This window comes from Nelumbo nucifera, chromosome 1 (genome assembly GCF_055504915.1).
Source record: "Nelumbo nucifera cultivar China Antique chromosome 1, China Antique-T2T, whole genome shotgun sequence".
Taxonomy (NCBI): domain Eukaryota; kingdom Viridiplantae; phylum Streptophyta; class Magnoliopsida; order Proteales; family Nelumbonaceae; genus Nelumbo; species Nelumbo nucifera.
Window position 1 is genome coordinate 89,174,867 of NC_142649.1, and position 72,089 is coordinate 89,246,955.

The following is a 72,089-nucleotide window of genomic DNA, read 5'->3' on the forward strand; positions in this document are numbered from 1 at the left end:
ACCTTGGCTATAGGGAGCCTAAAACGGAGAAGATGAGGAAGCTCCGGGGGGAACCCGGAATGAATGCTCCGAAGCTCAAGTTAGAATTCTCTCAAAGGCAAGATAAAACCAAATGGCGCAAAGTTCACATACCTTGTTCTTGGGGGGAAAGGAGCCTTTTATAACCACCTCGTGCACTCACTTCTAAGCTTCTGTCAGGTCGGGTATGATTACCTCTGGGCCCCTGCCAGTTCGGGTGTCATCCCCTCTGCTGGACAGAACCGCCAATGCTCTCTTTGTCAGAGCCGTCTCTGCGACTGGCGATGACGGTGGCAGGTGGCCGTTGAAGTGCAGCTGTCAAGCATCAGATCCCAAGTCAGTCAGGTGCGCCGCCCTTGGATACAGACCTCCTCAGTGTCAGGTATGGTACGTTTGTTCAGCTCGGCATCCTGGAGGCGAAGTGCTGGAGTGGTGAGCGAGGTGAAGTCTTGAGTTCGGATAAGGGAGTGTCCCGAACTGCCATGAGGCGGGCCAGTTCGGGTCATTGCCTTGTGTGAGGCTCGGGGCCTAAGGGAGAGTTCGGGCTCCTTGTAGGGAGTTCGGGCTCTTAGTAGGGAGTTCGGGCTCCTAATAGGGAGTTCGGGCTCCTAGTAGGGAGTTCGGACTGCTGGTTCCTTCGGTGCTCATGCCTTGGGCGTGCTGTTGTGCCGAGTTGTTCGTCTTTGCCACGTGTTGAGTGATTATGAGGTCGAGCCAAATCTTCCTTCATCAGAAATCAAGAAGGCATGGTTTGGAGCAATGCCGAATTTGACGTTTTCTCAGATTGCAGCTCATTGCTGTCAATGAGGACATGATGTGGTAGTGACATGGACTTCCTATAATGGGTACCAGTGCTGAAAACAAATATAGAGCATTGGTACCAAACAGAAAGTGTTGTTGTTGTTCTAACAAACATCCTACCTGACAACAACATTTCCAAACAGAAAAAAAAAAGACACCATTTTTTTTTAGAAAATAGTGCTTCCAACCTACACATCAGCATTGTATCTGCAGTATCGATGCCAAACATATACGAATAATTCACAGTTTTCCATGGGATTTTAACTTCATCTTTCTTCACGCTGCTGGTAAGAGGGGGAAGTTGACTACCTTCACTACATTCTTTTATAGGGAATTATTGGGCTCACCTAAATTATATTTTCCTTTGAGTAAATTTTTTGGGTCATTTTACTAGCTGGTAAGTGTTACCCTTCTCTCACCTGATGTATAAATCACTGTCCAACTGTTGTAGGACCAATATGCCCATAAGACTGAGTTTGAAAAAAGTATAAATGCAAATATATAGAGTGCAAATTCTTATATTTTGTATGTTTTTATGCTGTACATATTTGCTATTTGCATTTGTAAATTTGTCTTATATGCGCCCAGCTAGTATTTTCTGACAAATGAACTTTGATAAATATGTTATCGGACAAAAGAACAAGTCCTTAATTTTTTTTGCTTTGCTACAAAAACAAGTCTTAATTGTATCACACACAAGGTCACATTTTCTTTTGATTGATACAGAATATTCTTCTACCTATCTAACTTGCACATGCACCTTCACAAGGGAATGAATGAATACCATGACAACTAAACTATATTTGATATTTTTTTTGTATTGGTAAACATATCTATCAATCAAATGCTTTTACATTTAACAGAAAAATGAAAATCTATGGGGAGGGGGGGGGGGGGGGGGGGGGGGGGGGAACAACCGGTGTTCACTAAGGTCGTATGTACATTTATTAGCTTCTTTAGGATTATCAAATAAGGAGATGAAGAAAAGTATTGGTTTCTTTAATTTAATGTGAAGACAAGTATCGTTTCCTTAGAAAAAGTAAAAGTAGGCTCTATAGGCATTTACAAATAAAAGGAAGCTACTATATATGCTCAATGCTTTTACATTGGATCCGTCTTTGAAACTGTAAGGAGAAAATTTTGAAGAGAGATGGAAAAGAATGAGAGGAAGAGCAGAAGTTAATATCTTTTTATTGGCAGAGAAGAGAAATCCTACTAAGGGCCAGTTTGGGAGGGGTTGAACCTTTGATTGAGTTGCTTTTAGAGAAATAAACTCCTTACTAAGGTCCAGTTTGGCTGACAACCTTCAAGTATGCCAAAAGAGATATTGGAGAAACGTTAGGAGGAAGGATTGATTAGCTTCTTAGGAGTACCAATTTCATTTTCTTTTTTTTTTCTTTTTAAGGAGAAAATATCAATTCTTGTTTTCTGTAAGGAAAAGATAAGTATATGCTTCTTTAGAAAAAGTGGGTCTATTCCAAAGTTATTTCCAACTAAAAGGAAACGATGGTACACAATGTATCATGTATGCTTTCACGTTGGATCTATCTCTGAAATTTTACTCAAAAAAATACTAAAATACAAAAAAGATCTATTTATGAAATTGTGGGATTGTATTTTTTAAATTTAAAAATAAATAAATAAATAAGGAAAATTTTTTGAGAGGATTGGAAAGCCAATAGAGGAGGAGCTGAAGTGAACGACTATGAAATATATATGGGAGATGCTAAATGTTAAAACAACATTGGTTGAAGCAAGGTTTAAAATATACATACAATATTAGGCATATCATATCACTACTGAACAATACCGATACCGGATATGACATGATTGGAGATGTATCCAATCGGCATCCTGATAAGCCACAATAAGGGTAGTTGGTACTTTCATTTTATACTAATAAATGAAATAAATTAATTTTTATTAATTTCAATGTCTACATTTCACATAGAATCTAAATAAATAACATATGTTTATATCCAATAACTCTAACTAAAAATTAAAAAGGATAATGTTTAAAATTTGTATTTTATAAACTAATAGAATAAATAAATGGGGTTCTAGCGGACAAAGACAACTTTTGAGCCCTAATATCAATAAAAGTAACATTTTTAATATAATTTCCAAAACAAGTTACTTTTTTTGAAAAAATATCAAATAAGGGCAATTCATCTCCTTCCTCCTACGAAACCATCGAACCTTGAGACACTTGTTCAATCGAGCATAGATGAAGGGATGGTAATGAACTGCAGAAACGATTGTTGGGCCTTTGACACTACATGCATAAGACCTGCTGAATCTTCAATAAATGCAAAGATAAAGATTGAGTCATGGAGAACAATTTTGACTTGTATTAGCATCAGAACTTGAATTTGAATACCCTTACATGAAAGCCAAGATGGATTACAGATAAAACATAGACCTTTTCATTGTCGATGTATAAAAAGTAGAAAAGGAAAATTCAAAGATAAAATTGAACCTTTGAGAATAAGAGATTGAATTGAACTGTGTTGGCAGGAACTTCCAGCGTCAAACCGAGCCTGTGTCGGAATGATGATCAGAAGTTAGAACTAATCTGGGCATCGAGTGCTTGCTCAACTGCAAGTCCACTACGGGTTCCGGTTGCATTGAGCATGAGAGAGGAGGAATTGGGGTTTTCCCACGACTGGGAACGAGGTATGTGTTTTGTTGAGTTCTACAGTCCCACACTAGTTCTCGAACTTGCATTCTGGGACCCTCCACTAACAATTAGGGTCGCCATGTAGTTTAATGTCTTCAGCTTTCAAAATTAATGAAACTCGCCTCTTAACAACACTTCACCGTTTGGGTCCTAAGCATTGTTCACAACAGAGCAGAGCAGAGAGGAAGAAATCACCATGAGAAATCACCTTACCTCTCCCTCTCTGATTTGCTCTATTGTAAATAGATATGTTCATGGGTCGGGCCGGGCCGGGCTCGGGCCGGGCTTTGACTCTTTAATAACAGAAAAATATTAGGCCCGAGCCCGAGCCCAAGCCCAAAGCCCAACCTAATAAAAGAAATTCAAATTTTTCCCTATTCAAATGGACATTTTCTATTTTAATTTAGATGTTTTTTCCCTTATTTAAATGAACAATGGGCCTACAAGTGAATCAACAACATTCTCAAATCAAAAAATTTATTCAAATGGACATCACATAGGGTTTTTACTTAGGTTTAACTATAGGTCGGGTCGGGTTTACTTAGGTTTAACTATAGGTCGGGCCGGGCCGGGCTCGAGCTAGGCTATTTTGGCAAAGCCCGAGCTCGGCTTGAATTTTATCCGGGCCAGGCTTTTTGGCCCGAGGTTAAGCGCGCAAGCCAAAAAGCCTGTTCAAGCCCGTCTGGGGGTCGGGCTAGGCCGGGCCGGCCCGTCGGGCCACCCGGCCCATGAACAGGTCTAATTGTAAACAATGAGAATATGCTCTGAATTTGGAACAACTCAGATGAAGAAGAAGAAGAAGAAGAAGAAGAAGAAGAAGAAGAAGAAGAAGAAGGAGAAAGGAAAGAGAGACCGGAGGTGGGGGGAGATTTGTTCGGTAGTTTAGGAGGAGGAAGGAGGTGAACAGTATCTGCCCTTATTGGATATTTTTTCAAAAAAGATAAGTTATGGTAGAAATTATATTAAAAAGATTATTTTTATTGATATTAGGGCTCAAAAGTTGCCCTTATCTCTTAGAACCCCTAAATAAATTATCAAATCTACCTTTATATCAAAAAATGATTTCTAATATCAAGAAATTCATATAAATAAAACACTAATAATAGAGTAATTATTTTAATACTTAAAATTTATAAATTTGCACATGATATGTATCTTAAAATTTTTATAAGTTATTAACTAATATTTGATTTTTCATTAAATAACAATGCATTTATTGGACTGATATTGATTTAACTTAATTAAGGGTTTTATAGTTGATATAATCGATTGGATCAATTGTGTGATTATTTCATTCGTGTGATGTATGATGTATGATGTGTGATGTGCTACGTACATGGGCCAGAAGCACTTGGCCCATGTTCATTCTATTGTGGCTCTTCGCCCACTATGGCTGAATGCACATCATTGCCATGGTGTCCTTAAGATCATTGGATGTTCTCCCTTCTTGATGTACTCCACTTCAGCTTCTTCCCTGAGAGGAACTGTATGGTACCCTAACCCCTTTAGAGCCCATCTGATTCTGATTTTAAGAAAGTTAGTGGGAGCCACTTTGGTTTGACCTAAATCAGAACTAGGGTGTAATTTATTGTTCCCTCCAGTTATATATAATTGCATGTGATAGGGAGATTCATATGATGAACTCTCTAAAGGCCTTCCACCATTAGCATGAAGATGGGCTTATTAGTAATGAGAAGATGCACCATAAAATTGGGCTATCCATTTGCTAGTGAGTCTTTTTGATTGTTTCATAAGATGATAAGGGCATCATAGACCGGTGTGGGAGGGGCCTATCCTAAAATGGAACTCTCTCACGGTACCTTGGTGTTCACGAATATGATGGGTAAGCACTTATTGGACAGAAAGGTTTAACCTAAAATGACAATGAACCTTATCTGACTGAGGCCAAAGGGAAAGCTCATAAGATGAATGGATATGACCATTCACAGAAGGTGGTGGGGTTATGCAGTTGAAACATTATGCATTGTATGTGATTTCCCACATTTCTAGAGACATACACTGTAGTCTCCCTTGACAATTTGATACAAAGACAATCCGATACATCATAGCCTCCCTCGACAATCTAATACAAAGACAATTCGATCAGATCGAAGTGTCCAAGGATATCTTGGATAGTCTAAGGACCATGTACAAAGAGCATAATCATTCTACTCGCCAATTGGACAAGGTTGCTGATGAGGGCAAATTTGGCCCTCTAGTGAAATTATGACACCTAGCACCTCATGCCAACTAAGTGCAACCTCTTGACAATTAGATAGCTCGAGCTAGCTACATGCAGCTCGCCACTTACAGACAGCTCGCCACTTACAGCCAGCTCGTCATCTACAGACAGCTCGCCATTTACAGGCAGCTCGTCACCTACAAGCAGCTCACCACTTACAAGCAGCCCGGCATCTTACGAACAGTTTGCCTCCTAGTAGGCCAGGAAGACCAGCCTTGGGTAGAAGCACCTCGGCACATTACCGGTGGCTCAGTGAAAAGCAGCTCGGTGAAAAGTAGCTCGGTGCAAGGTAGCTCGTTGCAGAGCAGCTCGGCATATCACAAGAAGATTTCCTACCTGACAACCATACCTACCAAATCTGGAGACCTGTGCCCACGTCTCTCACCAGGCAGCATTGTGCTTGCCAACCCTGAGAGGTGTCCCTTGTCTGTCAGGGCAGTACTCTGCAACGGTAACCTGCGCCCACCAGCTCAGCCCTGGGAAGTAATAGTTGCAGTAGAGAATCAAAGGCGGTTACGCCAGATCTGTCAGGACACTACTGTTATGGTCCCGCGCATAGGATCCCGTCACAGGTCGGCCCACGATGCGAAAGCTCTACTTTCCCTTGCGCCTTCCCTTGAGTGCAGACCCTATTGCGGCAATCGCGTGGGTGATTTATCCAAGAGATCACCCGAACTCTCCTAATGGGTGATTTGTCCAAAAGATCACCCGAACTCTCCTTACTCTCTTTCTTGACTGCGAAAACTGAATCCTTTATTTCAATTCGTAGCTCCTTAAATAGGAGATTACAGAAGAGAATTCCTTGTTGGATTTGTGTAGGTTAGGGTAATCCAACTCAAACTAAAACTCCTAATTTCCTACTCAAACTAAAACTCATAACTCTTACTTAAGAAGATAAAATAAGATAAGGATAAGATAAGATACGAGATAAGATAAGCTGGCGGCGAGTTGGCTTGACGTATCCAGATAAGGGTGGGCCCACCCTTATGAGCTATCGTGTGGGCCCCACTCTGCTGCTGCTGACGGGTGCATGCGCGGGGCTCATGGTGCCGCTGTCGCGCGGTGCGTGCGTGCAGTGCGGCTGTCGCGCAGTGCGTGCACGCGGCTCATGGTGCCGCTGTCGTGCGGTGCCGGGCGTGTGCGCGGTGCGTGCTGCCGTGCAGTGCGTGTGGTGCACGCTGCTGCCTGGCGGTGCATGCTGCACGCCATGGTGCCGCTGCCGTGCGGTGCTGGGCGTGTGCACGGTGCATGCTGTCGTGCGGTGCATGCTGCGCACTATCGGCGGTGCGTGCTGCCAGACAATGCGTGCTGCTGTGCATGCTGCTGCCTATGACTGCGCCGCAGTGCGCTACCAGATGGTGTGACCATAACATTACACCCCTCCCGGACTACGAGCTTGTCCTCAAGCTCGTATTCTAGATACATGGCTTGGGACTCTACGAATGGATCAAACGGCTGCACACTATTTCTCAGTCCACCAATAGTATGAACAACAGGGACTGCCCCGTATCTCAATGCATAAAGCTGGATTATTTGATGCAGACCCCAGCCACCTTCTTTAGTTTCCAACTCCCAGGCGTAACCATGGCTTACAGTGACTACACGATTTGTTGCACTCAGTCCAGCCGCAAGGACATTGAAGTGTTCCCCACCTCCTGAGTCATATAGTTTGAAGTAGTTTTGTGGAAGATCCACTTAACAAAAATCGCGTACTGGACCACGGCCCCGGTGTGCTTTGTTGTGGATCACAGGAACGCACCAGGTATACTTACAGAAGAGAACCTCAAGAGCAGCCTTACAGAAGCGAACCATGTGCTTTAAAATATCCCCTCGGCCTCCCCCATATGTATTTTTCTCAATATTGCGGAACATAGGGTTGTCTATGAACACAAAATCCATGCCATCAATATAAGCTTGAGAGGAAGTTACCTCTATATCCTGCCCCTCCACCTTACACCTCTTGTGCACTCCTGTTTCTTGGATTTCTGCATAGTTACCATATTGTGGTGCCGCAACCATAACTCTATGTCCACGCCGAGCCAAGGCCTTCGGTAAAGCCCCAGCAACATCGCCAAGCCCACCTGTCTTCGTCAAAAGAGCGCATTCTGCAGGTTCTACTATAATGTTCGTGACATTGTCCCCGGCCAAAGGAGGAGACTTTACAGTTTCATCCTCCGTGCGCTGATCCTTGGAAATAACTGCGGATGTAGGCGCAGCGATCTGTTGTTCGCTGAATGCCTCTACCCAGTCCAGACGACATCTGTTGGTGTTGGCGATTCCCTCAGAACTCATTTCTTTGCTGGGGAGGAATGCTTCCAGCAGGCGTCACATCTCCCGGACGTCTTCCCTGACTTCACGAACCTCCATGCTGGTTTCTGCTAGCCTATGTTCCAGTTCGTTGACCTTGACTGATAGTTGCTCCATATCGCCCGTGACGTTTGGCTCTGATACCAAATTGTTATGGTCCCGCGCGTAGGATCCCGTCACGAGTCGGCCCACGGTGCGATAGCTCTGCTTTCCCTTGCGCCTTCCCTTGCGTGCAGACCCTATTGCAGCAATCGCGTGGGTGATTTGTCCAAGAGATCACCAGAACTCTCTTAATGGGTGATTTGTCCAAAAGATCACCCGTACTCTCCTTACTCTCTTTCTTGACTGCGAAAACTGAATCCTTTATTTCAATTCGTAGCTCCTTAAATAGGAGATTACAAAAGAGAAATCCTTGTTGGATTCGGCTAGGCTAGGGTAATCCAACTCAAACTAAAACTCCTAATTTCCTACTCAAACTAAAACTCATAACTCTTACTTAAGAAGATAAAATAAGATAAGGATAAGATAAGATAAGGGATAAGATAAGCTGGCGACGAGTTGGCTTGACGTGTCCAGATAAGGGTGGGCCCACCCTTATGAGCTATCATGTGGGCCCCACTCTGCTGCTGCTGTCGGGTGCGTGCGGGGCTCATGGTGCCGCTGTCGCGCGGTGCGTGGGCGCAGTGCTGCTTCCGCGTAGTGCGTGCGCGCGGCTCATGGTGCCGCTGCCGTGCGGTGCCGGGCGTGTGCGCGGTGCATGCTGCCGTGCAGTGCATGCGGTGCGCGCTGCTGCCAGGTGGTGCGTGCTGCGCGCCATGGTGCCGCTGTCGTGCGGTGCCGGGCGTGTGCGCGGTGCGTGCTGTCGTGCGGTGCGTGTTGCGCGCTATCGGCGGTGTGTGCTGCTGTGCGGAGCTGCCAGGCGGTGCCTGCTGCTGTGCGGCTTGCTGTGCGTACTGCTACCTATGACTGTGCCGCACTGTACTGCCGGATGGTGTGACCATAACAACTGCTATATAAGAGCTCCGACCCCCAAGAGGGAAAGGGGGATGAAAAATAGAGGTAACCCATGCTCTCTAGCTCTCTAATATCATCTTCAAGCTCTCTACTATTAGAGTGCTAACTTAGCCATCGGAGTGGCCCCGCTGGGTAAACACCCCCGGGTCCTCTGGTTCAGTTCTCACAGGTTCCTCGGCTCCCGCCATCTACAAAGAGGAGCAGATCATCTCATGCAAAGGGCAGTCGGGTTGCACTACACCAGGGAGCTCACCACCAAGGTAGCGCACTCAACAGCTCATCAAGGTGGCTCACTACAAGGGAGCTCACCACTAGGGAGTTCGCCACCAAGTAGCTCACTACTAGGCAGTTCGCCACCAGGGAGCTCCACCATCCTCTGAGTCATAGGCCACCTGGGAGCAGGTCAAATGACGAGGTACTTAGCCAAAAAATTGATACATCATGAAAAAATTGGTATGTGACTAGAAACAGTTACATCAATTGGTGCCGTCTGTGGGAAAACGCTACAAAAAGTTAAGTTCTCATCCTACAAAAAACTAAGTCTTCTTCTCCCAGAAAGCTAAGTCCTCACTTTTTAGAAACCGAAGCTCTTGCTTTATAGTTTCCATTTTTTATGAACTCAAAGACTATGCAGGGAGCTAAAAGACTAAGCAGCTCTACCAACTTTACTTTCAATTTAGATAAAACCTCGTCAGTCCTCTTCATGAGGTCTCCCCTACAAAGATGAGCTCCTCGTGGCTTCCGCGGGAGTTGGCGGCCAACAGACTACATGGGCGCCCTTTCCGGTCGAGCCTTCCAAGGCTCCCGTATGAGCTGGTGACCTAAAGTTAGTAATGCTACCCCTGAAGGTCAAGCTCCTAGTAGCTTCTTGTAGGAGTGGGTGACCGGCATTACGAGGCTGATGCAGCGCAATCATAACTCTAAGGCACCCACCTGGTCAGCTCGGCACCTCACAGGTAGCTCGACACCTGGTCAGCCCGGCACCTCACAGGTAGCTCGGCTCCCGGTCAGCCCGACAGCTCATAGGTAGCTCGGCACCTAGTCAGCTCGGCACCTCACAGGCAGAGACCTCGGCACCACATAAGTCCCAGTCGCCTCTTCGGCATGGGCAAAGTCAAGAAGAGTGGACTACGAGTCGCTCCCAAAGCCTACAAGCCACATTACTGCTTAAGACTCAGTCGCCTCTTCGGCATGGGCAAAGTCAAGAAGAGTGGACTACGAGTCGCTCCCAAAGCCTACGGGCCACATTACTGCTTAAAACCCAGTCGCTTCTTCAACATGGGCAAAATCAGCAAAAGTGGACTACAAGTTGCTCCTGAAGCCTACAGGCCACATACTGCTTAAGACCCAGTCGCCTCTTTAGCATGGGCAAAGTCAAGAAGAGTGGACTACAAGTCGCTCCCAAAGCCTACGAGCCACATTACCACTTAAGACCCAATTGCCTCTTCGGCAAGGGCAAAGTCAAGAAGAGTGGACTATGAGTCGCTCCCAAAGTCTACGGGTCACATTACTGCTTAAAACCTAGTTGCTTCTTCAACATGGGCAAAATCAGCAAAAGTGGACTACGAGTCGCTCCCGAAGCCTACGGGCCACATACTGCTAAAGACCCAGTCGCCTCTTCGGCATGGGCAAAGTCAAGAAGAGTGGACTACAAGTCACTCCCAAAGCGTACGGACCACATTACTGCTTAAGACCCAGTCGCCTCTTCAACATGGGCAAAGTCAAGAAGAGTGGACTACGAGTCGCTCCCAAAGCCTACGGACCACATTATTGCTTAAGACCTAATCGCCTCTTCGGCATGGTTAAAGTCAAGAAGAGTGGATTACGAGTCGCTCCCAAAGCCTACGGGCCACATATTGCTTAAGACCCAGTCGCTTCTTCAGCATGGGCAAAATCGGCAAAAGTGGACTATAAGTTTCCCCTAGAGCCTAAGGGCTACAGTACTGAACTGGCGGAGACCTCCTCACCTTACAGGCAGAAGGCAGCTCGCCACTTACAGGCAACTCCCAGAGCCTAAGAAAGTAGATCAGCGCTTACTAGCTCGTCGACTTACGGGCCAAAAGGAGAAACCTACTCCCTTGGCCGAGATACTCTCAGCTCGGGAGTGGGGGTAAAATGATGATGGCGGATTTGGCCCTCTAGTGAAATTATGACACCTGGCACCTCATGCCAACTAAGTGCAGCCTCTTGACAACTAGACATCTCGAGCTAGCTACAGGTAGCTCGCCACTTACAAACAGCTCGCCACTTATAGGCAGCTCGTCATCTACAGATAGCTCATCATCTACAGACAGCTCGCCATTTACAGGCAGCTCATCACCTACAGGCAGCTCACCACTTACAGGCAACTCACCACTTACAGGCAGCTCGCCACTTATAGGTAGCTCGCCACATGCAGCCGGCCACTCCACAGGCAGCCCGACATCTTACAAACAACTTACCTCCTAGTAGGCCATGAAGACCTACCTCGGGTAGAAGCGCCTCGGCACATTACTGGCGGCTCGGTGAAAAGCAGCTCGGTGAAAAGTAGCTCGGTGCAAGGTAGTTCATTATAGAGCAGCTCGGCGTATCGTAGGAAGATTTCCTACCTAACAACCGTACCTACCAACTCTGGAGACATGCGGCCACGTCTCTCGCCAGGCAGCATCGTGCCTACCAACCCTGAGAGGTGTCCCTTGTCTGGCAGGGCCATACTCTGCAATGGTTACATGTGCCCACCAGCTCAGCCCTGGCAAGTAACGGTTGCGGCAGAGAATCAGAGGCGGCTACGCCAGATCTGTCAAGACACTACTTTATAAGAGCTCCGACCCCCTAGAGGGAAAGGGGGATGAAAAATAGAGGTAATCCATGCTCTCTAGCTCTCTAATATCATCTTCAATCTCTCTACTATCAGAGTGCTAACTTAGCCATCGGAGTGGCCCCGCCGGGTAAACACCCTCGGGTCCTCTGATTCAGTTCTCGCAGGTTCCTCGGCTCTCACCATCTACAAAGAGGAGCAGATCATCTCATGCAAAGGGCAGTCGGGTTGCACTACACCAGGGAGTTCGCCACCAAGGCAGCGCACTCAGCAGCTCATCAAGGTGGCTCACTACAAGGGAGCTCGCCAAGTAGCTCACCACTAGGGAGTTCGCCACCAAGTAGCTCACCACCAGGGAGCTCCACCATCCTTCTGAGTCACAGGCCACCTAGGAGCAGGTCAAATGACGAGGTACTTAGCCAAAAAATTGATACATCATGAAAAAATTGGTATGTGACCATAAACGGTTACATCAGTTGCTAAGCAGTTTATGACCACACAAATGACCAAGAACCAGTTGGTTCATTACCATTGTCTAAAGATGATGGGTTACATTAATGAACTGGAGGCTCTTGGTTCTGGGCTTGATCATGTCACCAAAATTGATGTCATCCTGAATTTCCTACCTCGTTCCTTCAATCAGTTCATCATGAACTACAACATGAACAAGCTAAATGTTAACCTTTAGGAACTCAACAATATGTTGCAGAGGGCAAAAAAAACTGATAAAAAAGGATGAGCCCATAGCCATGCTTGTTGAAGGTGGCAAGTCGGGCAAGAAGAAAAGGAAGGCAAAGAAGAAGCCTCAAAAAAAGGTTAGCAAACCTAAAAGGCAGAAGAAGGACAAGACATCGGATGCCTTCCACTTCTACAAACAGATTGGCCACTAGAGAGGAATTTTCCTTAGTACCTGCCTGGAGGCCAAGAAACAAGGTAATTTCGAATCTTTTGTCATAGAGACCAATTTGTTGGTCACTTCTATTTACTGGTGTATTCACTCCAGGGCTTCTACTCATGCATATAACACATTGTAGGGGTTCAAGACAAGCAGAAGGTCGAGTGACGGAGAAGTGACTTTTTACTTGGGGACTTTTGCAACTGTTACAACTATTGCTATTTGAATTGTAGATTAACATTTCAGAGAAGAAATTGTAACTCTTAAAGATTGTCTTTATGTGTCAAATTTGAGAAAATTTTGATTTCTATTTCAAAATTGTACATGGATGGTTATTCTATCTTGTTCAATAATGTGATTACTATTAAATGAAATAACAAATTCCTTACGGAGAACTTGAAAATGGTCTCTATGTTTTCCATCCTTCTCTAGAAACCAACTTAATCGAAACTACGTCAAAAATAATCCCCAAGAAAAGAACATGTGAAACAGTTAATCCCATGTGCTTGTGGCATTATCGACTTGGCCACATTAACATAGATCGTATCACAAGGTTGGTAAAGGATGGTCGTTTGGATTTTCTAACTATAGAAGATCTTCCAACCTGTGAACCTTACCTTCAGGGTAAGATGACGAAGTAGCCATTTACGGGAAAGCCTAAAAGATATATAGGCATGTTTGACCTAATACATGCACGTTTATTTTAAAACATTTACCGATGATCATTCACGGTATGGTTACATGTACCTAATGAAACATAAGTCTGAATCCTTTGAAATGTTCAAAGAGTTCAGGCAAGAGGTCGAGAAACAGTTGGGTAGAGAGATTAAAGCCCTTCGACCAGACCGAGGAGGTGAATATCTCACTATGAATTTAGGGACTACTTAAGGGACAATGGGATGGTTTCTTAGTTAGCTACGCCCACTACACCACAATTGAATGGTGTGTCAGAGAGGTGGAACCGGACTTTGTTGGATATGGTCCGATCACTTCTCGTACACTTAGAACTACCTACATTCTTTTGGGGTACGCATTAAAAACTGTTATGTACGTGCTGAACCGAGTTCCAACCAAATCCTTTCCTAAGACTCCATATAAGCTATGGACCGGTAAGAAACCAAGTGTAAGACACTTGAAAATTTGGGGTTGTCCAGAACATGTTAAAAAGACTAGTGATGACAAATTGGAATCCAAGACCAACCGTTGCCTATTTCTAGGCTACCCCAAAAGCTTTGTAGGTTATTTATTTTATGATTTGAATGAGCAAAATGTGTTTTGTAGTCGAAATGCTCATTTCTTAGAAGAAGACTATATCCTAGAAATCATCATCAGGAAGTTATTCTTGATGATGATATCTCAGGGGTAGTAGGAGATTTCCCATAAGCTCCAGATAATAACCAACCTAGAAGGTTTACCCTGGTATCCAGGCCTCCAAATCGTTACGGCTATGATGAAGAAAGTTATTTGATGGAAGCCATGATCAGTGAGGAGGATCCCATGACTTATACGAATGATATGTTGGACATAGATTCCTTGAATTGGGTATATGCCATGAGAGCTGAGATGGATTCAATGAATACCAATGGAATCTGGACTCTCATAGATCCACCTCCTGGGGTAAAAGCAATTTGTTGCAAATGGATTTACAAGAGGAAGAAGGGCCCCAATGGGAAAGTTGAGACCTACAAGGCTCGTCTTTTGGCGAAAAGGTACACTTAGAAAGAGGGAATCGACTATGAGGAAACCTTTCCACCAATGACCATGCTTAAATCCATTGGGATCCTACTAGCTGTAGCAGCACACCATGATTACGAGATTTGGCAAATGATGTCAAAACCACGTTCCTAAATGGAGATCTTACTGAATATATTTACATGCAACAACCGCAATGATCCATTGCTGCGGGTCAGGAACACAAGGTGTGTAAACTTAAACGATGCATATATGGACTTAAGTAAACTTCTATGAGCTAGAACATTCGGTTTGACTCTACTATCAAATAATTTGACTTTGAGCAAAATCTGGATGAAACATGTGTTTACAGGAAGACAATGGGAGATAACGTTACATTCTTGGTTCTATATGTAGATGACATCCTACTCATTAGGAATGATGTGTGAATGCTAACTACGATGAAAGTGTGGCTTTCACAACAATTCTCCATCAAAGATTTTGGAGAAGTCTCCTACATCTTGGGACTTTGACTCTATAGAGATAGATCGAAGAGGATAATAGTATTATCTCAGTCTACTTATATTGATAAGATTGTCAAAAGATATAGTATGGAGAACTCCAAGAAATGAAATGTTCCTTTCAGGTACAGAGTCACTCTCTCCAAATGTATGTCTCCCAAGATTCCCGAGGAGATTGAGGGCATGAGAGAGGTTCCCTATGCGTCAACCGTAGGGAGCATCATGTATGCCATGTTGTGCACTCAGCTAGATATTGCTCAGGCAGTGAGTGTGGTAAGTAGATATCAATCAAACCTAGGACAAGTGCACTGGACAACTATGAAAAAGATACTGAAATACCTTCGAAGGACAAAAGAGTTTGGTCTGGTATTTGATGGTAGCTCACTACAGATCCAAAGGTATACCAATGTTGATTTCGAGTCAAACCTAGATGATAGAAAGTCTACATCTGGTTACATCTTTATGATGATGTACTGTGAAGAAGAAAAATAGTCGACAACCCAAGCCAAGCACATTGTCATAAGTGAAGTTGCCTAATGGATGAAGTTGTTCATCCTGGAATTTGAAATTCAACACATCACCCATTCTACTATTTTGCAACAACATTACATCTATGAGAGATTGTTGTTACAGGTAGCATTCTTGGAAAATGTGGCAGACCCATTGACTAAGCCACAGACACAGAAAGTGTTTGAAAAATACGTGGAAAGTATGAGACTCCGGCTTGTACCCGATTAGACCTAAGTGCAAGTGGGAACTGTTAAACAATGTATGCCCTTACCTCCAATCAGATTGATGTACTTATTGACATTTATTGTAAATGAATAAAGTACATAATTGATTCGTGTTATTATAGTGTGTTTCTGTGTAATACCCATAAACTGGATACTAATGAGACTCGTGTTAGTTTAGAATTTCCACGGCCATTTGGATAGACCTGGGAAGGTTTATCTTGCCAAGGCTAACATTGATGTGCCGCCAAGTGGGTTGGGGTGGCCTGTCTCAACTGGCATGGTGAGACTTGAGGCACATGTAGTGTGGGTTTTCTTAAAACCCTGAATTGGTCCAAATTCTAGTATTGCCCTGGACCTTGGAGACAAATGGGCAAAACTGGAATGTTACACCTGACCCCTAAACTCGATTATAGTATTGCATTAGGTATCAGATTGGGCTGTCTTTGATATGCCAATCAGTGAAATCCTTAGTGGGGGTCAAAACCTGGGTATGTTGGGACAGTCTAAAAATTCACCTAAGTGGATGATCATAGTGATAGGATCAACCCCTTTGTCAGACAAAGTGAATGATCGGGGAATGCACTCTCTCTAATGGAAAGCTAAACTACCAGTAGTTGATTTCAAATTTGTTGAGATTTGTTTTTGCATATATATATATATATATATATATATATTATGGTTTCACAAAATGTTTGCAAAATTTTTTAATCTCTAGGATCCATGTGAATAGACAATGCAACACTATAACCTTGCAGATTGTTGTCGGGCAGTGTATGATCATTAAGGGCTGAGAGGGCTGGTGAACACGACTTCAGATTGCTTTTTCTATCAAGAAGCAATATCAAGAACAATTCTTGATCACTCCCACAAGTGGAGATCGAACTGGGTAGGGGTGACAAGAACAGGGAAGAACTCTGCAGATTGTTGTGTTGTGTAACTGAGGAATTCGCCCCTTTATTTATTGCCCTCTGAGGATCAGCCTCCTAATCCAATTAGGAGAGAGTTCCTTAATCCAAATCTGATATTTGGATCTCGACTCTTCAATGGATAAGACTTATCTTGTCCTTCAGCTAATCCTAATCGGATTATAAATCCTATCTTGCCTCCTTTTAATTAACTAACTTAACCCTAGTTCGAATTGGGTTTTAGGCCCATTAAGTTTATGTGCTCACTTAACCTCTTAAACTGCTGCCCAGTTGATTCTCTTTGTATAGTGTGGGATCCAAACATTGATCTACACATCAACCACATGGGTTCAGCATAGCCTTTGTTACAAGGTCTGGCTGAATTCACTGTAGGAGACTATGAACCCCTAAGTCCATCACTATGGACTCTTAATGGGCCCAACATTTACACTAAATGGTCCTTGGGTCCAGCCACCTTATGAAAACCCAAGGATTGTGGGCAAATGCAAGATTAGCCCATCAGGTATTACCTGCAATGGTCTTATACTTAACCTCTCAGTCCATAATGATCAAACATTGCCCGACAAGAGAGGATCTATCCCTCAGCTACAAGGAACAGTGTTGCACTCTCTACTCACATGGATCCCAGGAATTAAAACCTTTTGCAAAAATTTTGAAACCATAATATATATATATATATATATATATCTCTCTATATATATTTTGCAAAACAAATTTCAACAGTTGAAATCAACAACTTGCAATTTAGGTTTCCATCAGAGAGAGTGCATCCCCGATCATTCACTTTTTCTGACAAAGGGGTTGATCATGTCACTATGATCACCCACTCAAATGAATCCTCGAACTGTCCCAACATACCTAGGTTTTGACCCCCTCTAAGGATTTCAAAGATTGACACGTCAAAAACAGCCCAATCTGACACCTAGTGCAATATCATAATTGAGTCTAGGGGTCAGGTGTAACATTCCTGTTTTGCCCATCTATCTCCAAGGTTTAGGGCAATATTGGAATTTTGGTCTGGTTCAAGGTTTCAAAAAAACCCACACTGCATGCACCTCAGGTCTCACCCTGGTAGCTGAGACAAGCCACCCCAACCAACTTGGCGGCACATCAGTGTCAGCCTTGATAGGATAAATCTCCCTAGATCTATCCAATGACTGTGAAGATTCTAAACTAACACGAGTCTCGTAGGTGTTCAGTTTAAGGGTATTACACAGAAACATAACAAAACACATGAATTAATTATGTACTTTTATCCATTTACAATAAATGTCGTCAAGTACATCAATGTGATTAGAGCTAAGGGCATACGCTGTCTAACAAGTGGGAGCCACTTTGGTTTGACCTAAATAAGAACTAGGGTATAATTACTCATTCCCTTTAGCAAAATATAAGTGTATGTGATAGGGAGATTCATATGATGAACTCTCTAAAGTCCATCATCATTAGCATGAAGATGGGCTTATGAATAATGAGGAGATGCACCATAAAATTGGGTTATCTATTTGTTGGTGGGTCTATTGGATTGTTTAATAAGATGATAGGGGCGTCATAGAACGATGTGGGAGGGGCCTATCCTAAAATGAAAGACTCTCTCACGATACCTTGGCATTCACAAATATGATGGGTAACACTTACTAGACAGGAAGGTTTAACCTAAAATGACAATGAACCTTGTCTAACAGAGGCCAAAGGGAAAGCTCATGATGAGTGGATATGATCATTCATAGAATGTGGTGGGGTTATGCAGTTGGAACAGTTGGCTCCATGCATTGTATGTGATTTTCCACATTTCCAAAGACATAACCGTAGTCTCCATTACTGAGATGGGAGGGAAATCTCAGAGATGAATAAATAGAAATGGAACATAGATGAAAATTCATTTCTATGTAGATAACATGAATCAAATTAGGTTGTGGACTAATAATTTGCCTTGCCTTTTATCATAAATAACAAATGGATAATTCGCCAAGTTGTTGGAAGATAATAAGCTTAAGGGCCCAAACTATGCTGATTGGTTCTGTAACCTTATGCTAGTTTTAACGTCCGAAAAATTGGACAAGGTTGCTAAAAACCCTGATCTGGATCATTCGGGAGATAGGGCATCTGAGGCCCGTAGGAAGGAATATCAAGAATGGGAGGAGGAGAACCCTCTTGCCCAGTTCTACATCATAGCCTCCTCAACAATCCGATTTAGAGACAATTCAATTATCTCGACGTGTCCAAGGATATCTTGGATAGTTTGAGGACGATGTGTGAATAACAGAATCGTTCTATTCGACAAAAGGTCCTAAAGTTGTTTATGATCGCTAAAATGACTGAGAGCTAGATGGTTCATGACCATTGTCTAAAGATGATGGGTTACATTAATGAACTAAAGGCACTCGGGTCAGGGCTTGATCATGTCACCATAGTTGATGCCATTCTAAACTCTTTGTCTCCCTCCTTCAATTAGTTTATCATGAATTATAACATGAATAAACTAAATGTTAGCCTTCGTGAACTCAGCAATATGTTACAGAGGGATAAAAATCTGATAAAAAAGGATAAGCCCATAGCCATGCTTGTTGAAGGTAGCAAGTCAGGCAAGAAGAAGAGGAGGGCAAAGAAGAAACCTTAGAAAAAGGTTAGAAAACCTAAAAGGCAGAAGAAGGATAAGACATCGGATGCCTGCCACTTCTGCAAATAGACCGGTCACTGGAGAGGAATTGTCCTCTATACCTAGAGACCAAGAAGTAAGGTATTTTTGAATCTTTTGTCATAGAGACCAAATTGTTGGTCACTTCTTCTTCTTGGTGTATTGACTCTAGGGCTTCTATTCATACATGTAACACATTGTAGGGGTTCAAGATAAGCAGAAGGCTGAGTGACGGGGAAGTGACTCTTTACTTGGGGACTTCTACAACAATTGCAGCTACAGCTATAGGAATTGTAGAATTAGTTTTCATAAAAGGAATTATTGTACTTAAAAATTGTCTTTATGTACCAAACTTAAGAAAAAAATTGATTTTTGTCTCAAAGTTGTGTTTGGATGGCTATTCTATTTAGTAATGTGATTACTATCAAATGAAATAACAAATTCCTCACTTACGGAGAACTCGAGAATGGTCTTTATGTTCTCTATCCTTATCTGGAAAGAAATATAACCGAAACTACGTCAGAAATAATCCCCAAGAAGAGAACACGTGAAACAGTTAATCCCACGTGCCAGTGGCATTACCGACTTGGCTACATTAACATAGATCGTATCACAAAGTTGGTCCTTAGATTTTCTAATTATAGAAGATCTTTCAACCTCTGAACCTTGCTTTCAAGGTAAGATAACGAAACGGCCATTTTCAAGTAAGCTTGAAAGATCTATAGGCACGCTTGACCTGATACATATTGATGTATATGGTCCCTTGAATGTTAGAACACGTAAACAACACGTTTATTTTATAACTTTACCGATGATCATTCACGGTATGGTTATGTGTACCTAATGAGACCTAAGTCTAAATCCTTTGAAATGTTCAAAGAATTCAAGCAAGAGGTCGAGAAACAGTTAGGGAGATAGACCAAAGCCCTTTGATCAGATCAATGAGGTAAATATCTCTCCGACGAATTCAGGGACTACTTAAGGGACAATGAGATTGTTTCACAGCTAGCTCCTCTTACTACACCACAATTAAATGGTGTGTTAGAGAGGAGGAACCGGACTTTATTAGATATGGTTCGATCACTTCCCATACACTTGGAACTACCTACATCTTTTTTGGGGGTACGCATTAGAGACTACGATATACGTGCTGAACCGAGTTCCAACCAAACCCGTTCCTAAGACTCCATATGAGCTATGGACCGTTAAGAAATCAAGTGTAAGACACTTGAACATTTGGAGTTGTCCAGAACATGTTAAAAGAACAAGTGCTGACAAATTGGAATCCAACACCAGCCGTTGCTTATTTGTATGCTACCCCAAAGGCTCGGTAGGATATTTATTCTATGACCCAAAAGAGCAAAAAGTGTTTTGCAATCGAAATGCCCATTTCTAGGAAAAAGATTACATCTTGAATAATCATCATCAGGAAGTTATTCTTGATTAGGAGAGCTCAGGGGTAGTGGGAGATGTCCCACAGGCTCCAGATAATAAGCATCCTAAAAGGTCCACCCGGGTATCTAGGCCTCTAGTTCATTATGGCTATAATAAAAAAAGTTACTTGATGGAAGCGACGATCAATGAGGAGGATCCCATGACTTATATGGATGCTATGTTGGACATAGATTCCTTAAAGTGGGTAGATGCCATGAGAGCCGAGATGCACTCAATGAAGACCAATGGAGTTTGAACTCTAGTGGATCCACTCCTTGGGGTGAAAGCAATTGGTTGCAAATGGATCTATAAGAGAGAGATGGTTTCCGATGGTAAGATTGAGACTTACAAGGCTCGTCTTGTGGTGAAAGGGTACACTCAGGAAGAGAAAATGACTATGAGGAAACCTTTTCGCCCGTGGCCATACTTAAATCCATTAGGATCCTACTAGCTATAGCAACACACCATGACTACGAGATTTGGTAAATGGATGTCAAAATCGCGTTCCTGAATGGAGAGCTTACTGAAAATATCTACATGCAGCAACCGCAAGGATTCATTGTTGGAAGTCAAGAACACATTGTGTGTCAACTTAATCGATCCATATATGGACTTAAGCAAGCTTTTAGGAGTTGGAACATCCGGTTTAACTCTACAGTCAAATAGTTTGGCTTGGTGAAGAATCTGGATGAGCCCTATTTTTACAGAAAGACAGTGGGAGATAAGGTTACATTCTTAGTTCTGTATGTAGATGACATTCTACTCATTGGAAATGATGTAGGAATGTTAACTACGGTGAAAGTATTGGCTTTCACAGCAATTCTCCTTGAAAGATCTTGGAGAAGCTTCTTACATTTTGGAACTTCGACTCTATAGAGATAGATCGAAGAGGATAATAGGACTATCTCAATCTACTTACATTGACAAGATTGTCAAGAGATATAGCATGGAGAACTCCAAGAAAGGAAATGTTTCTTTCAGATCGTCGGGTATACTGATACCGACTTCCAGTTAGACCCAGATGATAGAATGTCTACATTTGGTTACATCTTCATGATCGGGTCTTGTGTAGTAAGAATAACAGTCCACAACCCAAGCCGAGCACATTGTCGTAAGCGGGGCTGCCTAATGAATGAAAGTGTTCATTCTAAAATTTGGAATTCAACACATCACCCATTCCACTGTTGTGTGACAACATTGGATCTACGGGAGATTGATGTTAAAAGGTAGCATCAGTGGAGAATGTGGCAGACCCATTGACTAAGCCACTAACACAAAAAGTGTTTGAGAAACACGTGGAAAGTATGGAACTCTGGCTTGTACCCGATTGGACCTAAGTGCAATTGGGAGTTGTTAGACAGTGTATGCCCTTAGTTCCAATCAACTTGATGTACATTATGACATTTATTGTAAAGTACATATTTGATTCATGTTAGGCTAGGCTGTATTTAGTAGTGAATTCGACCATGCCTTGTAATAGAGGCTAGGCTAAACCAATGTGGCTTATGTGGAGATCAATGATAGGGTTCCACGCCATACAAAGAGAGCCAAGCTAGTCAGCATTAAAGGAAGTAAGCCTGAAAGTTTAATGAGCCTAAAGCCCAATTCGAACTGGGTTAATTGGATTAATTAAATAGGGGTGAATCTAGGTATGGATCAACAGATAAGGATAAGAGGATAACTCTTATCCACTTAAAGAGTCTAGATCCAAATAAAGATTTGGATTAAGAAACTTTTAATTGGATTAGGAGAGGTTGATCCTGATTTGCAGATAAGATAAGGGATATGCCTTATCACTTAAAAAGTCCAGATCTAAATAAAGATTTGGATCAAGAAACTCCTAATCATATTAGGAGATTAACTCTTTAAGGTCTATATAAAGGGGGGTGAACTAGAAAAACGTTACATAGTTCCTCTACTTTCTACATTCATCTCTCTCTCCTCCTACTCTTGCCGCCCCTTGTTCGATCTCCACCTCTTGGAGTGGTCAAGATTGGATCTTGATATTATTTCTTAGTGGAAGAAATAATCTTGAAGCTATGCTCACATCCCTACACAATTCTTGCTAAAGAATTAGGGTTCTTGCTGAAGAATCAACTTGTTGATCCTGCCTCACCTAAGCTATGTCATTTTCAGTGGAGGAAGGATTTGGTACCCTCTTTGGGTGTGAATACCTACATTGGGAGGAGTTTTTTGTGTGGATTACGTATCAGGTATTCCTCTTCCTAATCTTGGTTTCAGATTTGGTCATGTTTGTTTCAAGTACAATCTTTGAAAAATGCAGTTTTTCTAAATCAGGAAATAAGATTCCTGGATGGAAGAAAGAAATTTCTTAAATTTTGCCCCACCACCCTACATGGTTCAGCCATCCATATGATAGATCTCCCATCACCTTCACATTCATTCATGGTGTGCCCAGAGATCCACTAACGAATGAACATGGGCCAAGTGCTTATGGCCCATGTACGTAGCACATCACACATCACATGCATAAACAATCACATAATTGATCCAATCAATTAAATCAACTGTAAAACCCTTAATTAATTAAGTTAAATCAATATCAACCCATTAAAGCCCATAATATTATCATATAACATTATCTAGGTATATGGGCTGAACTGCAAAAGGCAGTTTGGCCCATATAGCATTTATGCTGAAATAGGGCTAATGCAGTTTTAATTTAACAAAACTGGGTTTTACAGGGTGGGCCGAATTAGATCTTGTAATGGGCCATTAAACCCTTGGCCCATAACTGAATTTGGGTAAGAAAATTAACTCCATCGAAAATCAAGTGAAAATCGGCCTAGGGTTTGGTGTGCAATTCAAGATTTAATTCAAGATTGTGATATGAAATTAATTACAATCGATTAAAGACAATCAAGAATCAGCAAGAAAACACATTAGAGGGTTGTACGTGTGATTGCAAACCTGGAAAACATAGGGTTAATCGTAGATAGTGAATTCGATATCTACAAATTGCATATTGCAGTTTCTTTAACTACAAAAGATTTTCTCTTCCTCCACGTGCTCTAGCAAGTCTTCAGACATAAAAAATAGAAAAACCTAATTCTCTATTAATTACATCACATCAAATCCTATACATTTTGTCAAAAAATAAAAAAAAAATATTTACAGACCAAAATGAATAGAATGAAAAAAATGTAGGGTGCACAAATCTTGGAGCTTTTCATTAAAGAATAATAAATAAATAATGACAGAACTACATGCCCAAAAACTGGGAACCAATTCCTAGAAAAACTACAAACTTGCACAAATCGGATAGAACAGTTTCTGCCCATTTGCGTAGGTTTAGATATGGTTCATATTTTGTTCAAGACTTGAACCTGGCTTTGATACCACTGAAGGAAAGGGAGATCCATCTTATGGATGGCCGAACCATGCAGGGTAGCTGGGCGAAATTTCAAAAATTTTCTGTCTCCCTTCCGGAAATCCTATTCCCTGATTTAGAAAAACTGCATTTTTCATGGTTCGTTCTTGAAACAAACCGGACCAAGTGTAAAACCAATATTAAGGGAGGGATATACTTGATACGGAATGAATAGTAGTTTCCAACGCAAGTGTTCACGCCCAAAGAGTTCACCAAATCCTTCATCCACTGAAGATGACACAACTTAGGGTGAGGCAGGATCAACAAATAGATTCTTCAGCAAGAATTCCAATTATTCAACAAGAACCACGCAGGGATGTGAGTACAACTTCAAATTGTTTCTTCCAGCAAGAAACAATATCAAGATCCAATCTTGATCACTCCAGAAACTAGAGATCGAACAAGATAGGGCGGCAATAGTAGAGTGAGAAAGCAGATTGCAGAAAAGAATGATATCACTGTAGAATTCGGCCTCCTAATTCATTTCTTTTCAAGATCATCTTCCTAATCAAATTAGGAAAAGGTTCTTTGATCCAAATCTTTATTTAGATATGAACTCTTAAGTGGATAAGACTTATCTTATCCTCTTGCTAATCCCTATCCAGATATAAACCCAAATTCGCCCTTTTAATTAATCTCATTAAACCTAATTTGAATTGGGCTTTAGGCCCATTAAGCTTTCAGGCTCACTTCCTTTTAATTGATGGCTAGTTTGGCTCTCTTTGTATGGCGTGGGACCCTAACATTGATTTCCACAAAAGCTATATAGGTTCAGCCTAGCCTCCGTTACAAGGCCTGGCCGAATTCACTGCTTTAGACAGTAAACCCCTAAACCCATCAGTATGGGTTCTTAGTAGGCCCAACATTTACACTAAATGGTCCCTAGGTTCAGTCACTTTATGAAGGCCTAAGGACTATGGACTTTAATGAGATTAGCCCATTAGGTAAAAGCCCTAAATAGTCTTACACTTAACCTCTTAGCCCATAATGATCAAACACTGTCCGACAAGGGAGGACCTCTCCCTTGGCTGCAAGGTATAATGTTGCATCTCTGCTCACATGGATCCTGGGAATTAAAACCTTTTTGCAAACATTTTGTGAAACTATAATATATATGTATATCTCTATATAAATATATTTTGCAAAACAAATCTCAACAAATTTGAAATCAACTGTCGGCAGTTTAGGTTTCCGTCAAAGAGAGTGCATAGTCAAAGATAATGCATTCCCCGATCATTCACTTTGTCCAACAAAGGGGCTGATTCAATCACTATGATCATCTACTTAGGTGAATTCTCAGACTACTCCAACATACCCAAGTTTTGACCCCCGCTAAGGCTCTCACTGATTGGCATATCAAAAACAACCCAATCCAAGACCTAGTGCAGTACCATAATCGAGTGTAGGGGTTATGTGTAATTTTTCAGTTTTGCTCATCTGTCTCCAAGGTCCAGGGCATAAGTAGAAAATTGTTCGGTTCATGGTTTCAATCAAATCCACATTACATGTACTTTGAGACTCACCCTGCCAGTTGAGACAAGCTACCCCAACCGACTTGACTGCATTAGAAACCACCCTTAAAAATGAAAACTAAAAATTGAGCGGCGGTTTTTGGCGTTTGGCCCGACGGCTTATTTTTAAACCTGATTTAAACCGGTGTAAAACCATTATATTTTGCTCGACAAATCGAAAAACCCAAACCTAAATGCTAAAACTTCAAAGTTCCCGCCTCCCGCGTTCGTTCTGGTCCTGCGTTCAACAAGATAGGCGCAAAGACACTTTTTGATCGAGAGAATGCAATAGATTGCTTGACAGTAAGAGAATGCAATAGATAGTAGCTCCGTTCCATTGTTTTTTTTTTTTTTTTTTTGTTGAGGATGCGAAAGGATTGATTGGTGGCTCTATTCCTTCGTTGTTCGACTGGGGACGTGAAGAGATCGATTGGTAGCTCTGTTCCATTGTTGGTGGCTCTATTTGCGTGAATCGATCGTTGAGGGAGGGAAATCCAAAATTTTGTGAAAGCGGAGGGAAAAACTTAGAGGTATATGCAGCATGGAGATTGAAGTGTGAATAAACTACCTGGCCAAACATTCTTGACATCTAGTTTGAGATTTCTTTTTTTTTTTTTTTTTAACAGCTAAAATCGCAACCGAGAGCCCTAATTTCAGTATAGATTATAATTTCCTCCCTCCTGTTTCTTCTCTTTTTTTGATCTTTCGTTGAGTATTTATTTATTTGCATTAATCATTCCAGTTATATTTCTTTTTTGTTAACTTTTTTGGTCCATTTCTCTTAAAAGACTAAGACTACAAATATGCGATTGTGATTGTTGTTAGCAAATGGATATTCTGCTTGTTGTTGATTCAATGTTTTTTAATGAATTCTCCAAGCAAGGCATTGGACATCTCGCTAACATTGAGTGCTATATTGCAAGGCATTTGAACTCAAAGGGTTTTTCATCAGGGTTTGCCCAAACTTCTTTTCTATTATCCTTATTTTGTGGTGATTGAGTGCTTTTATTGTTCCTTTCATAGGCTTTATAATATTTTTCTTCTTTTTTGGTAAGAAATATACTGTTGCTATAGTGATAATGGAGCATGTCTCTGAGTCTGTGTTATCTTGTTTGCATATTTGCTCGCAACTTTTGAAACGTTTAGCATATTTGTTTGCATATTTCCATACTATTTGCAGCTCGAGGAAGCCATTCTGCTCTCGTACTCATTTGCCCCATTAGACTTATGATTTCCCTGATCATATTCCTATACTACCACATACTGTTCTGATTGTTCGCCAGCCAAAATTCTGGCGTTTCTTTCATTCCACAATACCATAACCATTTATCTTTTTTTTTTAAATATCAATAACTGTAACTTTCGTTAATTAAAAGAGAAAATGGTATAAGAACAATTGGAGATAAAACAGCTTATCTCAAACATCAACACTTTACAACTGAGCCCAAATCTTATCTTTTTGGTCCTGGTTGCATTTTTTTCGCTTAAATTCTTATTGGAACTATATCATTGCATTCATTATAAAGGCGAGGCATGTCTTGAGTATCAAAAAAGGAAAAAGGTGAATTCTAATATTGCATTTTTTCTATGGGTATTATATAATGCTTCCCCATTTTGATTGTAGCATGTATGCATGATATGCATAAATAGGGGATATCTTTATAATGTCATAAAGCTACTATCTTACAATCTATGAAGTCTCATATTTTGCCAATAATTGAGCTTTAACATTAAATCCACCATGACATGTCCCTCAACATCTCTTTAGGTAAAGCCTCCTAGGGTTATGTGAATCAAGAATTATGTCCATGAGGATGGGGAGGGGAGCCTGACTTCCCCGTCAAAGACCTACTATTTCTTTCTTCTCACAAATCCCCAAAAAATTGCCTACTGGGTAAATTTTTGTAATGTATTTCCTCTATATCCTTTTCTACCACGATTTATTTCCATGTCCACGAAGGTCTCAAGAGAGTCCTAGTGACCCCATGAAGAAGCACCAAACACCCTGAATAATGGAAATCTGCCAAAAATGGTAGAAGGTGGTCTTGATTCACCATCCCAAGGCAAAAGAGGTAAACATGGGAGACAAATGTTTTGCAACCATGTTACTGATAAAAAATGTTTTGTAACCATGCTTCCTCTAGTTGTTTCTCTAATTGTTTAATGCAGTTTTGCTTATGCATTTGACCCATGGTAGGCCTAAACCACTCAAGTTGATTGGTGTTTCTAGTTTGATAGCACAAGGCTCTTGAAACTATTGAAATTGAGAAGTTGCAAAAGTATTGCTTCCCTGATCTTTGTATTTCTGCTCTGATTTGAGAATGTTCCTTCCCTAATCTGGTCCAATTCATTACCAATATGGGTTTGATTTAGGTTAGTCTTGGGTTTGGTTCGGAACAAGGTGGGCCACTTTAGTTGTTTTCTTCTTTGGTTCTTCTATGGTTTTGCTTAGCATTAGCAATATAACATAGATCATTTTGTTAGATACTTACTAACACCAACTTCTTACATATTACAGCCATTGTCAATCAATATTAAAGGGGGAGCCAAATGGTTGGTTAATAAAATTAAAGGTGCATATCCTTGCTCTTTTTCCATTTACCTTGTTTGTCTTTGCTTTGCCATTCCATTTACATGATCAATAATACTATTCACCTGTGGCTGCCTTTTATTAGAATTGGAATCTACAAAGAAACAAGTGTTGCACTTTAGTGTGTGATGGGTTTGCTTCATCCAATTTTAGTACAAATGCTTCATCTGATATGAGGTTCAAAAGTCTCTATAGGATAATTTCTTAAGAAACTTAGGTATTTCTTATGTGGATCCCAAAGGATCTGTTGGGGTCTATATTAGAGCTACCTTCTGTATGAGGCCATGATGAGTAGTACAATCTGTTTCAAACCTCAAGTTCACTCAAGTGACCCCTTCTATGGATAGCAAACATCTTTACAAAGTTATCCTCTTGTCTAGCAATGACTTTGGATCAATGATCATCTTGACTTTGGAGAGAACATTGTTTTAGCATAGCTTCAGCTATGATTTGGACATTAACTTCTTTAAGCACCGCAGAACAATTCCTTTGCTTCCTTGTTAAAAAAAAAGACATCAAGAAACTACTTAATCTATTTTTTATTCTTGATAGACAAAATGGACACCTACTTTGCCATGCTTCCTTGATACTATACCATATTTTCTTAACTTAGGGTAGCAATTACCACTATCTTCTTTCCTAGCAATGAAATTGCAGAAAAGAAAACTCTCTCTCTGAAAATGAAATTGAAGAAGAGTAAACCAACTGATTTCACTATGAATTTGGCCACATAGCATACCATGTTCTAAAAGTTGATTGCACTAATAAAGCTCACTTAAGAGCACTTCCATACTGATTATCTATACTCTTGAATCATAAACAAGTATGTTGAATCTACAAAATATTATAGCTCTTTAATTTCACTTCCCATCTCATTTCTTCCTATGCAACTTTTTCTTCAATCAAATAAATGTGCTTCTCTTTATAGCAGGAGGGCTTTGATTTATTTCTTCCCATCAAATATTTTTCTGTTTTGCTTTTTTAAACAACTAGTATCATAATGGTATAATGAATTAACTAGTATCATAAAAGTGATAGGTTTATTCAGTTTGGTAGTTGAAAGTTTATTCAGCTATGGTAAATGGGGATTCCTCTTTATTTCCTAAAATCCCAAACATGGATACGAGTATGGTCATCTCATCTGTTTTCAATACTTCAACTATCAAAATCTAATTACAAGAAAGCCATGGATTGTTTGAATTGTCTTTTATGAGCAATAATGAATAAAAATATGCAAAGTAGAAGAGGTAGGCTCCATTTTATATCAGGTTGATAACTTATGATTTACTCTCTTTACTGTGTCATCTCATTCTTATATATGCTTTTTCATGTTCATTCCTCATTAAGCTTCAAAGTATGATGATATAACTTATTTTGATCTGAAATGGTTTAAGCACTAATATTACATTAACAGTGGATATGAATTTTTAATAGAAGAAATTGGCAAAGTAGGATTCATATAACTGACCCTATATAATTGGGATAAGGCACTGATGATGATGAACAAATTTTACATCATTATTATATGTCTTGTAAAAGAATGATGAGGACTAATTCCTTGAGCTAGGCTTTTACCCAGAAAACACAAGGACTTCTTTTGTATTGCCACATGGATTTCTTTCATGCACTATACTCATATAAGTGGATATAGGGTCTTGTCTAATACCTATTTTTTTCTTGATATATTTGTAATATTGCCATACTATGATCTCCAAAGATGTTAATTTAGCAAATAAGTAGGTTTATTGTCAAATTACAGGTAGTTAAGAAGTATGATTGTCAATTATATCTGGGTCAGACCCGAGAATCCTAATTACAGACCCAATTCATAACTGATTCTGCACATTTACCTATCAGTGAGGTTCAGATCTACCCAGAATTGGATTAGACCTGACCCATTAGGTTATCCTTCATGCATGAGATGTGTCGATACAAACTTCTTTGGGAGGAGATCCGGACTCGACCTATTAAGTTTGAGGCATGTTTGAAAACTATATTAAGTTTTCTAAGGCATATTAAGTTCTTTGGGAGGATACCCGGCAAAACTATATTAAGTTTGAAAACTAAAATAAGACTTAATTAATTGACATGTTTTCTAAGGTAAGCAAAGGGTTTGCTTGTAAGCCTATACTCTTGGATGCTATTAGATGCAAGGTGCACGGGTTATTCAAGTCAGAATTTGAAAATAGTTCCTTGAACACCATTAATTGAAATATGTATGATGGCAATTTAGTAATAGAGGCTTTGCAAAGCAGATGTAACAAAGCCAGTTTAGGTACGACTCGGAAAAGGCCCTCTACTTGATAAGTTAAACCATGAAGCAATATTAGTTTGTCTTTGAATGCTTTTATCATTGTTGGGTGAATGTAAAATGAAGTAAACAAGGTTGCTTTGTAAGAAGGCCCTTTAATTTAATTTCTTGGTTCTATTCAATTGAATGATTTGATGTCTTTATTAGCTTCAAGGGTTGTAGAAGTGTGCATATCAAAAATAGATCGAAAATAAGTGATGCGATGCTAGTATGCCCTTATGGATGCTATAGAATATTTTGAACTACTATTGATATTCCAATTAATTGCTTAGAATTCAGCCCTTGTAGATTTTAGTTACGATTCCTATCTTTATAGTTGAAATACTTGAATATAATTCTAATATTTATATGTTTTAATTTGCATGTTCAACCAATATGTTAAGTGGATTTGCATTAGAAGATGTGTTGCATTATTAGAGAATTTGATTAATTTTTTTAAGTTCTTATATTATTTATATGTCAACTGGATATTGTATTTGAACAATGCCTTTTGGATATTTTAATATATAATCTTTGAATTAATAGATTTCATTATAAATATTTTTATCAAATAGTTTTGCTGTATTACACAGGTATGAAAATGCTAAATCATTAAAAAATTCAGGTACCACAAAAATGCTGCAATAAAGTGGGTATATGCATTTTTTTTGAAAAAAAATAGGAATATGTTGGAGATATGTCTATTGGCTTAGCTATCAACATGACAAAAAATGTTAAAATTAACCTAAAATAAATAAAAAATGAAAAAAAAATCTAAGCTAGCGGTCATGAAATTGTCGGTTTTGCTACAAACAACACATAAGGCGGCGGTCATTTAGCATATAAGCCTGTAGTTCGGACCGCCACCTGAGAGTTTGATGGAATCTAAGGCGGTGGTCTTTTTGGTATCTAGCCGGTGGTCTAAACCGCCGCCCGATTAATGCTAAGTTGGTGGCTCGGTATGACCGCCACTTTAGAGCAATTTGAATCGACCACCCAAGGCGGTGGTCTTGACCTAAGTTGGCAGAGGTTTAGGGTGCGGATTAAAGACCATCGCCTTAGATCAAAGCCGGTGGTGGTCATGCGACCACCGGCTTAGATCGATTTTCTTGTAGTGCACGAGTCTCTTAAGTGTCCAGTTTAAGGGTATTATATAGAAATATACTATAATAATACGAATTATTTATGCATTTTATTCATTTATAATAAATGTCAAAAAGTATATCAATTTTGGTATTATATAGTACTTTGTGTTGAAAGTTAATTAATATAATGGGGGTAACGAGGATCGAACACTATACTACTTTGTCAAAGTGGCTCTGATACCATCTCAGAGAATCATTCAATCTAAAAGTTTAAGCTATTAGATGAGGTCCTTGAATAAGTTGATATTTTCTAACAAGACCTGGTAGAGTCAATTAATCAAATTGAGTGTCACAACAATGGACTTTCACCTCCTCCTCTAGTCTTTTTGGTTGTAATTTGGGAGTGTTCTTAATTATGACGCCTTTTAATGGGAATGCATCTTCATTCATGGTGGTTGTAGAGATTATTATTATAGGGGACGATGCTAGTACAACTGTTTTATGCAACACCAAAGAACTCGATGATTCATTTCCTTCAATGAATGGTGGGGTTTCAAATATTAGTAAATTTCTTGGCTTTGAATATGCATTACCGACTCCTCAGTTTGCATTTGTGACCAAGAAAATTCTAGTTGCAAGGGATAACGTCGGAAATGCTATTGTTTTTTGTAACGATTTGCTTTAGAACAATTTATCTTCCTTGGCAAAGAATGCTTGCACAAATGATGCTGAAAACTTAGCCAGTTCTACAAACGGTTTTGATGTTATTTCCATCTTAAATTTAATTGAGACCTTTGTTTCAGAGAGTGATTATTATCGTGGGACCATGCAGTTACATTCCTTTGGCAACTATTACTATGACCTTTATTATAACTAGCAAGAGTGCATGTGTTGCACGTTGGAGGTTATGATGAAAATGATTAAAATATGAAAAATTAAAAGAAACTAGCTCTAGTTTGGAGGTTCAACCGCTAGAGTGATAATTGTACCCGGGTGATAATGGGGCCTAGAAAAGTGATAATTAGACTAGGGTCAACAATATTTTAAAAACATTGGGATGGAATAGTGTGTTACAAATGGAAATGATATTTAATTGTTCGAATTTCAATTCAACAAATTCAATTCGGTTAAGGAGGATTAAATTGTTAAAATATTCTATTGCTGAAACCTCTCTTTCCATGAAGTTTGGTAATTGTAATCCAATCAATTATCTTGGGTCTTGTCTCTAGGCCGAAACTAAAATCAGAAGAGGTCAAAACATAAACATAAATATAGATATAGATTTTACACTATGAGGTTATTTGGCTAATATCAAAGGGTTGCAAAATGGAAGCTGAAATACAGACCCATGTTTGAAGAGGCAGACACTAACTAATATTCTTTAAAAATGTAGATTTCTACATTTAAAGAAAAAGAAAACAAAATGAGTAAAAATAATTAAAATTGAAACAAATGAAAAACATATGCAACCTACAATATGATTGGTTTAACTGGTCCCATCAAGTTTAATCCAAACTGATATCTTGTTCGTCCTACATATGATGTCATTAACATCATTGGAACTAGATTTCGACGGATTGGTTACTGGTCTAACTATTCTGGGTTATCAGTTGCACCGCTTGAGACGCTATGAAAAACTGCCGAACATAAAATAGACTCGAGCAAATACATTTAGACCTTTCATTGCCTTCTTAGCATGAATCTGAAGTGATTGCATGGTTGGGTTCTTATTATAGTTGAAAGTGTAGATCATGATGCAAGTGTGGACATCTGGAGCTTTGGCGTGTTGTGCTATGAATTCCTTTATGGGGTGCCAGTTGCCACCTTTTGAGGCAAGGGAACACTTAGACATACTGAAGGTAGGCTAAAATTCCGGCTAGCTGAACCCTTTTTATTTATTTGATTTCTATACTACTTCCATGTTAATTGAATTAACAATACGTCTCTTACATGTCCTGTTGGCTCTGACTTGAATATGCATGTATGAGCTGCTCCAAGCTGACCTTGCAGTTGCTAGCTTTAGCAAGCTTTCACTAGTCAGTCTTCAAAGATTATTTTCACACAATGGGTCTGCATTCATGGATCTATATAAGCAAATTATAGAAAAGGCTCCCTCTAAGAGGAAGCTTACCATCCGTCTTCTGATTCAATCTCCCTCTTTTTTTTCCTTTTCCATCTTTCTCCAAGATTGGCATGTAATTATGTATTTTGTAGGTTGCATATGTTTTTCATTTGTTTCAATTTTAATTGTTTTTACTCATTTTGTTTTCTTTTTCTTTAAATGTAGAAATCTACATTTCAAAGGAATATTAGTTAGTGTCTACCTCTTCAAACATGTGTTTATATTTCAGTTTCCATTTTGCAACCCTTAGATATTAGCCAAATAGCCTCATAGTGTAAAATCTATATCTACATTTATGTTTATGTTTTGACCTCTTCTGATTTTAGTTTCGGCCTAGGGACAAGACCCAAGATAATTGACTGGATTGCAATTACCAAACATCATGCGAGGAGAGGTTTCAACAATGGAATATTTTAACAATTTAATCCTCCTTAACCGGATAGAATTTGTTGAATTGAAATTCGGACAATTAGATATCATTTCCATTTGTAGCATACTATTCCATCCCAATGTTTTTAAAACATTGTTGACCCTAGTTTAATTATCACTTTTCTGAGCCCCATTATCATCCGGGTACAATTATCACTCCAACGGTTGAACCTCCAGACAAGAGCTAGTTCCTTTTAATTTTTTATATTTTAATCATTTTCATTATAACCTCCAACGTGCAACGCACGCACTCTTGCTAGTTATAATAAAGGTCATAGTAATAGTTGCCAAAGGAGTGTAGCTGCATGGTTCCACGATAATAATCACTCTTCAAAACAAAGGTCTCAATTAAGTTTAAGATGGAAATAACATCAAAACTGTTTGTAGAGCTGGCTAAGTTTTTAACATCATTTGTGCAAGCATTCTTTGCCAAGGAAGACGAATTGTTCTAAAGCAAATCGTTACAAAAAACAATAGCATCTCCGGCGTTATCTCGTGCAACTAGAATTTTCTTGATCACAAATGCAAACTGAGGAGTCGGTAATGCATATTCAAAGCCAAGAAATTTACTAATATTTGCAGCTCCACCATTCATTGAAGGAGATGAATCATCGAGTTCTTTGGTGTTGTATAAAACAGTTGTACTAGCATCGTCCCCTATAATAATAATCTCTGCAACTACCGTGAATGAAGATGCATCCCCATTAAAGGGTGTCATAATTAAGAATACTCCCAGATTACAACCAAAAAGACTAGCGGAGAGGAGCTGAAAGTCCATTGTTGTGACACTCAATTTGATTAATTGACTCTACCAGGTCTTGTTAGAAAATATCAATTTATTCAAGGACCTCATCTAACAGCTTAAACGTTTAGGTTGAATGGTTCTCTGAGATGGTATTAGAGCCACTTTGACAAAGTAGTATAGTGTTCGATTCTCGTTACCCCCATTATAATTAATTAACTTTCAGCACAAGGTATGGGTAGGCCTGTGCTTATTCACACTTCAAGCTTAATGGGCTTTCATGTAAGGGGGCGCGTTAGAGAATATCAACCTATTCAAGAACCTGATCACTTAATAGCTTAAGTTTTTAGGTTGAATGGTTCTTTGAGAGGCCTTTGGCTTACAAACAGTTCCCAGAAATGCCACGAAGAGAGATCCACAACACATGGAAATGGAGCCAACTCTTGCTTAACAGCATTGTCCTCAAGTAAAAAGGATGGACTAACACCAGACTCTTTCACAAAACCATTTCTAACAAACACCAAGAACAATAAAAAAAGGAAAAGCCTCCTATACTGAGAGGAGTGGGGGAGACTTGCATACGCGAGAGGGAAACTCGCACACAGAGGTGCGAGTGTAGGGTAACCTAGGACTAGTGGTGGTGGTTGCATTTTGAGGGATCATCACAGTGATGTTCTCTTTGCTTCAATCTGGTTTGCTTTAGGAACTTGGTTATTCTTCCCTATCCATTTGTTCTAATTTGAAGGTCCTAATTGATATACTCTTATGCTACTCCACTCTGCCTTGGAGTTTGTGGTATTGGATTGAAAAGATTCAGTTAGTTTTACAGCAATGCTCCTACGGAGATAGAGCATAGTGGTAATAGTACTGCCATACATGAACAACTCGATCACATCATGTCTTCTAGTTATACTTCAGTGCAGATGTTTCTCATGCATTATTTTTGCTGTTCTAGAGATGTAAAATTATTTTAGACATTTTTCTTCTTCAATAAATTGTTTATCAACTGCTTAATTGCACTATTATATATCTTCTACACGTTTCCTAGCCGCCACTTCTTTTCTAGCAAATGCATCAACTTCCTTCTGGAATTCCCAAGAGAGAAATTGAGCCTCTATCATCGGTTGGGCCCTTGTCTTTGATTCCTTAGTTCTGGCCCTTTGATTTCTTCGGCTATGAATGAGTTGGATATTTGAGTCATATGCTTGTTCCTGTTGTACCTAGTGTCACTTTGCTCTATGTTGTAGGATCTGGTTATAGTTGGGTGTTGATGTTTTATGTTAGTGTTTGGATATCGACAGTGAATTTGTTAAGCATCTCACAAGTGTTTCCATGTTTTATTTTGGAATATGTTTTATTCCAAGCAAAGCCTAGTTCGATATTGGAATATGTTTTATTCACAAGTGTTTCCATCTCACAAGCCTAGTTCGATATCTGATCAAGTTACAAATTGGCAAATCTAAAACAAAAAATATGTTGTTAACATCGGAACAAAAAATTAATAAATAAACACACTTTATAGTAGATATTGAATCTCTTCTCTCTCTCAAACAAACACAACCTTAATCTATCACCTTCCTGGACCAAAGATTCCAGATCCGTATGTGGAGACTACCATGTCAACAAGAAGGGGAAACTGTAGTAACACAAACAAGGCAACTGGGACACTACCAAGCAAAGTTATCGGAATAGCTGTCCACTGAGCTCGATGATGAAGAACAATGAAAAGTGTTGCACCAAAGGCTATCATCATAGTTGCTACTGAGAAGAACAGGGTGGCAAGACCGATTATCAATCTCTTGGGCAATGATACTAGGAAATCTTCTTCTGCATACCGTGATGTGAGGATTCCTAAAAACATCAACATTGAGGCAGAAGAAGAAAAGAGCGAGAATGCATCTGAAATAATAAAAATCATGAAAGCTTTTCTGTGTAAGAAGATAGGAATGCCTGTATCACTATTATTTCCTCCTGGCACAGTAAACGCAGCTGTAAACATAATTGTTGCAATCAGAGCTGCCACGACCGTACATGATGATGCTGTGCCCTTCATCCATGTCTCCCCTTCCTTGACCAAGTCCTTGTGCTGTTCGGTAAACAAGGTTGGAGGTATTTGGCCATTTTTGTTTATCCTTTCTGCGAATACAGGTGGTACGAACTTCCCCACCTCCTATGATTTGACAAATTAATTTGGAGATTTTTAGAGGTCGATACCATGAGTTGATGAATTCACTTGTGTTGGGACATGGGTTTTAGTACAATGCTAAAACTGATAACCTTGGCCTTTGATGTACAGTTGTGGCTTTATCTAATTCAATTCAAGGTGAGACCACATCAATATATCAAACGCCTTGGTTTCATTGTTTTAGCACAACGCTAACACCTGTACATTGCAAAAGTGGTTTGTGATCTGGTAACATATTTATTAACTATTATCATGCAACAACTAAAATGAAATTGTTCTTCATCTATGATTAATGAAGAAGCTCACCTTATACCATTGAAGCTCTCGTTGCATCTGTAAAGCTGCGCCAGATACTCTACTAAGCTGTGAGTAAGGTGATAACATTGCAGCTAAATGTAGTAAGGAGTTATCTTGATTATCAAATGGGGTGATGTGGCTCTGCTTTGGACCCATCCCATATATGAGGTTGAAGACTTTATGTTGTCGATGTACAATTGCGATTGCAACTATGTTTCGACCATTTTCATCTGCAGTATATATTGCATTGGGAATGGATCTAATAATTTCATCCACAATCTCAACAATCCCAAATTTGGCAGCGTTAACAACTGCGAAGTACACTTTTGCCTCCAGAAGATGCGCTTCATCCAATTTCTCAATTTCAGAACAAATGACTTTTAGTATTTCAATCACTTGAATATGTACCGGCTCTTTTTGGTGCATATGATGAATTCCTAGGTAGTTGATAAAATAATCAGAAAAATAAAAGATCATCACTTATCCAAACATCAAATGATCCGAGAGATTGAACTGTTTTGCATACCTAATGGTTTACTGGCACTCCATGCTATTCGATGTAACAACCAAAAAACTGTAACAAAAATTATTACAGCTTTCACTTATGATAAAATGTTGAAAGCAGATATACTATTAGTAGGAATAAATTTTATTCAAGAGAGTCTCTTGATTTAGGATACAGAAATAGTAGGCTCTTTATATGGACTAAATTAAGTATTGGTATTGAGTATTGTATGGGACAACTTTGATAAGTATACACTTTAGAAACACATGAATATAAATGAATGATATAGAATGCTTAGATATGCTAAGAAAATGTACACTTTATTTCAGGGTATAAACATATGTGAAATACACACTTTAATTGATTATATAAAGAGAAACATTACAATCAACAATATTGGAACTCTAAAACATATGCATGTCATACAATAATTATCACTCTATTTCAATTTTTATTAAATTTTTGAAAAAAAATTATTGATTCAGTATTTTTATATAAAAAAGAACATTTTTCTTTTTTTTTTTCCATATAATTGTAAAATGAAACATATAGATCATATACTTGTTTTATAATTATATTTCTATTTTAGTTTATGATTTTTAATTTTATTCAAGTAAAAAAAAAAATCAAAAGTAAACCATCCCAAATTTGGTAGCTATAAGTATTGCGGAGGACATTCCTGACTCTTTATTAAGATGCACGTCATCCAATTTCCGAATTTCAAAACAAATGACTTTTAATATTTCAATCACTTGAATAAGTATCAATTTCTTTTAGTGCATTTTCTGACTTTCTAAGCGAATCATAAAATAATCAGAAAAGAAAAAAAAATCCTTACATATCCAAAGGTCAAATGATCCATGCATTAGGACTTTTAATTTTTTGCATAACTAATGGTTTAAGGGCACTTGATGCAATTAGATGTAAAACCAAAGAACTGCAATATAAACTATATAACAATTTTCACTTATGACGAAAAGTTGAAAGTATATATATAGTAGGAAAAGTTTATTCAAGAGTGTCACTTGATCTAAGATACAAAAGTAGTAATGTCTTTGCAAGGATCAAAGTATTGGTATTGAGTGTCATATCAAGCAATTCAGATATGAGTATGCTTTCGAAATGCATAGATATGGACTAAAGATGTAGAAATGCTTGGATATGCTAGGAAAATGCATACAAAACACATAAATATATTAATAATACCTAAATCTACAGTGGAATTATCTAGAATAAAGTACAAACAATTCTAGGGCTCTAAAACATGTCCACATTATATGATAATTATCACTCTCCCTTAATTTTCACAAAATTTTTGGGAAATTTTATTTATCTAATATTTTTATATAATAATAACTCTAATTTTCAATAGGAACTGATACATGAATGATGGCCAACTTCCAAGAGCTGCTTACTAAAAGCTGGGCCTTAAATAAACTTTCCATACAATCTCAGAAAGATGTAGTAGAGGCTGAGTTTGGTAGGAGTACAAATGCAAATATGTAGAGTGCAAAACCTTATATTTTGTATTATTTTGTATGTATTTATACTGTACATATTTACATTTGTACTCTTTCCAAGACCCAAAAGACAGCCCAAATCTCTTGAAAGCAAAATCAATGAGAACACGAAATCCAACTGCACATCAGAAATATTTTCCCCCCATTTATCATGGTTTCATGGGAGATGTTCTTAATGTGCCATTAGATGTTTAAGCTTGTAGAATTTTTGCAGGATTTTTCTTTGAAGAGATCCTAATGCAAAGACTAACAAACCATGCATCTTTTATCATTCAATTCTTCCATTCAAAATTCCTTATAAAGTTTTCCTCAACTTTCTGTTTCTTTCTTATTTTCAATCAAACCAAACACATCCTAGGCCTTTTATCATTCTTCCACTTAAAAAATTCATCAGGGAAATCATCGAGTAGAGAAGACAGGACTGGCAGAGTCCTTAGTTCCTTGGGTTTGGGTTCAGGTTCTAATGGTTTTGCCACCGGTCATTTTGTTTAAAAGCGAGGGAAAGATAGGAAAACCCGTACAAGATTTATAAGATTTCCCTACCTTTCCCTTTCTTTCCCGTCCTTTCCCTTCATTTCCTTACTTTTTCCTACAAATCAAACATAGTCTTAAAGCTTGGATTTTCTTCCTCCCAGCGCGTGCCTCAGACTAACCTCACAACATATTTCAGCCATGCACCTAGAACATTTCCAGAGTTCTAAATTTTTATTCATGGGAAGATGTTCCCAAAGCACAGCGGAAAAATGCTGAGGTCGGTGTGAGGCACACTCTGAGGAGCAGATCCGAACTCCCACTTTTATAGCCCGTCAAGATGTCACTTCTTTTAATTCAAGGTGGGGCCGTGTAAATATACTAAGTATTTGATATTTTTCTCTGTTTTAGTGCAGTTGCAAAAGTGGTTTGCGTAGAGATTTCGTGGTGTCTGCTGGGCCCAATCTCCAAGCCCAAAACATTTGTTCTAGTTTCTTCAAATGAGAACTTCTCAAGACTGCAGTCGGACCCAGGAAAGCTCGGGCTCATATTTGAAAAGTTGGGCCAGAAACTTAAGATTTTCGGTGCCCATTTGGGTAGGCTCTCACAGAACAGCAAAGATGGTGAGATCCTTGGTGGCATTTGTGCGAGGGCCTTGATGGTTGGGCTCGAAAGCGGGGAGGAGAGAGAAACTGAGAAAGTACTTCACTTGCATGTTGCATCTAGTGACTGGTAGTGGCCATTTGAGGTCCCAAAGAAAAGATGGGTAAAAGCAGTGTTTTCAAAACCAGACCGGACCGGGTGGTTAGACTTGAAAAACAGGAATTTGTCATCTGATCGGTTCCATTTTACCCTAAAATTGCTTTTTAACCAAAACTATTGATTTGGTTAGTGAACTGTTGACCCAGACGATTGAATCATTAACCTGAACAACGCATTTTGACCATTTTCTATTTTTATATTTTTAAAATTTTTTTATCTTTTTTGTCAGAGAGGACAATCCGTTTGGACCAGACAGTCAGACCATTCGACCAAGGAATCAGATCCAAAACAGTTCCCTGTCTAGTCTGATTTAAAAAACGTTGCATAAAAGTAACCGTTTCAGATCAAGAGTGTATACATTTAGGGTAGGGTGAATGACCAATCAGTTCAGATGAATAAGACATTAGTTCTTTTCTTTTCTTTTCTTTTCTTTTTAGGTGGAGGAGTGTGCCAGGGAAATCTTTCAAGTAACGAGGATAGAGAATATAATGACTCTTTACACAGAGATGATATCAACTTTTACTTTGAGGCTGGGAAAAGTGGTAGATTTGTGAGTGGATAGCCTGAATTAAAGCAGGTCCTGGAGGCTTGAAGAGTAGTAGAGGAAGGGGAAGAGGGGACGGGGGTTGGGTCCCGGTAGTATTGGGGATTCTATTTTAGAGTTTCAGATGAGATCGGCGTGGGCGATTGGTTTGAGCCATATTTGCATCTTTGGAGTTGTGGCTGGTCTGTTTGTTGTTGGTTTTTCTCTATGTTTTGTTTGAAGGAAAATGTATGGAAACTTATACGAGGGTTATAAAGGTTTTCCTACCTTTCCTACTTTTACCTTCAAATCAAACACAGCCTTGGGGAAGTATGGACATTTTTTTATAGAGGGTTTGCTTTTATTCTTTTGCGTGTTGTATGTATTGGAATTCGTCATGGACTAGGAAATTCTGGATAAGCATGGATAAGCATGTATCTAGGCACAAATTCTGGTAGTTTCCTAGGCGTCTTTAGCTAGTTATGATTAGTAGGTAGGTTACTACTACAAGTGAGTCTCCTGCTCCTAAATTTCAGGTGTCGATTGTATGTGTATATATATGGTTGTGCCTTGCATAATGACACAAGATTCTCCACAAAGATTATTTTTTTCATGGTATTAGAGCCATAACTAAGTTGCTGAGAACAACACCGCATTCGCTTGGCGCCGGCAGAGTCCAGACCTTGCACTCCAGTTTTTCCAGATCGGCACTGTAGTTCGTTCCCTCCATTCGAACCCAACCCAGAGAGCGGCGGCGAAACTACTGTTTCTCTTCTCTCCCTGTTCGAGCGGAACCAGCGGCGGCGAGAACTGTTCCTCCTCTTCTCTCCCATTGGCAACTACGACACCGGGGATGTTGCGGAAAGCCTTCACAATCTTGGAACCCTCAGTGCCATAAACAATGAGAGGACCCTTGCGAGAAATGTATCGACGGTTCCTCATCTTACCCATTCCTGGTCGGATCGCATGGCTATCCACATCGGGATAAGCACCGACCTGCTTGAGGATCTTGATCGTGGAAGATGTCTTCTCAATGCCCGCGGGTCATCAGTTTCAGATCCACTGCTGCTCTGGTTTTCAAGATGATGAACAGTGTTGTGATTTCTGGGAAGAACACAAAGAAGATGAGAGACGCTGCTCCATCGTGCGTTCCTTTTTTTGTCACCATTGCCTCCGGTTTCGGGTTCAAAAGAAGATGCTAATGAACAGTTGATTGGCTGCTGTTGCTATTGCCTCTGTTGATGTCTGAAATCGATCGACGGAACAAGAGAACTGGGACCCCTTGTCCCCAAACGGTATCGAAACTCGGGAATCGAAAATTGATACGAAGGACCGATGCTTCATCGAATTCGATGAGAACAAGAGAGAAAGCTTGTCATTGCAACTCCTCTTCCCGCCGCAGAGTCGAAATTAGAAGGAAGAAAAACCTCTGACACCTCTGTTGGTTGCCGCTGGACGGCACGACTAGTACTCCATGACTCAGCAGAGGTCTGATGGGCGGCGCGCTTGCTGACGGTTGTCTTTCCTTTTTTTTTTGATACATTGATGTGAACGAAGTTGACAATGTCTGGACGGATTGACGCTTTCATGACGTCAGGGAGGGAAATGGTGATGGCCATTTGCAGTAGGAATGGTGAGAGTTCGAGTAAGTATGTTCGACCTTCTGGGGGACGTGACCGAAGTTCAGCAAAAACTCATGCTGCTCAGTCATCGGCAGGGCGTGAGGTGGCTACTAATGCAGTCGTAACTAACGGAGATAGGACCAGACTAAACGGGCTTAATGACGAGCAGTGGCAGATTCTCGTAAACATGCTTGATACTTACAAAACCAGGACTAATGAAAAACTCTCTAGTAAGAAAAATTCTACTGATTGGATAATTGATTCCGGGGCGTCGCACCATATGACTAGAGAAATTGACTTATTGATGGATGCACGGAATATTACACCGTGTCCGGTGGGACTTCCCAATGGGAAGCAAACCACTGCAGTGAAGGAAGGGACTTTACATTTGGGTGAAAATATTTATCTACATCATGTGCTTTTTGTACCAAGAATGAACTGCACCCTTATTTCCGTAGCAAAATTGTTACGAGAGATAAATTGTACTGTCACTTTTACTGACAAGCTATGTGTGATACAGGACCAAACCTCGAGGAGTCTGATTGGAGTGGGTGAGCAGTGTGATGGGGTCTATCATTTTAGAGGAGCAGCACCGGTTCAGGCGAATAGAACAAGAGGTATGGATGAATAGGAGTTATGGCATCGTAGATTAGGGCATCCGTCTAAACAGATATTATCTTTTCTTCCTAAAGCAGATAAATTAAATAGTAGAACTGAAGGAGATAAGCCATGTGATGTTTGTTACAGAGCAAAACAAACACGGGAAATTTTTCCTAAAAGTAAACATAAAGTTGATGATTGTTTCTCTCTAATTCATTGTGATACATGGGGCACCTATAAAGTACCTGCCTCTTGTGGTGCAGTTTACTTTCTAACCATTGTTGATGATTTTTCTCGTGTTGTGTGGGTTTACTTGTTACTGGACAAAAGTGAAGTAACACATATTATTGAGAAATTTTGTGCCATGGCAGAACGTTAGTTTGGCAAGCAAGTCAGGATTGTTCGAAGTGATAATGAAACAGAATTTAAAAGCTTGAAATCATACTTTGAGACTCATGGCATTCTGCATCAAACTTCGTGCGTTGGGACACCGCAACAAAATGGTCGGGTAGAGAGAAAACACAGACATACCTTGAATGTTGCGAGAGCATTGAGATTTCAAGCAGGCTTGCCCATTGGTTTTTGGGGGGAGTGTGCCTTAACCGCCGGATACTTGATAAACAACACACCTTCTTCTGTACTTGGCGGGAAGACTCTGTATGAGATATTGTTCGGGACGCCACCTCAATACAAGCACATGAGAGTATTTGGCTGTCTCTGCTATGCTCATTGGAGTCCTCGAGACAAGGATAAGTTTGGAGAAAGGAGTAGGAAGTGTGTTTTTGTGGGTTATCCCTACGGAAAGAAATGTTGGCGCATATATGATGTTGAAAGAGGTTAATATTTTGTACCTGTGATGTAGTCTTCCATGAAAATATATTTCCATATGTCACTGGTTCAGAAGCCACTCTGGGAGACAAACTTGGCCCGGCCATTGCACCAGTTGATGCCGTAGTCAATGATGATGTTGTACACAGCCACAGAGGGAATAAAGACAGGGGGAGTGATGCAGCCGACATCTGTGATAGGGGGAGCCTTGAGAATAATGATGATGGAAGAGAGGAGGAACACGGAGAAGAAGAGAATGTGCAGGAAGTGGGAATTAATGGTAGTGAGGACAGAATTAATGTGGATCCAACACCACAAACGACACCAGAAGAGCAACTTGATAGGGGACATCGGCATCGCACGCCGTTTGTTTTGTTGAAGCCCTACGTGACCTACACTTCTCGATATTTGAAAAACCCCATTCACACTCAAGCCAACTCTGAATCAGAGTCCTCAGGTACGACTCCCTATCCCATAGCGAATTAAGTGACATGTACTAACTTCTCTGCTAGACATCAAGCTTTCTTAGCTGCAGTCACTGCAGGAGCCGAGCCCACCAGCTTTTCGGAGGCAATGAAAAGTGAGAAATGAAGGGAAGCTATGAGGAAGGAAATTCAGGCTCTGGAGGATAATGGTACTTGGACATTGGAAACTCTACCTCCCGGGAAAAAGGCAATAGGGAGTAAATGGGTTTATAAGATCAAATATAATTCAGATGGGATGGTTGAACGACATAAGGCTCGGCTAGTTATTCTCGGGAATAGACAGGTTGAGGGGTAAGATTATAATGAGAATTTCGCTTTTGTGGCCAAAATGACGACAGTCCGCACTTTCTTAGCCGTGGCAACCGCTAAGAACTAGGAGTTGCATCAGATGGATGTACATAATGCATTCTTACATGGGGATTTGGATGAGGAGGTATACATGCAGTTGCCGCCAGGTTTTGCATCTAAGGATCGAACAAAAGTGTGCAAACTGAAGAAATCTCTCTATGGATTACGTCAGGCTCCCAGATGCTGGTTCTCGAAATTAACAGCGGCCTTGATATAGTTCGGGTTTGTTCAATCGTATCTTGACTACTCTTTGTTCACTTATTTCAAACACAATGTTCGTCTGCACGTGCTGATATATGTTGATGATTTGATTGTTGGGGGAAATGATACTATAGCCATTATGAAATTCAAAGAGTATCTCAGTCGATGCTTCCATATGAAAGATCTAGGTCCACTCAAATATTTCCTAGGTATTGAAGTAGCTCGTGGTCCTGATGGAATATATTTATCTCAATGGAAGTATGCCCTGCACATTATCTCGGAATGTAGACTATTGGGAGCCAAACCAGCGTCAGTGCCCATTGAACAAAATCATCATCTTGCGCTGGCCAAGGGTGCTCTAATGCACAATCCGAATCAGTATCAAAGACTAGTAGGGAGGTTGATATACTTAACCATCACACAACTTGAGCTGTGCTATTGTGTTCATATTCTAGCCCAATTCATGCAAAGCCCGCGACAAGAATATTGGGAGGCAGCTCTGCGTGTAGTGTGATATATGAAAGGATATCTTGGACAAGGTATAGTATTGTGTTCCGATAGCGATCTGCGCTTGTATGCTTATTGTGACTCTGATTGGGCAAGCTGTCCGTTGTCACGACGATCGTTGACCGGCTATTTCGTTTTGCTGGGGTAGTCACCAGTTTCCTGGAAAACGAAAAAACAACACACTGTGTCGCGCTCCTCGGCAGAAGCAGGATATCGTTCGATGGCTGCGACATGTTGTGAATTGAAGTGGATGAAGAAACTCCTATTGTCCTTGGGAGTGGCACATGACAAACCTGTGCGCTTATATTGTGATAACCAGACAGCCCTGTATATAGCCGCGAATCCAGTGTTTTATGAGAGGACAAAGCATATTGAAGTCGACTGTCATTTTATTCGCGATGAGCTGCGGCATGGGAACATTGGTACTTGGCATGTTCGAACCACAGAGCAGTTGGCTGACATCTTGACGAAGGCTCTTGGAAAAGAGAAATTCACCTATTTCCTTGGCAAATTGGGCATTCGGAATCTTCTTGCGCCAATTTGAGGGGGAGTGTTGGAATTCGTCATAGACTAGGAAATTCTGGATAAACATGGATAAGCATATATCTAGGCACAAATTCCGGTAGTTCCCTAGGCGTCTTTAGCTAATTATGATTAGTAGGTAGGTTACTACTACAAGTGAGTCTCCTGCTCCTAAATTTCAGGCGTCGATTATATGTGTATATATATAGTTGTGGCTTGCATAATGACACAAGATTCTCCACAAAGATTATTTTTTTTCAGTATGGCTGACCTTCTTTAAGAGAACCATTGTTGCACTCAAATAAAAGAAAAAATGGAGGCAGCTACGTACATGAGTAGACCCATTGTCTCCAAATACCATGCCGACTTCCACTTGGAAATGCTGAAGGCCTTCGAGACAGTGCAGTCAATACTGTATCACCAAGATTATTTTGAGTAATAGCTAACCGTGGGTAGCGTCGGAGTAGATTCAGAGCAACATCTTAAGAATAAAACAAACAAGAATGGTATTATTAACGAATTATATTGTGATAAATTGCTTTTGCTACAAAGTAGTATATGATGATCTTACCGTAGATCTCGGCACGAATTGCTTCAGTAAGAAGTATAGCTCCATTATTATTACTTATCTGAGGATTAAATTCAACGTCTGGGGTGACCGAGTAAAGGAAGCGCACCGTATCCTTGCGGCCATAGATAGCAGCCATAACAACTGGGATGCAATCAAAATTATTTCGTAAGCATACCAAACGTCTATTGGCATTCACCATGGCCTCCACAATCTTTGTAATTCCACCCATGGCAGCACGGGAAAGGGCTGTGTTACCATAAATGTCCTTCAGTTCCATGTCTTCTGCCGACATCAACTGTAGCAGCTTCTCCACCATGACAACATTGCCATTCATAGACGCAACAAGCAGAGCTGTGGTCCCTGTTGCCGTGATCCTGGCTCTCACTGCATCCGGATGGTCATCAAGGAATCTTTTGGCACTCTCCCAGTCACCATCATCCACGGCCTTGTATAGGGGTAGATAGCTAACGTTGTCCTCCCGGAGATTATCTGTCGCAGTTTTAATCCATTAAGCAAACTTTTACTTATTTTGGGACATGGTTGAAATGGAAATCGGATCATTACCCTACATCAATCTTTGTATAATTACTCATAAATTTTCAGTAAAGAGATAAATATAATATTCATGGAGAGAATGAGTCTCGTTATGGTATTTTGCCCTTGGGTCCCACTGGAGATATTGGACAATGTCCCTTGTGATTCATCAAAACACATATATATATTAATTCCAATTGCTGAAGCTGATGGAACCAATGATAATACTGTAATAAATTCATGGGTTTCACTATAAAACATAAAGGTCCTATATATTTTATTACTAGCATGGACATGAAACATTATCATTGGTTTCACATGCGGCCTCTCACTCACATAGGCTCAAAACCCTGCCCAACCTTATCAGGCCCATAATCATCCCTATTTGAAAGAAAGCAAAATCCAATAGTAAACAATAAATTTAGCGAAAATTCCCAATTAGTACTGAGTGCTTTGGGTTCAATGCCACTTTAGTCTCTGAATTTTAAAACGTGACAATTCAATATCCAATTTTTCAAAATGTGTCATTCAGTATCTATGTCATTAACCAGCTGTTAAGTGACATTTGAAAAGACACAAATGTCCTTTGAATGATCTAATTTTCTTTATCAACAATCCATATGTTGATAAAAAAAGAGCACTCTCAAATCCTTGCTTCTTCTATTCAAGAAAGTTGGGGTTACGTCTTAGTTAGTGGGCATTTTGGTGACCCCAACTTTCTTGAACAAGAGAGGCAAAGATTTGGGACTGTTTATTTTTAGTCAACGTTCGGATGGTAGATAAAAAAAATTAGATGACACTTGAAAGGTATTTTTGTCTTTTTCAAATGGCACTTAACGACTGATTAGCATATTAGTTAATAACAGGTACTAAATTGGCACGTTTTGAAAATTTAAGTACTAAATTGTCTCATTTTAAAACCCAAGAACCAAAGTAACACTAGACCCAAAGTATAGGGTAGTATCTGAAATTTTCCCTAAAATTTAAAGGGGAAAGGAATCCTATAATAGAGATGTACCTTTCTGTGTTGGGTGCACAGGAGCCTGGTTGTGTGTTGCAGAAGTCAAATTCTGCATTTGGCATGAATGTAATAGCATTTGAATACTTGCCGACGGACACTGACCCATGGAGGCCGAATGAAATAAGTGAGGTGCATCTCCTTCGGGGCCGGGGCTGGCTTCTGTTTGTGGAAGTAATTTAATTTGTTCAGTTTGTGACTGGTGAATAGAGGCCAAATGGTCCCAAGCAGGTTTGGCAACATCAAATTGTTTGATATGAGAAAACATATCAGCTCCACATGTAATTTGGATAGCATGTAGAGCTTGTGCATTCTTCTTTCTCCACGTCTTATACTGGGGTTGAGTAGCTTGAGGGATAGGCTCCGTTCCATCAACAATTTCCCAAAGCTCTTCACCCAACAAGTAGTTTCTTAGCCAAACTACCCAATCTTCATAATTATCCTTTGTAAGGAATTCAGGGACGATTGCACTTGGTGCTATTATATTTGTGGATGACATCGATCCTTTTCTGTCATGTTATGTACGTACATGAAATAAATAATCGCCATGGCATGAGAAATCTTAACAAAAGAAAACACGACTAGGGCAATAAATGATTCAATCAAGAAAAAATGAATTTCTTATCAAAAGGTGATCGATCACATACTGGTTATTACAGTCATATTTATAGGCTACAAATTAATTAAACTCCTAATTATACTTAGAATCCAAATTTACAGAAACAATAAATTAACTTATTAAATAATAGTGAATATTTTTCAAATCTAGGAAAATGCCCAAAAAGATGCAAAAATCCTACGTACTAAAACAGATCTCTTGATTTTGAACTCAAGTATACTCAAATACCTCAAATTTCTAGGGCTTATTTAAATTAATAAACTTATAAACATAACGACTTCCTACCCGTCTTATATTGTGAGATGCACGGCTGCAGTGTACTATGCCAAGGGCGTGGGTAGAGAAAGTTAATAGGAAATTTGAATTCCTAACTTTCAGGATAATAATCAACCATCTTACAACCGAACCAACATAACGTTTTAATGTTCTCAGTCAGTAATATCACTACCACCGGATCAAGGCATAGCATTTTTCTCAAGGTTCAGTTTCATGAAAAATTTAATAGGAATTTCATAGGACTGCCCATGAACATATTACCATTGGTTCCAACTTTCAAAGCCCGCTGAACAGCCATTGCGTTCAGCTAATCCTTATTACTCTTTTGTTTGGTCTGTTTTCCTCGATTTTTCACTTTGTCATGTTCAGATCTAGTCATTTTTCATCAACTTTTCTTGTTGCTTCTACTCTATTGGTTTCCTCTCTAGGCATTACTGAATGAATGAAGTTTGCCTTAGATTGACTGATTTTGGGGTATATACTTGCTGATGAGGGACATGACGCATCATGTTCAACATGTTCAACGAGGGGGTGGGGGACAGATAACGGGTGTTCAGATGGTTAGTATATAGTTATATACTATAAAATGAGGAGAGAGGTGTACCTGCTAGAACAGATGACGAGGAGTCGAGAACCTTCAACAACGGCAAGAGAGATTGAAGCAGCACAGAAGGTATTTATTGGCTTCTTGAGGAGTATCAATTTCTTATTGCTTATAAGCAGTATTTCTTGTTTCTATAGGAAGATAAGTATCGGTTTCTTTCTTTTTTAAATGTGAAGAGAAGTATTGTTTCTTTAGAAAAAAGTAAAAGTTAATAAAAGAAAAGGACATATGGTATGCCAAATGCTTTGACATTGGATCCTTCTTTGAAATTGTGGGATTTTATTTTTAAAATTTAAAAACAAAGGGAAAAAAAGAACATTTTTGAAGAGCATTGGAAGGACAAGAGAGGAGGAGCTGAATTTAACACCTATTTTCGGTAAAGAAGTGAACTCCTACCAGTTTTTGAGGTTGAAACTTTGATTGAGCTAGTTTTAGAGAAACCACTAACGCTGTATTTGACATTCCTTATTTTAAGGATTTATGTCCCTCTCTCTCTCTGTTAGAAACTCGATGTTCATAGGCGCATTTATGATAGGCAGTGTATGTCCTTAGCTCCAATTAGCATGATGTACATTATGACATTTATTGTAAATGAATAAAGTACATATTTGATTCATGTTATTATGGTGTGTTTCTATGTAATACCCTTAAACTGAACACATATGAGACTTGTGTTAGTTTAGAATCTTCACAGCCGTTGGATAGATTTAGGGAGATTTATCCTATCAAGGCTGATACTGGTGTACTGCCAAGTTGGTCGGGGTGGCTTGTCTCAGCTGCCAGGATGAGACCTAAGATACATGTAGTGTGGGTTTTTTGAAACCTTGAACCGGACCAAAATTTCAGTATTGCCCTGGACCTTGAAGATAGATGGGTAAAATTGGAATGTTATACATCACCCCTAGACTCGATTATGATACTGCACTAGGTATCAGATTGGGTTGTCTTTGATATGCACTAATCAGTGAGATCTTTAGAAGGGGTCAAAACTTGGGTATGTTGAGACAGTCCAAGAATTCATCTGAGTGGGTGATCATAGTGACATGATCAGCTCCTTTGTCGGACAAAGTGAATGATCGGGGATGCACTTTCTCTTATGGAAACCTAAACTGCCAACAGTTGATTTCAACCGTTGAAATTTGTTTTTGCAAAATATATATATAGATATATATGTGTAAGACCATTGAGGATTATACCTGATGGGCTAATCTAGCATCTGCCCATAGTCCGTGGGCCTTCATAAGATGGCTAGACCCAATGACCATTTAGTGTAAATGTTGGGCCCATTAAGAGCTCATAGTGATGGACTCAGGGGTTCACTGTATTCAGTAGTGAATTTAGCCAGGCCTTGTAACAGAGGCTAGGTTGAACCCATGTGGCTGATGTGTAGATCAACGATAGGGTCCCACACCATACAAAGAGAGCCAACCTAACCAGCATTAAACTGGTAGTAAGCCTGAAAGCTTAATGGGCCTAAAATCCCATTTCGAACTGGGTTAATTAGATTAATTAAATAGGGGTGGATCTGGGATTTGGATCAGCAGATAAGATAAGGGATTATCCTTATCCACTTAAAGAGTCCAGATCCAAATAAAGATTTGGATCAAAGGAACTCCTAATTTGATTAGGAAGGCTGATCTTTATCTGTAGATAAGATAAGGGACTATCCTTATCACTTAAAGAGTCCAGATCCAAATAAAAGATTTGGATTAGGAAACTCCTAATGAGATTAGGAAAATTTCTCTTTAAGGCTATAAATAAGAGGGCAGTTTGAACCTCTAAAAAGACATTCACTAAATAACAAGAGAGAAGACAACATAGTTGGACTGCTCTTGCCTTCTACTCTTTTTTTCCCTGCTCTTGCCGCCCTACCCTATTCGATCTCCAGTTCTTGGATTGGATCAAGATTCGATCTTGATATTGTTTCTTGCCAGAAGAAACAATTTAGAAGTTGTGCTCACTGCCCCATTCGATTCTGGGTGAAGAATGACTAGTTCTTGGTGAAGAACTACTTGCTGATCCACCTCACCCTAAGCTGTGTCATCTTCAATGGAGGGAGGATTTGGTACTCTCTTTGGGCATGAACACCTATGTTGGGAGGAACATTCTTGCTTGGATTTCATATCAGGAATATCCCTCCCTCATTTTGGTTTCAGATTTGGTCCGGTTTGGTTACAAGAATGAACATTGAAGATGCAATTTTCTAAATTGGGAATAGGATTCTTGGATGGGAGTAAAGAAATTTTTGAAATTTCACCCAACCTTCCTATAGGGTTCGGCCATCTATATGATGGATCTCCCATCCCTTCAGTGGTATCAGAGCCGGGTTCAAGTCCTGAACCAAATTAGAACATATATGAATCTGCGCAAATGGGCAGAAGGCATTCTACGCGATTTGTGCAGTTATCGTTTTTTTTGGGAATTGGCTCCTAGATTTATGGGCAGATGATCTGGAAAATAAATCTTTATTATTCTATGATATTTATAAAATTATTCTATGAATGTTTCTTGAATTTTTGGGCTGCACATGTGATGGAGATCGAATCTTTTTGATGCCAAGAATGGCATACCCTGCGATTTCTTTTCTATTCAATTTGGTCTGTAAATATTTTTTTTAATTTTTAGACAAATTGTATAGGAATTCGATGTGGTGTAATAATAAAAAAATTAGGATTTTCTATTTTATTTCCATCTGGAGATCGCTGGAGCACACAACAGAGGAGAAGAAATTTTCGTAGAAACAAGTTCTGCGATTTGCGATTTTGCAATCTACAATTAACTGTTCTTTGCAGGTTTGCAGGATATCCAAGAAAATAACAATGCAGCCCTCTGATATTAGTATCTTGATAATTTGATTATCATGAATTAATTTATCTTCAGATCAGTATTCTTGAATTAAATCTTGAACTGGACACCAAAACTTGGGCCGATTTACACCAGATTTGGTCCAAACTGGTTGGACCGAGTTGTTGGTTCGATGATGTTGTTTTTTCTAACCCTAATTCTGTTAGACAGTTTTGTATGCCCTTAGCTTCAATCAGAATGATGTACTTTATGAGTTTATTGTAAATGAATAAGAGTGCATATTTGATTAATGTTCCCTTGGTGTGTTTTTGTGTAATACCCTTAAATTGGACACTTAATGAGACTCGTGTTAGTTTAGAATGTTCACAGCCAGTGGTTCGGTCTGGGGAGACCTATGCTGATAAGGCTGACACTGTGGTGCCACCAAGTCGGTTGGGGTGGCCTGTCTCAGCTGCTAGGGTGAGACCCTAGGCACATACAGTGTAGGATAAATTGAATCTTTGAACTGGACTAGATTTCCAGTATTGCCCTGGACCTTGGAGACTAATGGGCAAAACTGGAATGTTACACCTGACCCCTAGACTCGATTATGATATTGCATTGGGTGTTGGATTGGGCTGTCTTTGATGTACCAATCAGTGAGATCCTTAGCGGAGGTCAAAACCTGGGTATGTTGGGACAATCTAAGAATTCATCTGAGTGGGTGATCATAGTGACAGGATCAGCCCCTTTGTCGGACAAAGGTAATGATCGGGGATGCACTCTCACTGATGGAAACCAAGACTGCCGGCAGCCGATTTCAAACGTTGAGATTTGTTTTGCAAAATATATTTTATATGAGATATGAAAGTATATATATTATGTTTTCTAAAATGTTTGCAAAAGGTTTTAATTCCCGGGATCCATATAAGTAGAGAGTGCAACACTGTTCCTTGCAGCCGAGGGAGAGGTCCTCTCTTGTTGGGCAGTGTATGATCATTAAGGGCTAAGAGGTTATGTGTAAGACCATTGAGGGTAATACTTGATGGGCTAATCTTGCATCTGCCCACAGTCCCTGGGTGTTATAAGGTGGCTTGGCCCAGGGACCACTTAGGGTAAGTGTTGGGCCCATAGAGCCCATTTGATTGGTTTCAGGGGGTGTACTGTCCATAACAGTGTATTCGGCCAGGCCTTGTAACAAAGGCTGGGCCGAACCCATGTGGCTGATGTGTAGATCAATGCTTGGGTCCCACGCCATACAAAGCCCAACTGGGCAACAGTTAGGAAGGTTAAGTGAGCACATAAGCTTAATGGGCCTAAAGCCCATTTCGAACTGGGCTATTTAATTAGTTAATTATGGGGCGAATTCTGAGATGGATTAGCAAATAGGATAGGGTCTTGACCCTATCCACTCAGAGGGTCCAGATCTGAATGTGATTCAGATCTAGAAACCTCCTAATGAGATTAGGAGAAAGCTAATCTAATCTGCAGATAAGATAAGGGTTTATCCTTATCACCTAAAGAGAGGGCTGATCCAAATATGATTTGGATAAGCAGCTCCTAATTTGATTAGGAGCTGATCCTTTGGGTTTACAAAAGAAGGAAGGGGCGGCAGCCTTTAGAAGCATGAGATATTCACATCCTCTTTAGTGCTGACAAACCCAGAAGAAAGAATTAAGCGACCCTGCAGAATTATTTCTTGCCGCCCTGTTTGCCAGTTCGATCTCCAGTTGTGGGAGAAGTCATGATTCGATCTTGACATCAGTTCTTTAAGAAAGAATTGATAGGAAGCTGTGCTCACGTGCCATACTGCTGGTTCTTGCGAAGGATAGAATTCTTGGAGAAGAATACTGCTGATTCTGCTCCATCCTGCTCTGCGCCATCTTCAGTGGGAGCAGTCTTTGGATCCTTCCTTGGGAGTGAACACCTTCGTTGGGGGATACTATTTCTCCGTATCAGGTATAATCATCTCCTACTCCTTTTGGTTCAGATCTAGTTCAGTTTATGATTCAAGAATGATCTTTGAAAATATGATTTTCTAAATAGGGAATGCGATTCCCAGTTGAAGGGAGAGAAAATTTTTTGAAATTCGCCCCCTTTATTCTGCAAGATTTGGGCGTCCATACGATGAATCTCTCATCCCTTCAAATTCGATTTAGGCCAGAGAGTTGATGGCCCACTTCAATCTTTAATTCGCCCACTTCTATAAAAGGTAATTTTAATATGATAATGACTGAATCAGCCCTAAATGGCTACATGGGCCGAACTGCTTGTTGCAATACAACCCATGTTCCTAGATTATGTTATATGATAACATTATGGACTCTGTTGGGCTGATACTAATTTAATCTATTTAATTAATTAAGGTTTTTATAGATATTTTAATTGATTGGATCAATTTATTTCATGCATGTGATGTATGGATGTGTGATGTCCTACGTACATGGACCATAAGCACTTGGCCCATGATTATTTCGGTAGTGGCTCTTTCACACACCATGGCTGAATGCACATCATTTCTATGGTGTCCATAAGATCATTGGATGATCTCCCCATTTGGTGGGCCCCACATCAGCTTCATCCCTAAGAAGAACCGTGCGGAACCCTAGTCGTTCAGGGCCCATTTAAATTTAGCTTTGACAAAGTCAATGGGAGCCACTTTGGTTTGACTTAAATAAAACTAGGCATAATATTTCGTTCCCTCCACTAAAATATGAGTGCATATGATAGGGAGATTCAAATGATGAACTCTCTAAAGGCCTTCCATCATTAACATAGAGATGGGTCATTCAATAACGAGGAAATTCACCATAAAATTGGGCTATCCATTTGTTGTTGAATCTATTGGATTGTTTCATAAGATGATAGGGGCGTTATAGACCGATGTGGGAGGGGCTTATCCTAAAATGGAAGACTCTCTCACGGTACCTTTGGCATTCACAATATGACGGGTAAGCACTCACTGAACAGAAAGGTTTAACATAAAATGGCGATGAACCTTGTCTGACAGAGGCCAAAGGGAAAGCTCATGAGATGAGTGGATGTCATCCTTCACAGAAGGTGGTGGGGTTATGCAGCTGAAACAGTTGGCTACATGCACCCTATGTGGTTTCCCACATTTCCAGAGACATAAGTGCACAGTCTCCGTCACTGAGATAGGAGGAAAATCTCAGAGATGAACAAATGAAAATGGAATATAGATTAAAAGTCATATCTATGTAGATAACATGAATCAAATCAGGTTGTGGACTAATATTTGCTTTGCCTTTTATCAGAAATGGCAAATGGACAATTCACCAAACTATTGGATGATAATAAGCTTAAGGGCCTGAATTACGCTGACTGGTGTCGTAACCTTATGCTGATACTGACGTCCAAGAAATTGGACAAAGTTGCTAAGAACCCTATTCCGGATCGTCTGGGTGATAGGGCTTCTGAGGCCCACATGAGGGAATGTCAAGAATGGGAGGAGAAAAACTCTCTTGCCCAGTGTTATATCATAGCCTCCTTAGACAATCAGATACAACGACAATTCGATCAGATCGAAGTGTCCAAAGATATCTTGGATAGTCTAAGGACAATGTATGAGGAGCGGAATCGTTCTACTCGTCAGAAGGTCCTAAAATAGTTTATGACTGCACAAATGTCCAAGAACCAGCTAGTTCATGACCATTGTCTTAAGATGATGGGGTACATCAATGAACTAGAGGCTCTTGGATTTGGGCTAGATCATGTCCCCAAAGTTGATGCCATCCTGAACTCTTTGCCTCATTCCTTCAATCAATTTATAATAAATTACAATATGAACAAGATAAATGTTAGTTTTGAGGAACTCAACAATATGTTGCAGAGGGCCAAAGAACTGATAAAGAAGGATGAGCCCATTGACATGCTTGTTGAATGTGCAAATCGGGCAAGAAGAAGAGGAAGGCAAAGAAGAAACCTCAAAAGAAAACTAGCAAGCCTAAAAATTAGAGGAAGGACAAGGCATCAAATGCTTGTCACTTCTGCAAACAGGCCGACCACTGGAAGAGGAATTGTCCTCAGTACCTGGAGACCAAGAAACAAGGTAATTTTGAATCCTTTGTCATAGAAACCAATATGTTTGTGACTTCTGCTTCCTGGTGTATTGACTTCGGGGCTTCTACTCATGCATGTAACACATTGCAGGGGTTCAGGACAAGCAGAAGACTAAGTGACGTTGAAGTGCTTCTTTACTTGGGGACTTCTACAAACGTTGCAGCTACAGCTATAGGAACTGTAGAATTGTATTTCCGAAAAGAAATTATATTAAAAGATTGTCTTTATGTACCCAATTTGAGAAGAATTTTGATTTCTGTTTCAAAACTATGTGCAGATGGTTATTCTGTTCTCTTTAGTAATGTGATTACTATCAAAAGGAATAACAAATTCCTCGCATATGGAGAACTTGAGAATGTTCTCTATGTTCTCCATCCTTCTCTGGAAACAAATATAACCAAAACTATGTCGGATAATAACCCCAAGAAAAGAACCCGTGATACAGTTAATCCCAAATGCCTGTGGCATTACCGACTTGGCCACATTAACATAGATCGTATCACAAGGTTGGTAAATGATGGTCCTTTGGATTTTCTAACTGTAGAAGATCTTCCAACCTGTGAACCTTGCCTTCAGGGTATGATGACAAAACGGCCATTTAACGGTAAGTCTGAAAGATCAACAGGCACGCTTGAGCTCATACATACTGATGTATGTGGTCCCATGAATGTTAGGACACGTAACCAACACGTTTATTTCATAACATTTACCGATGATCACTCTCGGTGTGGTTACGTGTACCTAATGAGACACAAGTCTGAATCCTTTGAAAAGTTCAAAGAGTTCAGGCAAGAGGTCGAGAAACAGTTAGGGAGACACATTAAGGCCCGTCGATCAAATCGAGGAGGCGAATATTTGTCAGACGAATTCAGGGGCTACTTAAAGGAAAATGGGATAGTATCACAACTAGCTCCTTCTGCTACACTACAAATAAACAGTGGGTCAGAAAGGAGGAACCAAAATTTATTGGATATGGATCGATCATTTCTCGTACACTCGAAATTACCCACATTCTTTTGGGGTTACGCATTAGACTGCGATATACGTGTTGAACTGGGTTCCAACCAAATCCGTTCCGAAGACTCCCTATGAGCTTTGGACCAGTTAGAAAGAAAGTGTAGGACACTCGATGATTTGGTGTTTTCCGACAAATGTTAAAAGAATAAGTGCTGACAAATTGGAATATAAAACCAGCCATTGCTTATTTGTAGGTTACTTAGAAGTCTCTATAGAGTATTTTATTATATGACCTAGGAGAACAGAAGGTGTTCTGTAGTCAAAATGCCCATTTCTTGGAGGAAGATTACATCTTGAACAATCATTGTCAGAAAGTTGTTCTTGATGAAGAGAACTCAGGGGTAGTGGAAGATGTCCCACAAACTCTAGTTAATAACCAACCTAGGAGATCTACCCGGGAATCCAAGCCTCCAGTTCATTACGGCTATGATCAAGAAAGTTACTTGGTGGAAGCCACAACAGCGAGGAGGATCCCGTGACTCATACGGAAGCTATGTTGGACATAGAATCCTTGAAGTGGGTTGATACCATTAGAGTTGAGATGGACTCAATGGAGGCCAATGGAGTTTGGACTCTGGTAGATCTGCCCCCTGGGGTAAAAGCAATTGGTTGCAAATGGATCTTTAAGAGGAAGAAGGGCCCCGATGGTAAGGTTGAGACCTACAAGGCTCGTCTTGTGGCAAAAGGGTACACTCAGAAAGAGGGAATCGATTATGTGGAAACCTTTTTTCCCGTGGCCATGCTTAAATCCATTATGATCCTGTTAGTTGTAGCAACATACCATGAGTACGAGATTTGACAAATGGATGTCAAAACTGCATTCTTGAATGGAGATCTTACAGAAGATATGTATATGTAGCAACCGCAAGGTTTTATAACTACAGGTTAGGAACACATGGTATGTAAACTTAATTGATCCATAAGCAAGTTTCTAGAAGCTGGAACATCTGTTTTGACTCTACTATCAAACAATTTGACTTTAAGCAGAATCCGGATGAGCCCCGTGTTTATAGGAAGACTAGTGGGGATAAAGTTATGCTCTTGGTATTATATGTAGACGACATTCTACTCATTGAGAATGATGTAGGAATGATGACTATGGTGAAAGTATGACTTTTGTAGCAATTCTCCATGAAAGATCTTGGAGAAGCCTCTTATATCTTGGGACTTCGATTCTATAAAGATAGATCGAAGAGGATAATAGGATTATCCCAATCTACTTACATTGACAAGATAGTCAAAAGATACAGTATGGAGAACTCCAAGAAAGGAAATGTTTCTTTCAAGCATGGAGTCACTCTTTCCAAGGGTATGTCTCCCAAGACACCCGAGGAGATTGAGGGCATGAAGGAAGTTCCCTATGCCTCTGCCGTAGGGAGCATCATGTATGCCATGCTGTGCACTTGGCCAGACATTGCTCAGGCCGTGAGTGTGGTAAGTAGATACCAATCTAACACAGGACAAGAGCATTGGACCGCTGGGAAAAACATACTGAAATACCTTCGAAGGACAAAAGAGTTTTGTCTAGTATCGATGGTAGTTCACTACAGATCCTTGGGTATTACCGATGCCGATTTTTAGTCAGACCTAGACGATAGAATTCTACATCTGGATACATCTTTACGGTGGGGTCCTTTATAGTTAGTTGGAAAAGCAGCAAATAATGGTCCACTACAGATTCCACAATCGAGGCCGAGTACATTGCCGCAAGTAAAGCTGCCAAGGAAGTCGTATGGATAAAGAAATTCAAAGTCAAAGCACATCACCCATTCCATTGTTGTGTGACAACACTAGAGCCATTGCTCAGGCTAAGGAGCAACGAGCCCACTCGAAGTCAAAGCACATCGAGAGGAAGTACCATGTACTACAGGAGATAATTGAATGAGGGGACGTCCTGATTCAGAAGGTAGCATCAGCGGAAAATGTAGCAGACCCATTGACTAAGCCACTAACACAGAAAATGTTTGAAAAACACGTGGAAAGTATGGGACTCCGGCTTATACCCGACTAGACCTAAGTGCAAGTGGGAGCTATTAGACAGTGTATGCCCTTAGCTCCAATCAACATGATGTACATTATGAAATTTATTGTAAATGAATAAAGTACATATTTGATTTATGTTATTATGGTGTGTTTCTGTGTAATACCCTTAAATTTGACACATATGAGACTCGTGTTAGTTTAGAATCTTCACAGCCGTTAGATAAATCTAGGGAGATTTGCCCTGCCAAGGCTGACACTGGTGTATTGCCAAGTTGGTTGGGGTGGCTTGTCTCAGTTGCCTGGGTGAGAACTAAGGTACATGTAGTGTGAGTTTTCTTGAAACCCTAAATCAGACCAAAATTCCAGTATTGTCCTGGACCTTGGAGATAGATGGGCAAAACTGGAATGTTACACTTGACGCCTAGACTCGATTGTGATACTTCACTAGGTGTCAGATTGGATTATCTTTGATGTGCCAATCAGTGAGATCCTTAGAGGGGTTCAAAACTTGGGTATGTTGGGACAATCTAAGAATTCATTTGAATGGATGATCGTAGTGACAGGATTAGCTCCTTTGTCGGACAAAGTGAATGATCGGGGATGCACTCTATCTGATGGAAACCTAAACTACTGGCAGTTGATTTCAATCGTTGAAATTTGTTTTTGCCAAATATATTCATATAGAGATATACATATATATTATGGTTTCAAAATGTTTGTAAAAGGTTTTAATTCCCGGGATCCATGTGAGTAGAGAGTGCAGCACTACACCTTGCAGCCGAGGGAGATGTCCTCTCTTGTCGGGTAGTGTTTGATCATTATGGGCTAAGAGGTTAAGGGAAAGACCATTGAGGATTATACCTGATGGGCTAATCTAGCATCTGCCCACAGTCCTTGGGCCTTCATAAGATGGCTGGACCCAAGGACCATTTAGTGTAAATGTTGGGCCCATTAAAAGCCCATAGTGATGGACTAAGGGGTTCACTGTATTTAGCAATGAATTCGGCCAAGCCTTGTAACAGATGCTAGGCTGAACCCATATGGCTAATGTGTAGATCAATGATAAGGCCCCACACCATACAAAGAGAGCCAAGCTAGCCAACATTAAACTAGAAGTAAGCCTGAAAGCTTAATGGACCTAAAATCTCATTTCGAACTGGGTTAATTAGATTAATTAAATAGGGGCAGATCTGGGATTTGGATCAATAGATAAGATAAGGGATTATCCTTATCCACTTAAAGAGTTTAGATCCAAATAAATGTTTGGATCAAAGGAACTCCTAATTTGATTAGGAAGGCTGATCTTTATCTGTAGATAAGATAAGAGATTATCTTTATCACTTAAAGAGTCCAGATCCAAATAAAAGATTTGGATTCGGAAACTCGTAATGGGATTGGGAAATTTTCTCTTTAAGACTATAAAAAAGAGGGTAGGGCGAACCTCTAAAGAGACATTCATTGAGTAACAAGAGAGAAGACAACACAATTAGACTGCTCTTGCCTTCTGCTCTTTTGCTCCCTGTCCCATTTGATTCTTGTTGAAGAATCACTAGTTCTTGGTGAAGAACTACCTGTTGATCCTGCCTCACCCTAAGTTGTGCCATCTTCAATGGAGGGAGGATTTGGTACTCTCTTTGGGCATGAACACCTATGTTGGGAGGATCATTCTTGCGTGGATTCCGTATTGGGTATATCCCTCCCTCATTTTGGTTTCAAATTTGGTCCGTTTTGGTTATAAGAACGAACTTTGAAAATGTTGTTTTCTAAATTGGGAATAGGATTCCCGGATGAGAGTAAAGAAATTTTTGAAATTTCACCGAACCTTCTTGTAGGGTTCAGCCATCCATATGATGGCTCTCCCATCTCTTTAATTTTAACTACAAAATGGAGACAAGTACTTATAATAAGGAATGAAGAACGTAATGTAAATATAAGTTTTTTATATTTGGGTAAAAGACTTAAACATATCCTGAGTTTTTTAAATTGACATAAACTTATACCCTTCGTTAGTGAATGTCACATGACATTTGCATATAATGTCATCTAACCTATTTATAATTTATAAAAGCCCTGTTGTGCCTTTACAATGCCACCTATAAGCCAATAGGGATAAGGATGGCCTCAAAGTCTTGAAAGCAGGGAAGAATGGTTCCTGTTCCCATAGTAGTTAGAGCGGCAAAGGGTAGATCCCATCTGTTTCTCTCTTTGATGAGACATGCATTCCTTGGGAATACACATCTAATAACCTTGAGTATGATCTTCATTGTACCCTTCTCTTTTGTCTACTTTGTGTAGCACTCCGTGCATGAGAGTCTTTACAGAATAGGCGTAGCTCTACAAGGCAGGTCATTTTATCTAAGCGAATTGGGATTTGATCCTCACAAAGCGCACTTTAGACAGACGTCCAACGAGATGATTCTCAATTTGAGGCACTCTTTTTTGCTCTGCCAAATCAGCCTCATTGTGTAATGGGGAACCTTATTTTCATCGCTCTTATTGTCTATATCAGTAATATTAGGAAAAACTTTAGCTGTTGGGAACCAACAATCTATTAAAGTAATTACATATTAATCTTTTTACTAAAAACTAAAGTATGGGCGTGAATAGGTGAACTACCCACAACATGCCCAACCTAGAAACTATCTCAACAGACTATGTTGTTGGCCCCAACAGCCAAAGTTAACCCGTAAAATTAACTTGGGCCCTAATAGCCAAAGTTAACCCATAATATTATTAGTGAGGACTTACTTTTCTGTGCTGAAACTCATGTTTACTATCTTATACCACTAGGCACCAGCGATGTCATTCAACTAATCACAATTTGCTAATATCCTCATTGTATGTGGAATGCGTCTCTTCTGGTTCGGCCACTCGTCGTTTCGCACTCAATATTCAGCTTTTTGGTTGCTTGTCTCACCTTAACTGGTTCAAATTCTTTAAAGGTGATGTGGGTTAGCTTGGCCCAGCCCACATAGGGCTGGGCGGCCTAGCCCACTAACGCCTGCTAGCGTCAGCCACAATAGGAGGGAACCCTGCTGCCTTCGTATAGAGCCAATCACATAACTATCTCGCATACCCGCCAGGGCCTGTAGCCTAACCTCGTACGACTCTCATCCGGGGCGTTCATCTTCACCTACCCCCAACACGCTCAAGTATAAATAAGAGGTAACTGCCCCTTGAAAGGGGCTGGAACAAAGTAACTCCAACCTCACTCACTCATTTACTTCCTACACCTACATTGTCTACCTAGTAATAATTCAGGGAGATCTGGTGCATCCGAGGACTCTCTCTAGGAGCACTTTTGCACTCTCCCCTGCTTTACACCTCGTACTAACTTCAGCATCGGAGCCTCTGCCTTAGGTATCCACCCCGAGGCCTCTGATACTCCCTGTCTTGCAGTTTCTTTGGTCACTAGGGACTTCGCCTCGACTTGCAGTCCTCGGCTACCATAGTCCTCGGAAGGAATACTTCACCTCGGATTGCTGTCCTCGACTTCAGTCAATCCCTTCCGAGGCCCCTAGGCCCTCGGTTAACACTCGAAACCTGAAGGGTGAATTTACCTCATTAAAACTTGAAGTGGGCCATCAATCCTCTTGCCTAAATCGAATTAGGGTAAAAAAAACCAACCCCAGTGGAGATTGGCCAACCAACGCTTCGGATTTAAGGGTATACTGAGGCCAAGAACAAGCACAGATTAGGATGACCGCCTATCAGCAGCGAGTGGCCCGCTACTACAACTCTGGAGTGAAAGAAAGGCACTAAAGAGAGGGAGACCTTGTCCTCAAGAAGGTCATGGTTCCCGAACCTGGAGTAGGAAAGTTGGGCTCCAATTGGGGAGCCCCCTATTGGATTAAGCAAGCTCTCGGCCCCGACACATTTTGGTTGGAAAACTTAGATGGAAGACCCATCCCTCGGACGTGGAACTCAGGGAACCTCCGGATGTACTATAGATTAATGTAATTTTTTGATGAAAGTAATGACCGAATGAGTGAAGCAAAGTTCCTCTTCAACTCACCTCCTCACCTCGTCATCTCGGAGCATGGTGACCCCCTCGACTATCTGCACTTAGTGCTTAGAAAATAACGAGACAGAGCCCTCAACTTCGCTGGTGGGACACTTTGGCCTCCCCCGAGAAAACACTTGGTAAGAACGAGTCAAGGGAGTTGCACCTAGATGGTGCTACTCCGCTGTGGCTCTTCATCCACCCAAGTACCTTGGCGGTATACGTCGGCCCTAGACCCCGACCAGGGTGCCAGGTCTCTTCGGCCTCACTTGGGATAGCACGAGATTTGGAAGCCAGGCGAGCCCCACCTCAGACGTATGACTCTACCTCGGCTCCCAATATCCCGACAAGCCAAGACGAGCATACAAATAAACAAATACTATGTCTGAATTGTATGTGCCTTGTGTATTGTGGTTTCAACCTTTCAGAGGGGCAAGGACCTTTCACAAAGAGAGAGAGAGAGAGAGAGAAAAGGGGAGAGACAACATGCACGAAACACAATATACACAAAAAATGGCTTCATTCACTATTCAGTGTTGGTCTTGTACAACCTTTACAAAATTTTGTATTGCCTTCACAAAAAAAAAAAACAAAACAAAGCAGATAGCAAGTATTACAACAATAGAACAAAAAAGAAGGGGGGAAGTCTACGCCAGCACCTTGTCATTGGCAGGAGGGGGAACAACGTCTTCGGTTGGGTGAGCCTCAACAAAAGCATCAGGGATCACTTGCAATCCCTCGACATCAAAATCTGGAAGCACCAGTAGGAGTGCCTTCTTAGTATCTTCAATACCGTTGAGGTAGGACGATGAAGCATACTCGGCCAATGCACCCAGGTAGTTGGAAGACTTCTTGTACACCTCCATTGCCTCGGCCATTGCCTTCTTTGACTCCTCTGCCGAAGCTAGGGCTTCGGGGGCTTTCGCCTCCGCCTCAACAACCTTCTTTTTGGCCTCAGTAGCTCATCTCTTCTCTTCCAAAACGATGCTTTCCAGCCGCACCCACTCCATTTGCTCTTTGGAGAGCCCTTGCCACACCTGTTCAGTTGAGCCTCACATCGCTCCTAAAGTGATTGTTTGTCCAGAATCACCTTTCAAAATTTATGGTGCTTCTCCTCGGTGGTGGCAGTTGCCATCTAGAGCTTCTCCCTTTCTTTTTGGAGCTTCTCCTCCGTGGCCTACTTCTCCTTCTCTGCCTTGTCGACACGACCCATGGCCAATCTTGTTCAGTTCCCCAAACCAACGAAGTGCAGACAGGACTACCACAAAACCGATCAGCAAAAAAAAAATAAATAAAAATATATACATGATGAAATATTGAAGAGCGTCTTACCTCGCCCAAATGGTACAGGCCCTTGTTGTAAATGGACTTGGGGTCGCTTTGTAGAAGGTGGTAGCGATCCCTCGGTAGGATGGATCCGCTAACCCGCTCCTAGCTGACCCCCTCGTCAAGAATGGAGTCCCCCTCTCGGAGATGCCATTGTGGGCAGAAGGTCTTTCCAGCCCTTCCGGTCCTCTCGGAGACACCCTGTACCGATGGAGGGGTTGACGACGGTCCGGATGGGCGCTCCCCAGGCATGGACCTCTGCACCACCTCCTCGACCTGCCTATCCATGTTGGCGAGCTTCTGCAGGGCTCCTCTCTTGGTGTGTCTCCAATGGGTCTCTTCCTACCTGCCTCGGGCCCCTCCATGGGCCTCTTCGATGCCACCACCGATTGCTTCCCCTTGGCGGGAACTTATGGATCTCCCCCCTTCATCGGGGTAGGGGGCAGCTTCATCGCCGGGCCTCTTCGGCATTTGTCCTCCGGCTTTCTTCCCGGCCTGCTTCGCCCGGGCCTTCTCCAACAAACGTTGCTCGGCGTCCATTGGCACTTCTGCGAAGCAACAAAGCAAAGTAGTCAGTACATTAGAGATAAAGAAAAGAACGTGGAAGACGCACTAACCACAGAACCTCTCCTACCGAGGGGCGCTGGGCTAATCCCATCGAAGACTAGGGGGGCCTCCTCCTTCACCAACGGCTTTGCTTGGAATGTCCCATCACAAGCAGGTGAGCTACAGCTGTAGCCTTCTTTGTATCGGAGTGGTGGGAGACATCTCTCGACAATGACACAGGCCTCCCCCTAGTCGGACCAGAAACGCCAACCCTCGGGGCGGGAGACGTAGAAGAACTTATCCTTCCACCCGTGAACGGATGAGGGATTATGTACTGGCTTCCTCCTCCTCGAGTGGAAGTAATACATGTTGGCCTCGGAAGCATGCTTCCTTAGCACGAACATGGCGCGGAAGAGTCTCAACGTCAGCTCTACGCCCCTAAGCCGAGCCCACACCATCATTGCCACAATGGTCCTGAGCGTGTTGGGTATGAGCTGGCTGATAGTGATGTCGTACCACTCCAGCAGCTCGGAGATTAAGGTTGGGAGGGGAAACCTAAGGCCAAACTCTAAAATATGCTGGTCGATGCAAATTTCCCCCTCCTCGGGGGTCTACGGCCTATCACCCACGTCGGGGACCCTCAGGCTATAAGATCAAGGTATATGGAACCTCTTCGCCAAGGATTTGACCTAGCACACGTCTAAGGAGCTGTCAAACCAAACTCGGGACACCAACGTCAACCACGCTTCAGGCAACACTCCCTCCCACTGGTCCAGCGATGATTTCCACGACATCATCCTTGGAGAGAGGAGATCCATCAGGCTCCCTTGGCAACACTGAGGCAGCACTTTCATGGGGAGAGTCATTTCCCCGGTGACTGCCCTCGGCACCCCCGAGGTTAACCTCTCCCTCAAAATGGCCACCTCTTGTTGAAGGGGGCTACAACTAAAGAACCCAGAGAAGGTAGGGGAGAGGGGGTTGCAGGAGAGCTCTCTGTTAGACAGTTTTTGTATGACCTTAGCTTTAATTAGTTTTGATGTACTTGTGATATTTAATGTAAATAGATAAAGTACATGTTTGATTCATGTTGTGTGGTATGCTTCTGTGTAAGACCCTAAAACTGGACAATTAATGAGACTTGTGTTAGTTTTAAATGTTCACACCATTGGATAAGTTTGGAGAGATTTATCTTGCCAAGGTTGACACTGGTGTGCTGCCAACTGTTGGGGTGGCTTGTCTCAGCCGCCAGGGTGAGACCAAAGGCACACGCAGTATAGGATTACTTGAACCCTTGAACCGGACATGATTTCCAGTATTGCCTTGGACCTTGGAGATTGATGGGAAAAACTGGAAAGTTACACCTGACCCCTAGATCCAATTATGGTACTGCACTAGGTGTCGGATTGGGCTGTCTTTGATATGCCAATCAGTGAGATCCTTAGCGGGGGTCAAAACTTGGGTATGTTGGGACAGTTTGAGAATTCATCTTAGTGGGTGATCATAGTGACGGGATCAGCCCCTTTGTCGGACAAAGGTAATGATTGGGGATGCACTCGCTCTGATGGAAACCAAACTGCCGGCAGTTGATTTCAATTGTTGGAATTTTGTTTTGCAAAATTTATATATATATATGTTATATACTTATATATGGTTTCAAAATGTTTGCAAATCGTTTTAATTCTCGGGATCCATGTGAGTAGAGAGTGCAACATTGTTCCTTGCAGCCGAGGGAGAGGTCCTCTCTTGTCGGGCAGTGCTTGATCATTATGGGCTGAGAGATTAAGTGTAAGGCTATGTAGGATAATACCTGATGGGCTAATCTTGCATCTACCCACAGTCCTTGGGTTCTTATAAGATGGCTTGGCCCAGTGACCACTTAGTGTAAGTGTTGGGCCCATAGGGTCCTTGTGATGGGCTCAGGGGGTTCACTGGACTTTCCAGTGAATTCGGCTAGGCCTTGTAACAGAGGCTAGGCTGAACCCATGTGGCTGATGTGTAGATTAAGGCTTGGGTCCCACGCCATACAAAGAAGCCCAACTGGCCAGCAGTTTGGAAGACTATTGAGCACTTAATACATATTGGGCCTAAAGCCCATTTTGATCTGAGCTGATTTGATCATTCACTTAAGGGGGCGGATGTGAGATTAGGTTAAGCCCAGAAGCTGATCCAATCTCCAAATAAGATTACAAGGAGTCCTAATCCAAATACAGATTTGGATAAGGGCAACTCCTAATATGATTAGGAGGTTTTCTTAATCATTAAGAAAGAGGAGGAAAACCCTAATTCATTTTGCTTGAATTCGAACCCTAAGGGTTTTTAGCATAACACTCTACATTTTTGAGATAGGATCTCAAAAAACCCTAGAGAAGAAAATAGCAGTTCGCCACCTTCTTCTCTAGCATTCTCCTCCAACAGCTGCTGCCACCTTTTCTGCCAATTCGAGTTCTTAGTTAGAGAAAATCAAGAAAGGTTCTTGATTGTTCGTGTGGTGCTCACTGTCTTCCATCAAGTTCTTCAGAAGAACCTGGTTCTTGGGATGAACACTTTTGGTTTGGCTCCATCATCACTGTGTCATCTTCAGTGGGAGCTGATCTTGGGATCTTCTTTGGGCTTGAACACCAACGTTGGGAGATACTACTTCTCTGGATTAGGTATAATCCCTCCCTTCTCTTTTGGTTCAAATCTGGTCTGATTTGGTTCAAGTAGGATCCTTGAATTTTGATTCTAAAATCAGGGAATACGATTCCCAGTTGGAAGAAAGGTAGGAAATTTTTGAAATTCACCCACCCATTCTGCACCCCTCCTGGTGTCCATATGATGGATCCTACCATTCTTTCACTCTTTCCCAAGATGTTCAAGAGTTCATGGCATTCGGGACCAGAACCTGAAAACGACATGTTTTGATTACCTAAGAGAGGGCGAAAAGTCCCGAAGAAGGGAAGAAATAGAAAAGATCTGGAGAGTTGAGAGTTGGGGAGTTGCGTTCACTCGAGATCAAGGGCGTCTAAGTTCAAATGGAGAAGAAAATCACTGCCAGGGCCCCTATTTAAAAGAAAATGAACTGCCTTGATTTCTCCAAATCCGATGGCTGAAACCAATCCGCTCCCACCATCCAACTGTGACACGCCACCTAGTGCATGCCCTCGGAAGACGAAATGACGCCCAAAGCAATAGTTCAGATTGATGCAGATCCAACGAATTCGGGAGCCCCCTGCTCCTGCGAAACAGTCTCACCGCACCTCCTAAAGCATGCCCTCGGGAGACCAAACGACGCCCAAAGCAACGATTCAGATCGGCGCAGATTCAACGAATGTGGGAGCCCCCCTCTCCTGTGAATCGTCCCATTGCACCTCCTAGCGCATGCCCTCGGAAGGTAAAATGATGCTGGGTGGACCGTGAAGATCGCCTACGGCAACCTACCGAGCGAATTGAAAGGCCCGTTCATAACAGACCATCGGATGGACCGTTCAACTCGGCAAACACAGGAATCCTGGGACGACCATCCCCTGCACAGTAGCCCCTCTAACATGACCTGACTGTGCGGGATACGGGACACCCCTGCCAAGCCGAGGCATCCACATCGCTCACACTTTCAAACTGAAGAGGGACGATGCCGTTGCAGGACATCCCTCAGCTAACAAATCTGAAGGCATAGCAACCACTACTCCCAATGACCGAAGCCGAAGCCTTACATCAATTACTACCCTCATTACAAGCAAAAGCTGAGGCCTCACCTCGGTTTCAGGAGTAGGGGGCAAGTGATGTGGGTTAGCCCATTAACACCTGCTAGCATCAGCCATAGTAGGAGGGAGCCCTACTGCCTTCGTATGGAGCCAATCACATAACTATCGAGTGTACCTGCCAGGGCCTGCAGCCTGATCTCGTACAGCTCTCATCCGGGGATTTCATCTTCACCTACCCCCATCACGCTCAAGTATAAATAAGAGGTAGCTGTCCCTTAAAAGGGGCTGGAACAGAGTAACTCCAACATCACTCACTCATTTACTTCTTGCACCTACGTTGTCTACCTAGTATTAATTCAGGGAGATCTGGTGCATCCGAGGACTCTCTCCAGGAGCACTTTTGCACTCTCCCCTGCTTTACACCTTGTACTAACTTGAGCGTCGGAGCCTCTGCCTCGGGTATCCACCCTGAAGCCTCTAACACTCCCTGTCTTGCAGTTTCTTTGGTCACTAGGGACTTTGCCTCGACTTACAGTCCTCAGCTACCATAGTCCTCGGAAGGAATACTTCAGCTCAGATTGCTGTCCTCGGCTTCAGTCAATCTCTTCCGAGGCCCATAGGTCCTCGGCTAGCACTCGAAACCTAAAGGGTGAATTTACCTCGTTGCCCTCGGCCAAACCGCGCGGCAACGAAAGGCAACCATAGACCCTGATCAATTGTAGCCTTGTGCATTTTCTCCTTTCCATGCTGTCCTCCGATATTACTAATGAAGCTCCTACCTCCCCTTGTTCGACTTGTCATTGCAACCATGACGTCTTCTTGACTTTAGTTTCAAGGGTGAAGACACTCACTCAAAAGAACCTTTACATGGATTTTGTTCAAAAAAGAATTTACACCTTCAGATATGAGCAACATAGATGATTTCTGCCAACATTTGTCTTCCTCTCATGCAATACCAACCATCAATCATTCTACAAAATCACAGTAAAAATAAACTCCAATTTCAGTATGAAGAATCCCAAGAGAACCTTTTTTTTTCTTATTCCTCATATCAAAAATCAAAGAAAAGGAAAGTATTGGTAGCAAGTATCTTCCTTTTCATTTTCAAAAATCAAACATCTTTGTAACTCCACCAATGAGAGCACGGGAAAGGGCTGTGTTACCATAATTAAATGTCCTTCACTTTTAGGCCTTCTGCAGACATCAACTGTACCAACTTCTCCACGAGCAGAACATTGCCATTTATAGACGCGCAACACGCAGAGCTATATACCCTAATGATGTATTCCTGGTGCTCACTGCATCTGGATGGACATCAAGGAATCTTTCCACACTCTCCCGGTCACCATTATTCGCGGCCTTGTGTAGGGCCATATACAGAGTACAGTCGTGGAGTTTATCTATTACAGCTTTGATCCAAGCAAATACAAGTTATTTTGGGACATAAGATGGATGAACTACCCTTAGTGCTCAACCGTCTCTAGCACGGGTCTGTGGGCAGGAAATAATCGGAAATCTGATCATTATCCTAGATCAATCAATAAAGTTCTCTTTGTATGATTACTCATAACTTTTCAGTCAATAAATATTCATAGAGAGAATGAGGCCAGTTAGGCATTAATTGGAATGGTATTTTGTCCTTTTGTCCCGTTAAAAGTATTGGACAATCCCTTTTGATTCACTACGACGGTGTTTGGAAGCGTGGACAATTTTTGGGATCAATTTTCAAAAAAAATGCTCATATTTTTAAGGCCTGTATTTCACAAAAAAATACTTTGGTTTTGTTTGGGAGTGTTCCTGCCACGTACGCAATGATCAATAATACTATTTTGTTTGATAAGGTGATTTTCATCACTGTTTTTCATGAATATGTGCACATTACCCCATAAGATGATGCATGCTAATATTACACCAAAATATATAACCATGCTTATCAAATGGTCCAGATTAATTGGATGATTATTTTATAATATTTGGCCTAAAATTTTAAATCTAATGGTTGAACATGTTGTTGGAATAGATCAACAACATCAGCATGAATAATGACATCATATCTAATGACTGTGCATGATCCAATTCACCTAAATGCTTCTGATTACATCTCTGATATACCAAGGTTCTCAATTCACCTTCTTGCTATATGTTTTAGGTGTAAACACCCTTAGCAAATCACTTGCCACACAAAGAAGAAAAGTACAGTGGTGACTAGTGGGAAGAATGAAGAAGAATATATGTTTCATTGCCTAGTGGACTAAGTCTACAGTAGTTTGTAACCAAACATCTCCTAAATGCTTCTGATCGTCCAGATTGAAGACTGATGGCAAGTTATCTGGCTCAAGCGACCACCCTCTCTGACCTGAGGATAAAGTCCCATCTCTTCTTTTAGCCCAGAAGGCTGGAAATGCATACACTGATACACAGGAACGAGGAAGCTACCGATGACCGGTGTAAAACCTGTAATGGCAATGTCTGTGAAAGTATATGGACCACCCATGTCCACTGTGGTTTCAAGGGTCTTAGTATGTCTCCTTGAAAAAGTTCAGGTATGGACATGATACAACCATACCAATTCTCAAACTCTTAACTACACACATTTTTTATCCCCTGTATATTTTAGTTCCATTCTGAACCACCTTCTCTACAACAGCCCTTCGGACAAGTCCCAGCCTTTCAAGACAAAGATATTTCTCTGTTTGGTAACTGATATATATTCCTTCCTTTTATTTTTCTTTTCTTTTGAATATTCTTCAATCTTTCTACCAATTAAGCTTAATTTCTTCCAAACATCTCCTAAATTCTTCTGATCGTCCATATTTAAGACTAATGGCAAG

At 40.8% G+C, this 72,089-nt stretch overlaps 1 protein-coding gene, 1 long non-coding RNA gene and 1 pseudogene across 3 annotated transcripts; 1 reads left to right on the forward strand and 2 right to left on the reverse strand.

The window, feature by feature from the left end:
- Window positions 1–8,033, reverse strand: part of LOC104587961 (uncharacterized) — a 20,432-nt pseudogene extending 12,399 nt beyond the window's left edge.
- Window positions 8,034–25,757: 17,724 nt separating this feature from the next.
- Window positions 25,758–36,398, forward strand: LOC104587928 (uncharacterized). 2 transcript variants are annotated; one of them, XR_016076384.1, is made up of 3 exons: window positions 25,758–25,883; window positions 26,004–26,110; window positions 28,099–33,274. It is a non-coding gene; the product is annotated as an uncharacterized LOC104587928 (long non-coding RNA). The 2 variants fall into 2 exon arrangements; XR_733685.2 differs by adding an exon at window positions 33,282–36,398 and having other exon boundaries at window positions 25,761–26,110; window positions 28,099–28,153.
- A 10-nt stretch (window positions 36,399–36,408) lies between these two features.
- Window positions 36,409–49,920, reverse strand: LOC109114046 (uncharacterized). The gene is made up of 7 exons (XM_019196076.2): window positions 49,837–49,920; window positions 48,338–48,846; window positions 46,786–47,274; window positions 46,546–46,695; window positions 37,847–37,894; window positions 37,330–37,757; window positions 36,409–37,008 (listed from the first exon to the last, which is right to left on the reverse strand). The coding sequence occupies exons 2-7, from the start codon at window positions 48,834–48,836 to the stop codon at window positions 36,409–36,411; spliced, it is 2,214 nt and encodes a 737-aa protein (XP_019051621.2). The 5' UTR covers window positions 48,837–48,846; window positions 49,837–49,920.
- Between the last annotated feature and the right edge of the window lie 22,169 nt (window positions 49,921–72,089).

Coding starts and splice junctions, on each gene's coding strand:
- LOC109114046 (XM_019196076.2), bottom strand. CDS start 48,836: ATGTCATCCACAAATATAATAGCACCAAGTGCAATCGTCCCTGAATTC. Junction 46,696..46,785: donor AATTCGTGCCGAGATCTACG/GTAAGATCATCA, acceptor TTTATTCTTAAG/ATGTTGCTCTGAATCTACTC. Junction 37,895..46,545: donor GAGACAATGGGTCTACTCAT/GTACGTAGCTGC, acceptor TTTTTGTTACAG/TTTTTTGGTTGTTACATCGA.